This window comes from Miniopterus natalensis, chromosome 2 (genome assembly GCF_054644295.1).
Source record: "Miniopterus natalensis isolate mMinNat1 chromosome 2, mMinNat1.hap1, whole genome shotgun sequence".
In the NCBI taxonomy this organism is placed as follows: domain Eukaryota; kingdom Metazoa; phylum Chordata; class Mammalia; order Chiroptera; family Miniopteridae; genus Miniopterus; species Miniopterus natalensis.
Genome location: NC_142082.1, coordinates 174,484,185 through 174,535,196, shown reverse-complemented (window position 1 = coordinate 174,535,196; position 51,012 = coordinate 174,484,185). Strand labels below are relative to the sequence as shown.

The 51,012-nt window shown below is 40.7% G+C and overlaps 3 protein-coding genes across 3 annotated transcripts; 1 reads left to right on the top strand and 2 right to left on the bottom strand.

Moving 5' to 3' along the window:
- Positions 1–834: 834 nt before the first annotated feature.
- TDG (thymine DNA glycosylase) lies at positions 835–19,565 on the bottom strand. The gene is made up of 10 exons (XM_087814863.1): positions 19,482–19,565; positions 10,388–10,530; positions 7,653–7,894; positions 6,797–6,866; positions 5,551–5,686; positions 5,266–5,348; positions 5,092–5,186; positions 2,244–2,415; positions 1,689–1,814; positions 835–1,278 (listed from the first exon to the last, which is right to left on the bottom strand). The coding sequence occupies exons 1-10, from the start codon at positions 19,502–19,504 to the stop codon at positions 1,148–1,150; spliced, it is 1,221 nt and encodes a 406-aa protein (XP_087670989.1). The 5' UTR covers positions 19,505–19,565; the 3' UTR covers positions 835–1,147.
- A 3,631-nt stretch (positions 19,566–23,196) lies between these two features.
- UQCC6 (ubiquinol-cytochrome c reductase complex assembly factor 6) lies at positions 23,197–25,567 on the top strand. Its single transcript, XM_016223241.2, has 2 exons — positions 23,197–23,760; positions 25,402–25,567. Exons 1-2 carry the CDS (start codon positions 23,653–23,655, stop codon positions 25,495–25,497), a joined length of 204 nt encoding a protein of 67 aa, XP_016078727.1. The 5' UTR covers positions 23,197–23,652; the 3' UTR covers positions 25,498–25,567.
- Positions 25,568–33,626: 8,059 nt separating this feature from the next.
- On the bottom strand, positions 33,627–50,674 carry HSP90B1 (heat shock protein 90 beta family member 1). The gene is made up of 18 exons (XM_016223226.2): positions 50,527–50,674; positions 49,445–49,547; positions 48,611–48,752; positions 48,041–48,157; positions 46,719–47,050; positions 42,907–43,018; positions 42,333–42,449; positions 41,489–41,605; positions 40,079–40,216; positions 39,912–39,989; positions 39,737–39,802; positions 38,961–39,230; positions 38,461–38,706; positions 37,798–37,934; positions 35,321–35,399; positions 35,082–35,237; positions 34,423–34,536; positions 33,627–33,925 (listed from the first exon to the last, which is right to left on the bottom strand). Exons 1-18 carry the CDS (start codon positions 50,573–50,575, stop codon positions 33,896–33,898), a joined length of 2,403 nt encoding a protein of 800 aa, XP_016078712.2. The 5' UTR covers positions 50,576–50,674; the 3' UTR covers positions 33,627–33,895.
- Positions 50,675–51,012: the final 338 nt, after the last annotated feature.

Here is a 51,012-nt window from a genome sequence, read left to right as displayed (position 1 = left end):
AAGCATGCTCCTTGGGTATAAGTGATCAGGAGTAAATGCAAATGGCATTTCCAAATACCCAGCTTTGTATCTGCCAGGCCCAGCAGTCTGGACTATTTGTAGCACCTTGGAAAATGCATTAGAAGATCACAAAGGTACATTACTTTAAACTAACCTTGCCGTAAGGTTAACTTAGTCCACAGTAACAAAGAACAATGATGTACAGAAATAATTCTTAAATTACTGGCTTATTAGATTTAACTAGCAAGAAAATTTCTCTTATTTATATTAGTACATCTCATGTACATAAAGCACCAGTTTAAATACGATTATCAAACACCTCCAGCATTTTGTACTCAGCCTGAAAGTTCATTTCTCACTTGTTATGTTACATCCTTAAAGCTGAGGACAATGGTGATGGAGATATCGAAAGAGAAATTCTGTTCCTTCCCTATCACGTATATGTCTCTCAAGTAAAACACAGACGAAGTAACAAAATTTAAAAGGTCTACTGCATTCTCTGGAGTACACCATCCCAGCAGAAGTGTCTGCCTATTAGAGGATTAACACGCGGGGCGAGGAGGCCGATGCCAGGGTTCAATCCCTGTCGGGTAAGGCCGGGTCAGTCTTGCCGCTGCAAGGCCATGCTCCACATGAGAACTAGTGAGCAGCCCTCACAAACGACCACCAGTGGTAAAGAGGTCTGAGTGTGACGATGCCACTGAGGCGTAATTTGCATGAAAATGAACACTTGTGCCTCTTTTCCAGTGGTAATTCTTATTATCAGCATGCCCTTCTTGGGCATAAAAGGGATAATGGTATATCTAGGTTTATGCACAATTTATAATCAAATATAGAGACTGCTGCATTTTTAAATTACACATTAAAAGTGACTCCCAAAAGAAAATCAATTTCTTCATAAATGAAAAAGGCTCTATAAAATGCTGGAATGATGGCTAATTCAAATATAAAAACTCATATACAAAAAATCCTAAATGTCCCTTCCAAACTACACAGGTTCATACAGTTGATTCTACCACACAACTGTACTATGGTTACATCACCAGAGGAAAACACTCGTAAAACACTTCAGTTAGCAAACTGAGGGCCACTTCTTGACAACTGCATTAAAACTGCAGCATCTGAGCTGAGCTGGGAAGCACCGTGCTTAAGCATGGTTTCCTTCCTCCTGCTCTTGCGTCTCATGGTGGTTATGAAAGGAAGGAATCTGGTCTGTAAACGACTGGCCCATCCACTGCCCGTTTGGAACATCACCGAAGGCTGATTCTCCACTGTCAGCTGCGGGGGAGCAGGGGGGAGAGTGTTAGTTTATTCCATTTAAAAGCTTTAAATGATCAAATTAGGAGATGTTAACTGTCCACTGAAGGAGAGCTGTTATTGTAATAGTTAAGCAAGTTTCTTGAATACAGTGAGTTTCTGTTTTATTTTCAGATGCAGGACTAATAAATCCTCACTTGTTATTCAAGGGGGAAAACGCGACTAAGATGACTTACTACAGTTAGTGACTACAGAAAACGAGCCGTACATTTGCACAGGTAAACATTAAATAACCATTTTCTCTATGTCACTAACCAGAGTTTTCTTTTATAATTCTCATTCTTCAATAATGTACCCTTTTCAAAGAGCTTACCCCCCCCAATCCTGACAACAGCAAGTCTTTGAAAGGACAAACATAGGGAGGGACATACTTAGCCCATTCGAAGAGAAGCTGCAAGGTGCACTGTTGCACGGATCCCCACCATAAGCACCACCATATGCTGCTTCGTAACCCGGGTCGTATTTCTCTTCCTTAACAGCCATCTTCTTTGCATCCTCTGTGAGGAGGGTGAAAGGGATTTAAAATCGATTTTGTACAACAATTTTCCAAAACAGCTTTATTCAGGACTCATGATGAAGGAATCTTTTACTTGAATGTTCATGCATGGAAATACATCTTTTGCTATACATAATCTTTTGCACTCTTTGTAACATATACTACATTAGCTCATTGGAACTGTTACAGCCTGTGAGATTTCATTTTAGGTGGGTTATACTGTTTCTTGTATCCTCAACATCTGTAGGAGCACCAACGTAGATGGAAGACCTTAGTAAAAGGAGGTTTAAACCGTGACTAACAGCCATTATCAGAGCACTCTGGCTGCAAATATAACTGCCTTCTTTTCTCCTGCTTTTAAATCCACAGCACACTTTCTGTAGTGTATATATACATAGAATGAAAACAGGGAGCAATAACAGTGACACACCTTGGGCAAGCTGTAGGTCAAATGTATACTGAACTTCTTGAACATCTGTGTTTCGTTCAATGCCTTTCAACTGATCTCTTAAGTCTTTCAGCTTAATGTAGTAATGAACTTTGTCCTGGGCTCGAGGAAACTGAGCACATCTTGCACTGGATGATGGCATCACATAGCAGAGCTAGAATCAAAATTCATAGTTATGGAAATCTATTATCTTTGGGTTAATAACTTGATACTGACCACATAGCAATATATGTAAGATCAATAAAAGCAGTTGTGTTTGAGTTCAAATTTGTAATATTTACATATTACAAAGTTAATAATCAAAAACAAGGGCTTTTCCCCCTCCCGTGTTCATCTATCAATGAACAGTCTTTTCAACTATGTGGCTCACAACTGCAAAGGTAGAAAAGGCCATGTAAGTTTACAATGCAGCCTTCCCTCCCAGTTCTGTCTCTGTCCACCTAACTCTCTTCCTCAAGGGCAATGAAGGTCACCAGTCTCAGAGGAAGTCCAACAACTATACAAGCAAATGTGTCTGAGTAAATATTCTCCCTCACCCCTTTTAAAACACCCACAAATGGTAGCATGCTCTGTTCTCCATACTGCACCTTGCTTGTGAGAGAATTCCATGTCAGAGCAAAAAGCCCTTCCATTTTCAGATTTATTTAGCCAGAGCCAAACTGTGGGGATGTAGGTTGTTTCCCATCTTTTAATATTGTAAGCTGTAAAAAACTTTGTACATATTTAATTTAGAGTATGTGTTGGATAAATTCCTAAAAGTGGAATAGCTAGGGAGAAAGATATTTGCATTTATCATTTTGGATAATGGTGACAAACTGTTCTGCACAGAGCATAACAAAACTTCTAACAACATATCTCTTATACATAAAAGAGTGAAACTGCATATTATGGAATTTCCAATGACAATTTTTGCCAGATATATATATGTATGTGTGTGTATATATTTAAAATCCTCACCCGAAACATCGATGCAAAAGAGAAACATAGATCAGCTGCCTCCCACATGTGCCCCAACTGGGGATCAAACCCACAACCTGGAATCAAACCCACAACCTTTCAGTATATGGGATGATGCTCCAATCAACCGAGCCACACCGCCAGGGAAACAATTACTGTGATTTTTATTTTATTTTTTAAATATATTTTTTATTGATTTCAGAGAGAGAAAAGGAGAGGGAGTGGGAAAGAGAGAAACATCAATGATGAGAGTCCCTGATTGGCTGCCTCCTGCACACCCCCTGCTGGGGAATCAAGCCTGCAACCCGGGCATGTGCCCTGAACCGGGAATCTAATCTCGATCTCCGGGATTAAACCTCAATGTTCAACCTCTGCGCCAAGCAGGCTGGGCAATTATTGCGATTTTTAAATTGTCCTCCTTATCACATATTACAGAAAAAAAAAATTATTATTTTGTTTTGTTTATGAAACAGTGATATGTAGGTGCAAATGCTACCAGGTTTGTAACAGCACATTTTCCAATCTCAAAATATTCTTCGACTAAAGTGATCCAGAAATCTGAAAAAGGAGAATTTTCTTTTTGTTTCAAAGCTGAATCACCAACCGTACCAATAAGTGAATATTTCATGATAAAGAATAAATTTTAAAAATAAATGTACTCACAGCTCATTTTAAGAACTGAAACTACCTATGATATGATTTAAGTTCACTTACTACTGCACTACTATGATCACATATCCATGCAGCTCACATGCCTGAGCCTCACCTGGCATCTAAGGGACAGTCATGCAGAACTCAAAAGGAAGTACCAAACTCATATGTACAATTTTACCCGAGCAGACAAGGATAGGCCTCAATTTAAAGAAAGACCACTGCTACAATCTACTTTATCAATCACATATTTACAACAAGTTAAAAACTGAAGAAATTTAAAAAGCAGAAGGTCAGATATATGTAGGTGGCAGAAACTATTCTGAGGTTTCCATAAAAACCTATCAGCACAGTGGCTTCTCTATCATTTAAAATGCTCTCTGTAACACATGGGTCTGTGCATGGGTGTTGTTTTGTAAAAAGTTGTAAACAAAACTTAAAACTATAAGCCCTGGCCAGCATGGCTCAGCTTGTTGAACACCGTCCTGTGCACCAAAATTCACCCATTATATTCCCAGTCAGGGCACACGCCCTGGTTGTGAGTTCGGTCCCTAGTCAGGTTGCGTACGGGAGGCAAGTGATCCATGTTTCTCTCTCCTCCTCCTTCTAAAATCAATAAAACCATATTTTCAAAAACTATATTTAAGAAGAAAAATTTGAACCAAACTGTCTGCAGAAATCATAGTTTGAAAACCACTGTACTATTGCATGACGCCTTTATGTGTAAGACAATAGTACTGTGTGCCAGTCACGTTGGCTGCATGTGTCTGCAACTGGGTTGTACTATTTATATGGCTCTCAAACAAAAGTGGGCTAATACATATAAGAGCGGCACTTATAGTTCTACTAATCAGGATGCCTATATTTATATGTCTGTTTCACAACTGAGTAAGGGCTAACCAACTTGAATTTGATAAGAATATCCCATTAAATGTATTTTAAATGTAGTATGTAAGCCAGGTCCTCTTAATATTTAGCCAAGTAACATAACACCATTAAGACATTTATCTGACAAATGTTTCCTTTTTCTAACAAAAATATATCAGTATCTAAATTAATTTATAACTATTAGTTTAAGTTGATATATACATATTATTCAACAAAATACAGTGTTTTTCTTTTCATGGCATAAATTACAATGGATAGAACGAATAAAAAAGGTAAACTAGCTAGAAGAAAATTCATATTTAGCTGATTTACAAATGTAACTTTAAGGACTTACAGTTTCTGTGTCTGGGATCTTATGGGGTTGAAGTCCGAACTCTAAGTTCTTAACCTTTACGCCAAAAACTTCTTTACTAAAAATTTCATAAATACCTAAAATGAAACACAAACATATTTACATTGCCCATAATGTTAGTAAAGAAAACATATAAAATTTAAAAGCGAACCTTACATTTTCCATTAAACACTGCTATTCGTGGCTGATATTTCTGTAACTTCTGCACAAGAATACGCCCTCCTTCACGAAATTCTTTACTAAAATTAAATTAAAAGGTCATCAAAATATAAGTATGGTGATATTTATAATATACTAAATTTACAGAGCTCTCAATGAAAGACCAATTCACATACTGTTTGTTAGGCCCAGCCTGAACTAGCACATACGGTATTCCTAGAGTGTATGAGGCACCAGCGTAATCAGGGTTCTGACCTATATAAATAAATGTTATGTAATCACCTGGAAAGATCCTTGCTGCCTGGTGTTGTCCTTTCCACCATATTGGTAAATCCAATACCATACTTCCCTGGTAAAGTGTGATCGTCCATATGGTTCAGTTGGACCTCACTCAGTCCTGACATAAACAGACACTTCCCTGTGAAAAAGACAGTTTATTTCCACAGAAGGTCAAAGGTTCCTGCTCTATGAGTTGATGTGTTAGCCTATATCCTATTCTTGAAATTTAAAAAACCCAACAGATTATAACATAGGTCAATTACCATACCAAGCAATTACTATATTCTAGGTACTATGCTAAACACTTTGCACGTAATATCTCAATTATACTAATTATTTTATGAGATATTACTATTATTATTCCCTTTTCATAGAGGGTTAAGGTAAATGCCTGTTGAGAGTACCCAGCTAGTCAGTGTAGGAAACTCTGAAACAGTTCTCCTTTCCAATAACTGGTGGTATCACCACCTGCCCCAGAATACCTCCAACAGATAAACATACTCTGATGAACTCAGGACATTCAAACACCTTGACAGTGGAGAAATGAAAAGCTGAAAATTCTCTAGAAAAAAAAAAGTTTTAATAATGGAGACAATATGCTATTCATTCCAAAAACACATTACTATCATTCACCCTAACTGTGTTTCGTGTTACTCTTAGATAATCAGCTAGCATGTCCTGAGGGCCTACAGCATGCCTCGCTCTGTTAGGCATGAGAAACCTTGTACGCAGGACAATACAACAGTAGTCACACTTGGTTTTAAAGCTCACTCTAGTATGAAGGTTTTGATGCTATTTTCTGCTGCACACGAAGTATCTGTAGAGCATGTCCCCAGTTATAGCACTTAACTGGACTGGCAATGATCAAGTATTCCATCTCTCCTAGGAAACGTGATCAGCAGAAATTGGGCAAGGTCAGTGTTCTGCACTGGTACAATGATGTACTATTGCTACGTCTGTAGATAACTTAAAAACAATCCTTTAAAAAAGTAGTAAAACTCACTTGAAACAATTCAAGCAAAAGAGGAAGTCATCCTTTTCATGCCCCTCGACTCTCATAAACCAAAATGCTAAGTGACATGTCACTCCAAACCTTTTCTGTATATACACACACAGAGCAAATGTATGTATATTTATATATATACAATCTCTCATATTAAAAACACAATTTTGTTTTTAAAAAACCCCAAACTACTAACAAAGATATCTAGTTTAAAAGTAAAATAATAATAAAAAAGTAACTACTTACAGAAATGGTTTCCAGGTCCAGGGTAATGATGCCCTTTGTAAGCGGCCATCAGTCCTGGGTTTATGCCAATCTAAAAAAAAATGTATACATTTTAGTAGGGTTTAAGCCTTAGGGCTTCTGTGGAGTGGTGGACAAAACTGAATTTATTAAAATAAAAATTTAATCTGCCATCATAAGCAGTATTGTTTATCAACTACCTAGTCTTTACCTGAACAAAGTATACCATTCTGAGGAAAGGAATTTCCTTCATATTGAAAGTTTTGCTGTGGTTTTTAAAAACCAGTTTGATTCCCTCATATCCCAAGCCCTACCCAACTGGGCTGGAAAGAAAGAGGTTCTGGAGCAATCAGTCAGTTGGAGCCCAGGTCCAGTCACAAGTTTGCTTCTCAACTCCAGGCAAGCAGCTAATTCCATGTCACCCACACAGCTGTTTGCATGCTGAAGTTTCTTACAATTACAGTAAAAAATCAAAGTTTGAAATCAGCGTTATCATGTATGGAGAACTCACAGATGCCAAGAAGTCTAAAGGAGTTACGTGGATTATTTAATTTAATTGCAACCCTATGAAGGAGGTACTATTATCACCCGTTTCACCAAGGAGGAAACTGGTGTTCAGGAAGGTTAAGGCTTGTCTAGGGTCATACCCATGTGGCAGGATGGACAGCAGACAGCCCACTCTGGAGCCCACCCCCTTAAACACTCCCAAATAATACAACCTTATGAGGGGTAACCTCATTTACTACCAAAAGAATTCTTAGAAACAGTTCTTTTCTGCAAAATTATTTGCAAGGGTAAAGGTTAAGTTAATCCACCAATGCTATTATTTACAAAACCAAATGAGAACAAACATCCTTACAATCACAATGTCCAGATTGAAGGTCAAAATGTCTGGGAGAGTCTTGGTCAAAAGTTCAGCTTCTGAAACACCATTAAAACGGTCAACTTTTCTTTTTACTTTAAACGTGTCTGTAATTTTTTCTTGCTTTTCTTTTGATTTTGTGGACTTGGCAGATTTCTTGGGCTCGGCAGGTTTTTTGGGTTCCACTGGTTTTTTTGGTTGTGTTTTTCTGGGTTTTCTTTTCCTTCCCTTTGGAGTCTCTGAAACAGTGATTTCCAGAATGTGATGCAGAAAACCGTAATTACAAACTTCAGGCAGCTTTCCCAGAAAAGCCCCCTCTCCACATCCTTTCCACCTTTCTCCTCTACTTCCAGCATCAGTCTCCTCGCCAACGTCTTCCCTCGTTTCACCCTAGCACGGGGTTCATGTGGCCCCACTCCCTACCCTCCTCCCTCTGCTGGCTGTTGCATAACAATCACAGACTGATGTCCCACACAAGCTTACCTGGTATCTTGGTCTCCCCATGGATACAAAGTATCTATGTACTATTTTATAGGAATTCTAAATGTAAATATATAAATAGTTAAGTAAACAAGTGAAAGAATAAGTAGATAGCAAAGCATGGAGGAAGGGAAACATTTTACTCAACTTCCCCATAACTCCAGCAGTAGAAAGCCTCAAATGGCCTGTGTGCTTGTTTTAGAGATTGTGAGTAAGTATATATTCTGCTCCACACGCAGCCACAGAGGTGACCTCAGAGGTGCTGAGGATGCAATCTCTGGCTGGCAGTATTTTTTCAAAAGGCAAGACTAGGGATCTGATGTCAGGACCTAAAGCAGAGTTTCTCAGTCTCAGCGCTATTGACATCTTAGGCTGAATTTCTGGTTGTGGGGGCCTGTCCTGTGTATTATAGAATGATTAACATTCTATACTCAACAGCAACCTTGGCCTCTGCCCACCTGTCCACAGATGCCAGTCACAACAATCAAAGGTGTCTCCAGACAATGACAAGTGCCTAGAGAGCAAAATCACCCCGGTCACGAACACTGTCCTGAAGTATCCAACTAGAAGCCTTGGTTTTCTTACCCTTAGTTCTTTAACATCGCTTATAATTTCTCAGGCTCCTCCCTATTCTACTACTATTTGCGTTTCTCCACCTTAGCTTCCCGTCCTACCTCACACTGCTTTAGCCACCCCTATGCCAAGGGAGCCACCTCTAATGGCTTGTAGCTGGGGAAGTCCTAGTGCTGCCTGCCCAGAAAAACAGGAGTCAAGCGCAGGGGTGTTGCCAGTGTGGTGGAGGGAGATGTGTTCCTGGAATCACACACTGCAACTCGGAGCACATTTCTCATGCAGTCTGCTGCACTGGAGAAAATCATCACCTTCTCTCCACCCCGGCCCCAAATCCATTCCCCTCTATTCTAATTCTCTACCTGGGTGAATGGTACCTCCTCCCCCATCTGCCCGGGGTTACTTCCAGGTTCCTCTTTCCCCCTCACCCCCACGACACCCATTTCTGGGGCCACGTAATTCTACCTCACGAGCAGCTCCTAATCCTGTCCTTCCCCATCCCTTCGGGTCCTCCTTATTCTGTCCCCAGGTTATCCAGAGGGTCTCTAACCCACTCCTCGCCTCAGTTCTGCTTGCTCTCTACCGCCCAATCTACCCTCTATAATTAGTTCCAGGATGACATTGTAAAATCCATTTTACTGAAGCCGCTCTCTGCTTACATTCGCTCGACAGATCCCCATTGCCTTCAGAATAGGATATACTTTGTTTTTTCTTTAATCCTCACCAGAGGATATTTCTTCCCAGTGTCTCTCAGAGAGTGGAAGGGAGAGAAACATCGACATGAGAGATGCATCGATCGGTTGCCTTCCTGCAACGGAGGTCCGTGCCCTTGACTGGAATCAAACTCGAGACCCTTCAGTCTGTGGCCAGTGTCCTAACCACTGAGCAAACCAGCTAGGCCAGGATACACATTTTTTAGGTTAAACAAGCTTCAACTGCCCCCTACCCAGCCTCATCTCTCACCATGTCTTTGCTATGTCCCAGACGCCAATGACAAAACCTCCGTTTTTTAACTGTCGTGCCTCTTGTCTGTGCTCTGTGCATGCTTTTCCCCGCGCCTGAAATTCCCCAGCCCATTCTTCATGGGGATCAGGCCTCCTCACCCTTGAGTTTCTGAGCTCTGGGAATAGGCCTCTGAGCCTCAGTCTGAGTTAGGTGTCAACCCCGTGAGCTCTCACAGCATCCTATGCCCCTCTTCACTGCTTTATGTGCTGGGCATGACATGTGTTATTATTTCCCCTACTAGATTATAAGATGCTCAAGGGCAGCACCCATGTTCTCCAACTCCCCCAAGCCTATCACAATGCCTGGAACATACTAAGTACTTAAAAAAGGAGTTAAACGTTTTAACACTAAAACAGAGCTAAGATTAATCATTAAACCCTTTCTTAAATAAGCTGGCTGCCCAGCCGGTGTGGCTCAGTGGTTGAGCATTGACCTAGGATCCAGGAGATTGCGGTTCAATTCCCGGTCAGGGCACATGCCCGGGTTGTGGACTCAATCCCCAGTGGGGGGGGGGGGGGGGGTGCAGGAAGCAGCCGATCGATGACTCATCACTGATGTTTCTCTCTCTCTCTTTCCCTCCCTTCTTCTCTCTGAAATCAATAAAGATATATTTAAAAAAAAAAAAAAAGTTAGCTAATCCAATAGCTAATTTTCTATACTCTCCTGGTGCAAACTACCTTGTGCAGGTTCCTGAGCAGGGGCTGGCTCTGGAACTTCCGCTGGCACCTGCTGTGTGTCCATAACTTCCCCGTTAGGAGCCTCAGCCATCATTTGTGGAAACCGAAACGCGTAAAAAGCTTCAGCTTGCTGAAGGGAAAAGCTGAAAGAACAATTCAATACAAGATAAGAGGGTAAAATCACCCAAATGTAAGTTTAAATGATCAGCAGTAAATATCTTTTCAGGATCCAAATATTTTAAAACCAGACTGTAGTATTTATTTAGAGTTGACAACAGGTGCGAAGTGAGGAGGAAGATCTATTCTCATTTGTACACTCACCCAACCTTTAATGAGTGCCTACTGACCAAACATTAATTCACTCTCACACTGTTTAATGACGAGATGTGCCATCAATAAAACTTACCTGTCAAGTCAGACTGCGCTTTCTCTGAGATGACATCATGGGAATTTTCTGGTAGGGAGACATGAAAGGCCCACGAGCCCGTACAGGCACCAGCACACGGAAACAATCTGTGTTCCTACCTTCAGTGTTCAGCCGTCTTGTTGCAAAGATTCCCTCCAACCTAACCCTCCCCTAGTGTGACCCCCCTCCCCTTTTGAGATAAAATTGGCTTATAACATGGTTAAAGGTATGCAACATGGTGATTGGATACACTTATGTACAGGGCAGGGCAAAAGTAGGTTTGTGGGTGTGAGTGCTCAAAACAGTTTATTCTTGTTATTATTTAATTATTGTATTATTTTCCATACAAACTGTAAACCTACTTTTGCCCCACTCTGTATTGTATAGTGGTTACCACCATAGCCTTAGCTAACACCTCCATCATGTCACATAATTAGTGTATTTCTTTTTTGTAGTGAGAACGTTTAAGATCTATTCTCTTCACAACTTTCAAGTAAATAACCGCACAGTGATGCTGTACACTAAGTGATGCAGGTAAATAAAATTATATAGGTTTCAGGTGTATGATTCTATAATACATCATCTGTATATTGTATTGTGTGTTCACCACCCTAAGTCAAGTCTCCTTCCATCACCATTTATCCCCTTTCCCTGGAAATTTGTGCCCTTTGACTAACATCCCCCATTCCCACCCCTCCTTCAATCTAATCTAAAGCTCTCTTTTGGTTTATTTGCCTGTTTACTTATTTATTCATTGGATCTGTTTTTTTAGTTGTTGCTGGGTTTTTGCTTTTCTGCCACTAAACAGAGTAGAAATGAATATTTTATAAATGTCTATGAATTTACGGAAAAAATGCACTCTAGACCTTGCTGCTGAACATGACTTAAACTTTGCTCAGAGTGTTCTGTTCAATGTAGGAAACAGAGGCCTTCACAGAAAACAATTTCCCCAAAATATTTCGGATGACCATAAACCACTATCTCAAGCTGTTGCCATCAGCACAAAGCTAGGGAAGTAAACACATCTTATGAAACTCAAGTTACACTAAAGCCAAATAATGCCACTCGATCTGCAGGAGGAAGGGAACACTAGGAAGTAAAGCAGATGAATGCCGTTTACTATCTGGAGAGAAAAGTCATGTTCTGCGGCTAGATACTCCACTTACTAGGGTTCTTTCTTTTCGCACGTGGAGAAAGGAGACAGGGAGCTCAGAAAGCAGAAATTTAAAGACAAACTAGCACACTTTAAGTGGGTCATCTTTATAGTTCATAAATCTTATCTCAATAAAGTGGTTGTAAAAGAAAGCAAACTAAAAGCGTAAAAGGCTGAGACAGGCACAAGGCAAGGGTCTACCCACGGGTGGCTGAGCTAGAATGTGAGCTTTGCAAAGAAAAACGGGCTCAATCCTGTTTTTCCAGTAGATGAACTGCTGGAGAGGTGCTTTAACATCAAGCTATCTTTCAGGGTAAATTGATTTTAAAGGTTAAGAATTAAGTGCCCTGTGCAATGCAACATTGTTAACTGTAGGCTCTATGCTTTCTATCCCTGTGCCCAGCCCCAGCTTGTTTGCTAAGTGGGGCTGCAGAAACCACACGTCTCAGCTCTGTCCTCTCTGACTCCTCCCCCGCTGCAGAAAGGACCTGCTTCCTCTACCCATGTGTATGAAGAGGGCGGCCTTTGGTCACATCCTGCACCTTCCTCTTCTGTGGCCTATGAGGAAACCTCTGCTCTAGTCCACCAGGCTTGGTTCAGAGTTAAAATACCAGCACTGGGAGATTTCCTAAAACAAACAAACAAAATAAAACAAAGAAGCAACCCCTCCCCCAAAAAAGATCAGTGCCCCGGCTGGTGTGGCTCAGAAGTCGTCCCATATACCGAGAGGTCGCTGGTTCGATTCCCGGTCAGGGCACATGCCCACGCTGCAGGCTCAGTCCCCAGCAGGGGGCGTGCTGGAGGCAGCTGGTCGATGTTTCTCTCACTCTCTCCCTTCCTCTCTTTCTAAAAAACAAAAATCAATAAAAACGTATTTTAAAAAACAAATAAAAAGGTTAAGAATTAGTAAGAGAGGTCGGTATTAAACTATATCTTAAGAATTTATTTCTTTAAACATTTGTGTTCAAATTATATAAAAAAATAAAGACAATGCAATGATTTACGAAACATTACCATGAGAGAATACTATGCAGCTCCTAGAAAGTAAATGTACTGATACTCCATAAAAGCAAAGAAAACATTTAATATGTTTTCAAGTGGAAAAGTATTCCACTTGAAACAGTATTGTAAACTAAGGCCACACAGAGGGAAAACATGTAGCCAAGGACTAGAAGTTAAACGTAAAAGTGAAGAGAGGTGCTTAGATCAAGCCCTGCACATAGTAAAACGTCTTCTCTTTTCACACTTTTCTTTACTGCTATTAGTAGCTCTTTTTAAAAATTGTCAAAACACTAGTTGTTCAATACTTGTGATTTAAATATTCTAATGAGGAGCTGGGTAAGGCTAGGGTACATTGCGAGATCATGTGAAGTTTACTCTCTGGAAATCCTAGTAAAACGCAATGTAACTTCTGGCTGTGACCAGTGGCAGTTTCTGAGAGGCTGACAGCCCCTTTCAGCTGGAATATATAAAAGTGAAGACACGTGGTCACAATAAATGAGTGGCCAAAGAATGCACGAGGTCTGCTCTTAGTCTGTCACACTGTCAGGAAGGCAACCTCCTCCCTCATGCTTTTTGCTGCCACTCTGAGTTCAACAGATGTGTTCCATTTTGAGTACTTAACAAAAATCCAAACTTAAATCCTGGCCGGGTAGCTCAGTTGGTTAGAGCATTGTCCCAACACGCCAAAGTTGTGGGTTTGATCCCTGGTCAGGGCACATACAAGGAACCAATCAATGCACAAATACGTGGAACAACAAAATTGATGTTTCTCTCTCTCCCCCACTAGCTCCCTTCCTCTCTCTCTAAAATCAATAAATAAAATTTTTAAAAATAAAAATTCAAACTTAAATCACATAAAAATTAGGAAGACATTATTCACACTACAAGAGGATTCTGAACTTTAAAAAATAAATTTCCAAAATGCGGCTCCCTTAGCATATTTAGGGGGTCATAAGGATCTTCAGAAATTCTAGGGCTCGGAAATTGAAAATTAATATTTTCCAAATCAGTTGACTGAAGTGAAAAATAATGAAGAAAAATATCTGGAGTCTTAGTTTATATATCCATTTTGAAAGAAATCTAGAAATTTCTCTTAATGTGTCCTTTGATCTCCTAAAAATGATCTCTGGCACTTCACAGTAAGTTAAATTAGAATAGAAAGGAAAAAGTAAAGCTATGGAAACCAGAATGTGTACGTTCTGAGGTAATATACTGTCTCTAAGTGTTAAATTCAGCCTGGTCATCTTACAGCTTCCTGACAGCCAGAACAAAAGGAAAGAGGGTGGATCACCACATTCTTGTTACTTGGCAGAAAAAAGCATGACATCTGTGCAAAAACCTTCACGAACTTGAATGCTAGGAAACTAAAGAGCTCTGGACAATCTCATTGTCTTTTATTTTTTTATTATTACTTTTTAAAATATATCTTTATTGATTTCAGAGAGAGGAAGGGAGAGGGAGAGAGAGAGATAGAAACATCAATAATGAGTGTCATTGATCGGCTGCCTCCTGCACGCTCCTGACTAGGGATCGAACCCGCAACCGATCGCCTGGATCCTAGATCGATGCTCAACTGCTGAGCCATGGCCGGCTGGGCTTATTGTCTTTTATTTAATACTAGTTCAGTTTGTAAGCAGCATAAACTTCTTTCATCCTAAATGTAAAACTGTCTCTTAAATACGTTTGTTGTATTTATATATGGTAAGTGCCACTTCATAACTCAGAATTCTGCAATGTTTGAGTAATTGTCTCTGTAGGAGAGGAAGAGCTACAGAAGAGCACCTAGTCAAGGCATTCATCCTCGCAGGAGCTCAGTTCCCTCACCATGAAAATGAGAGGCGAGATTCAGTGATTTCTACATATACGGAGAATGCGTAGAATATAGGACCAAATCTGTCCAGGCTCCAGACACACCCCGAAGCTTTTATTTTCTATAACTCCCTGATTTTCTATAACGCCCTATCATTTCCAGTTGTCCCCACCTGCTGGGTGCTACCTGTCTCCTTTTCCTGCCGCTCACCCCGTCCTCTCTCCTAGCCTCCACGTGCACTCCCTTTCTTTTGAACAGCAGTGCTCAAAGGGTTGGTTTTTACAGCTGTCTGAAATTGATAAATTGTGTTTATCCTGATGAACTGTGTATTTTCCAACAATCTTTCTCAAAACAAACACGCATGCATACATGTGTACACACACACAGCTGACTGAAGAATCCAGTTAATTCAGATTTGCTGCAGTTCAAAAAACTAACTCCTTAAGGTTTTCTCTAAAGGGAACAACTCCAACCTCTTTAACCCACAATTATTTTCCACTATTTTAAAGATTTAAGTTGCTCTTTCTGAATACACCTGTCTTAGTCCGTTTGGGCCACTACAACAAAAGCCCACAGACTGGGTTGGTAATGAACAAGTATTTATTTCTCAGTTCTGGAGGTTAGAAAGTGCGCTGTCAAGGCACCAGCAGGTTCAGAGTCTGGCCAGGGCCCGCTTCTGGGTTCATACGGGGCCGCCTTCTCCCTGTATCTTCATAAGGCAGAAAGCGTGATCTCTCTCGGGACCTCTTCTGTAAGGGCACCATCCCACTGAGGAGGGCTCTGCCCTCGTGACCTAATCACCTCCCCCACCCCCACCTCCAAATACCATCACCTTGACGATTAGGTTTCGACATATGAATTCTGGAAGAACACAAACATTCAGTCTGCAGCAACATTTTATTATCTTCATTTAAACAAGCACAGCCGTGGCCAGTGTGGCTCAGTTGGTTTGAGTGTTGTCCCATACACTGGCAGGTTATGGGTTCGTTTTCCAGTCAGGGCACATACCCAGGTTGTGGATACGATTCCTGGTTGGGGCACGTACAGGAGGGAACCGACTGATGTTTCTCTCTCACATGGATGTTGCTCTCTCACATGGATGTTTCTCTCTCTCCCTCCCTCCCTCCCTCTAAAATCAATTAAAAAAATTTAAACAAGCATATGCAACACTGAATAAATAACAATCAATGCTAAATAATCCATATGCTCAAATTAAAAGGACTGGTTATGTAAACTATGATGGAACACCATCATAACTATTTAAAGACTACATTCAGCACTGCTTAAGCAGAAGTGTCTTTACCATGCATTGCTGGGTACTTGCTGTGCACAGTCTACTAGAAACCGTAAACACAAAGATACAGAATAAGCCAGAGTCCCCAGTTTATTTAACGCCTCTTCATATAGTATGATTTCGAGTTTCCTCACTATTTGGTCATTTTTGATCCTCAGAAGCAAGCAAAATAAAAATACTTCAGATACAGCCTCATCGTCCTGAAACTGAGGAGGGCTATCAACTTCCTCATTCTAGAGACACATCACAGAACCCAATACATGAGCTTTACCGGCACTCACAGAATATAGCTGATTCATACTGAGTTCACCATCAACAGAAACTGCCCTTTTATCACTTCTCCCTCATCTCACACTTGTATTATTGGGTTTTCCACACCTAAGCAAAGGATTGCACCTCTTTTTGTAAAAGATGATTCACCATTCCAGCCAGTTGGGACTGATCCGGATTCTGATTCAACCTATCAGTTCCACAAACCGGTCCCAGAGTTAGGTCACAGACAAATTTTATCATTTCATCAGTGCCTTTAAGTTGTCAAACTTCTGAAAAGAACAAAGTTGGGGTAGTAGTAAATGGCACATAATACACACCTCTCTTCAGCCTGCCCTTGACTTTTTCAGTACCAAGCCAGTTTTTATTTCACCTAATTAGACTGCTATCAGCCCATCTTCATCTGCCCACACACAAACACAAAAGAAAAAAAAGTGGAATGGCACAGTTGTTAGGGAGGCCAACTTTGAAGCCACACTGCCTGGTCTCAAATTTCAGCTCTGCCATTTACTAGCTCTGTAGGCAAGTTCCTTAACCTCTTTATGTCCCAGATTCCACATCTGTAAAATGGGAATAGTTGGACCTAATTCACTGGTTATGAGAATTAAATTAGTTAACACACGCAAAACACTTAGAACAGTGCCTGGTATGTAATAAATTCGCCATAACAATAATAAAAACAGCAGGAGATTAAATAGTTTAGGTACCTCCTGTCATCCTCCTCCTGATGTTGTCTAGTCTAGTATCTTTATCTAAAAAGGGATGACCTAACTTGGTAGGTCTTGCTTTTTTCTGAACCTACACTATAGCCTGTGGTGACTAGTTCCTTTTAAACATGCTCAATAACCACAGACAAGTAAACATTTTGTTTAGGATCAAAGTTCATATGTTAAGAGGACAAATGCCACCTCTGGAAGAAACAGGGACACGTGTATTTATTTTCAGGCTTCAGGCCCCTCTCCTGTTGTCTACAAATTCTCATAGACTGCTGCAATTTGGCTTCTCACTTGAAATCCAACTCATCCAGGCCAGGAAATATGATTTCTGCTAGAACAGCTAAAAGTTCTCTTAAACGTCCACATTGATCCTGAGCTTTAAATCTTTTACAGACATTCATGCCCCATTTCCAGTCTGCAATCATTTTTTTTAACATAGGAGATGAAAAATCAAAATCAGAAGTAAGTGCTTATGGTGTCACTTATTAACGCCATGCCAGTCAACTAGGCAGAAAACCCAGACTTTCTTGTCCTTCTCGTGGTCCACATCTAACTAAAAAAGTTCTTCTTGCTCTCTTTAACATTTCTAGAAAGCCTGATCTTATTTGAGGGTTAATCTTTCCTGTTTTCTCAGTGGTCTGTGTCACACTTTTCCATTCATTTTTTATTTGGCATCATATTTCCATCTTTGGTGAATGCCCTTTTTCATGCTTGATCTCTTTAGAAATATACTGGCCCTCTTCCTCAATATCTCCTCTCTGGTTAGGCTGTAAGTGCTTGTTCTGACTCTTGAACATCTCTTTTTTAAAGAATCTTTTATTCATGGAATTTTTTTCTTTGAATGTGTTTGTTTTTTAATCTTCACCCGAGGATATGTTTTTATTGACTAGAGAGACAGAGAGACATCGATGTGAGAAACATTCATCAGTTGCCTCCTGTAAGCACCAGACTGGGGAACCCACGACCTAGATATGTGCCCCAACCAGGAATCAAACTAGCAAACCACCAGTGTACGGGACAACACTCCAACCAACTGAGCTATCCGGCAAGGGGTCTTTGAATGTTTTGAAGTTAATCTTCCAAAATAAAAGGCAAAGTCATTATTACAAAGCACTCCATTCTATTCCTTGATTAGCACAAAGTAAGGGTAACAGAGAACCACTTTCTCGGGATTACCTGGGCCTGTCATTTCAGAATTCCCAAGGATAAACTCCTTACGTATTAATGTAGAATTCTCCTTATTTCCTGAGGTTGAAGTTTTGCAAGTCAATAAAAAAATGATCTATATCTCTATGGATTAAATAAAGACAGAATCTAAGTCAGTTTTGAGCTAACCATTGCACCAGAGACCTACTGTTTTGCTTTATAAGATACTGAATGAGTTCTTCTGACATGGAACTCACTTAATGGTTGGCTCTACCCAAGTTTCCATTCTGACCTGAAGGTTGCAAAGGGGAGAGTGATGTCCACAAGTTCTGGTGAATTCTTTTCTTCGTAAAGTTCTTCTGGGAAAGAAGTGGAGTCCTTTACTTCAGGATACAGTTCCCACTTTATCTGCGTGTCACCTCCTTTCCTAAGCTCTGAGACTATTTTGGTTCCTTAACCCCTTCCGCCTAACAGGGATTCACAGGACTCAGAACTGGCCTCCGGAGATGCCCTGTCCACAGGCAGGGACAGGCCCAGAGGAGTGAAGCTCGGCGCCCATGAGCCACCGAGTCAGGTTAATTCTCCACAGGTTTAACAGCATTTTATACCAAAATGGAGCATCACTGTAAAAAAGACCCTGTTATTACTGACCGTATCTAACTTCTTTCATTTGGTTTTCTGCCCGTTCAAATCTCAAAATCTCTGCTTTTGCAACGCGTTTTTTCCACGCACGTAACCCTCCTCAAAGGACATATTAAAAGTAGACCCTTAAGTTCGTCCCCAAGACCACTACAAGACATTTTCAGGTGACTTCTTGGGAGTGTTCTTCACAATCTCAGATTTCAGGAGCCCTAGGATTAACCCACCTCGTGGCCCCTGGCGCTGCTTCCAGTAAACCGTCGGGGAAGGAGGCCACAGTGAACCTGACTCCGGAACGGAGACACCTGCAGGGATACAAGGGCGACTCCGCCTTTACAGCTCTTTGCACGATAGTGAGGGGTGAAGGGAAGTGTGGCCAAGAATGGCAACCAGACATACAACAGGAGGCCGCTGGCTGCTTACTAACGCCTTTCAGGGCCAGCTAGAGGCCGGGAAGGCCTGCAGAGGGGTTCCGCGGCTGCAGACGCCGTCAGAGCGGCCCGGAGAGCGGGGCCCACGCAGGCCCGCAGCGCGCACGCGCGGCCCGGCCTTTGTACCGGCGGCGGCCCTTTAAGACCCCAGCGTGCGTGCGCGCGCCCGCCGGCCGCCCCGCCGCGAGGGGCGCGGGGGGAGGGGCGGCGCTCCGCCCCGGCCTTACCTGCCCGCGTTCTCCGCTTCCATTCCCCGCGGCCGCTCCCGCCAACGGCTCCTCCTGCCACGCGAGCGAGTGACTGGTCGCTGTGCTATCGTGGCGCCCGTGCAGCGGTACGACAAGAACCAGACACTTGGACGCGATTGCTGGCAGAACTGGGGCCGCGGCTCACGCTCAGGCTCCTCCCCCAAGCCCCCGGCCCCCCTCCCCCCAGCGCAAACCCCTCTTTTGCGGGGCGCTTCCGCCTGTTGGGAGCCAAGTCCCACGACGTGTGGGCGTCACGTGTCGCAGGACAGCCCAATCAGGTTTGTGCGCCTGCGTTCTTCTGGCCGCTTGGCCTTTCGGGAAGGGTGGGGGACAGAAATGGAGGAGCGGGAGCGCGGTGCTGACGTAAGCTCTGGCCGTTCCCGCCCCCGCCCGCGCCCCGGAATCTTCAGGGATGGGGGTGATGAGTGAGGAAGGCCTCTGGGGACTCTGCGCAGGTGGGGCTGTTAGGCTGAGCAATCAGGGTCATCCAGGCCTTTCCACCAGAAATTTTATCTTGATTAAAAACTGTTTTGCATTAATCATCAAGCGTGACGTGGGCAATTGAAGAGCCTGTGGAATCAAAAAACGTGGGAGTCCAGGCCACTGTACCCTCTTGGGCCTCAGGTTCCTAATCGGTAAATGGAGTTGATAGTCAAACTGCTTTGTAAAATGTAAAACTTGACGTAAATCATTGTCTGCTTTAGTTTGGGTATATAAAAAATATTGTTTGAAGTCTATGTTGGTAGGTGCCATTCAGGCATATCGTTTTCTTTATAACCTTCCAGACTACTCCTGTTTTTCCTCAGTGGCGCTTACAGCTAGTTTTTGTCTCATTGGTTTTCAAGTTGTCACTGGTGTTTGTACAAGGACTTCATTAAATAACTTAATGGAGATAGCTTTTTATCTTTCTCTAGTTTGCATGATGAAAAACACGGCTACTGTATTAGTTAGCTTTCCCTCGTTAAGCTGTGGTAACAGATGACTCCAAAATCTCGGTGGTTTACAGAAACAAAGGTTCAATTCTCACTGATGTAACACGTGGGCAGGGAGATGGCTGTGGCTCTGTGCTTCATGTGGCTTCTTCTGGGATCCAAGAAAGGGCTTTCCTGAGTAAATACAGAATGATTAATTTGTGTCATGTCAATTGCTTAAAACTTTTAATATTTTGAGACTTTTCAGAACTTTTACCAATACGGTGTCCCTTAGTAGGTACTACTCAGAACCTTACTCATGGTGGGTACACATAAACCCTGACAACTGATGTGTATTCTTCTTGTAATGCAAATGCCTAACTTAAGGTTTGACTGCCAAGGCATTTATTTCAAAGAGTCATCCACTTCATAGACTGGCTATCTAGAATAAACACATTGCCAGACACACACACACACACACACACACACACACACACGCTATCTAGAATAAACACATTGCCAAACACACACACACACACACACACACACACAGGCTATCTAGAATAAACACATTGCCACACACACACACACACACACACACAGGCTATCTAGAATAAACACATTGCCAGACACACACACACACACACACAGGCTATCGAGAATAAACACATTGCCAGACACACACACACACACACACACACACACACACACACACACACAAAAGCTATCTAGAATAAACACATTGCCAGACACACACACACACACACACACACAAGCTATCTAGAATAAACACATTGCCAGACACACACACACACACACACACACACAGGCTATCTAGAATAAACACATTGCCAGACACACACACACACACACACACACAGGCTATCTAGAATAAACACATTGCCAGACACACACACACACACACACACACACACACACACACACACACAGGCTATCTAGAATGAACACATTGCCAGACACACACACACAGGCTATGTAGAATAAAGACATTGAGACACGGCCACCCACCACTAGATTAAAGAGCCAGGCAACCTCCCCCAACTGAGGCTTCTTTGTTTTAGGAATCTTGGTTGATTTCAATTAAGTGACCATTTAGGCTACTTGGTTTTTATTTTCCTTTTCCTGTGCTTTAAATTTCCACTATTTTGTTTTAAATTTACTGATAAGGAGTGAACTCTGAAGCCCTAGGCCCCCACCCTTGACCCCAGTAAAAGCATATCACTCTCTACCTGCGACCTCGCTGTGGGGCCCCAGGTGTGCTGTATAATTTCCAGATGTGGTAAATAATAAACCTGTATCGTTTCAAAGTTTCCTGATGGTTATTGCTGAAGGGTGTCTTGCAGCCATAATAAGAACTGTAAGGGCTGGATCAGTCACAACTTTGGTGTTGATAGGCTGAGACCAGTACAAAACAGGTGTCCATTGAATATTTCTTGAAATAATGAATGAATGCAGCACATCCTCTTTTTCTCTGTTTTTTCTAACCACCTGGCATCACAGTCTAGAAAAGTTTTAAAGCAGGTGGCTTGCTTCACTGGTTTTAAAGAGAGAATTCTGGTGACAAAATATGTGTAAAGAGCTGCAAACTTTTCTTAAGAGGTTTTCACTGAGAAAGAGTTACCTTTGGGCGGCCAGCTTTCCCTCACTGTGGGGTGCTGCACCTTCTGGGTCTGCTAACTCCATTTGTAACTTCAGCAGATCACGAGTGTGCTTAGTTCTGTCTTACAAAAGGAAGAGTTGTTGGGGAGCAGGACATTGAACTTGGGAATGGTGAAGCAATCAACAAAGTGGCTCCTATTCTATCAATGTCTCTCTCACCACGCTGAATCTGTCTGGAAGACAAACTTGTTCAGCTCTGAGCCTTGCTTGGGTAAGTCTGGGAGAAATCTCTCTTTGCCAAATATGCCTCTCCTTCAAGGAGACCTTGTATGATGGGACAACGAAAGAAGACCCAAGTCACTTCACTTTGTTTCCCTTTTCCTCCCAGTTCTCCTTCCTTTCAAGAACCTAGTAAGCTTGCTTACAGTGGTTGCCCAGGAAAGGAGGTGATGTGGAAAAATTAGAAACTTTTTGGGCATGATAGTTATGTTCATTATTTGACTAAGAATGGTTAGGTGCACACATATGTAAAAACTCGTCAAATTGTATGCTTTAAATATGTGGTCTACGTCAAGTACACCTTCCTGAGTGTTTAAAAAGGGAGTGTATCATGATTCATCTTATACATACAACCATAATCCTTCAGAATTGTCTTGCATTCTTTTGCTTAACAAAAATCAATCCATAACCAAAGCACAGCTTAAGAACTGCTGAAGTTAATATTGTCTATTTCAGGTTCACTCTTTTCCAGTAGCACCGTAGCACTAGTGTATAGCTGTCTCGGTGTGGATGTTTCAGTATCAAAGGACCTCCGGCACGAGGAGAGTGCTTTTAAACTTCACTCACTCCAGGGTGACCTCACCCAAGCACTCACTGCTCAGTGTGCCAGTCTCTACTCGCTTGGAAAAGGGAGTTAACGCAAGCAGTTTGTGCGTGCGAAAGGACAAATGGTGCAGTAATCCAGCCCAAGCCGAGCCGCAGATTTCACATCTGCCAGGGAAACCCTACTATAGGGAGAGCGATGAGGGAGACAAAAGCCTGGGCTGGGAAAGGTCTAAGAATCGGTTTACAGAAAAAAATTCTGGTTCCGGTCCTAAGTCCCACTTCCGCCCAGGTCACGTGCCTGCCCGGCAGAGCCCCCGCTTTCCCATCCGGCGGGCCCGAGCTCCTGCATTTCCAGTTCCGTCCAGTGGGCTCGGGCTCGGGCTCCGGCAGGCACTTCCGCCCGCGCTCTGCCGCTGGGCCCAGTGCCCTAGGTGCCCTCCGTGCCCTCCGCGGCGCACTCTGCCCGGGCTGCAGTTCCTCTCCTAGAGCTTGAGGGGGCGCGGGGAAAGCACGCGGGGTCGGCCTTCAGCTTACTTCCCCGGCGCTGCCTTTAAATTCTGAAGGCCCAGCGCCCCACGCTGAGAAACCACTGAAACCTGGTCTCGGGCCTGGAGGGGACTCTCGTTCGCCCTCTCAGCGCCCTCCTTCCATATCCCGGGGCTGCGGGTGGGCGAGAACCCAGGTGTCTGACTCTGGCCCCCGCTGCCGGCAGCTGTGAGGTGGTTTCCCGCTCGGTTTAGGCGGGAGCTGGGACCCTAACACCGCCGCTTTCCTCCCCACCCAGCCCGCCGACCATGCCCGCGGGCGTGCCCTGGGCCACCTACCTGAAGATGTTCACCGCCAGCCTCCTGGCCATGTTCGCGGGCTCCCAAGTGGTGCACAGGTACTACCGGCCGGACCTGGTGAGTGAGTGCAGCGGGGTCCTGTGCCTCGCTCTTGGACTACATTCTCCCCACAGCAACAAAAGTGATCCTAAAACGAAATCAGGAGCACATCTGCCCTGGGCCTAGGCCCTTATGATGGCATCCAGTTGCATTTAGAGCAATGCCATTTTCAGCTCTTACACAGTCTTAGGCAGAAATCATACGCAGGTCTTAACACAGTCTCGCACCTGCCTGCCGCTCGCCTTACCTTACACCATTTCTCTCCTTTGCCTTTGTTGCAGCCACACCAGCTTCCTTGCTGTTTCTCAAACTCATCAAGCTTGTTCCCACCTCAAGGCCAGACCTTTTCTCTTCTTGAAGTGCTTTTCTCCCAGATCTTAGCTTGGTTTCCTTCTTCATAGCTTCAGGTCTCTGCTCAAATATCTCCTCCAGCAATGAGGTTCCTTTGGACAGCTTCAGAAGGATTGCTGCTCTGCTATTATGTCTCAGTCCTTTGTTTCCATAGGGTACTCGTCACAGTTTGCAGTTATCTTATTAGTTTGTCTCTGTTTTTTGTTTTCTCCACAAAAGGACCGTGCCACAATAAGATACCACTTTATAACCACTATGGTGGCTGTTAATTAAAAAAAAAAAAAATCAGCTAATGACAAGTATTGGTGAAGATATGGAGAAACTGGAACCCTCATATAGTGCTGCTAGGAAAGTAAAAGGGTACAGCCCCTGTGGAAAACAGTTAAACATAGAGTTATCGTATGACCCAGCTATTCTACTTCTAGGTTTATACCCAAGAGAAATGAAAACATATGTCCACACAAAAACATGTACATGAATATTCATAGAAGTATTATTTATAAGAGCCAAAAAGTGGAAAGAATCCAGTTGTCCATCAACTGATAAATGGACATATAAAATGTAGCATATTCATTTAGTGGAATATTATTTATTCCTAAAAGGAAATGAAGTACTTGCGTGTGACAACATAGATGAACCTTAAAAACATGCTAAGTGAGAGAAACTAGCTACAAAAGACTACATGTTTTATAATCCCATTTATATGAAATGTCCAGAATAGACAAATCTATTGAGACAAAAAGTAGATTAGTAGTTGCCTAGAGCAGTGGCTTGGAGGCAGGACAACTGTGTGAAAATAGGGCTGATGGATGGACAACATTATGAAAATACTAAAGGCCATTAAATTTATACTTTAAATGGGTGACTGGTGTGGTATGTGAACTTGGATATCACTAAAGTGTTACCAAAAAAAAGTCACCTTCTCAGGCCTTTCCTGACCATCTTTCCTGAAGGCAGTTTTATATTTTTTTGCTCACTGTTTTATGCATGGTGGAGAGTCAGTAAACAGCGCAGGAATAAATTTCCAAATATGGAAAGCTTTATTTAAATTTGTGATCTGTCAGTTGATAGTAATGCAGACTCTCCCCCTGTAGAACTTAAGACATAGCCTGGATAATAAAGTCCTAACTGTAGGGCTAGAAAGGGACTTAAGATCAACTATGGGTTCTCATAATAAAAATTTATTGTTGAGTAGCAAGGGACTTTTTGTTTTTATACTCTTTATTTGCTTTGAAGTCTTTCAGGTCACATTTAATACAGTCTAAGAAAACACTGGCATCTTTTTTTTTTTTCTTTTTTTTTTAATAGACAATACCTGAAATTCCACCAAAGCCTGGAGAACTCAGAACGGAGCTTTTGGGGCTGAAAGAGAGACAACACAAACCTCAAACTTCTCAGCAGTAGAAACCTCAAAATACAACTCTACCAAGAACTCTGTGAATAATAAGTCTTAAATACATATATTTGAAATTTATTGACTCAAACTACTTGTACTTAAGCACCCAGTACAATGCTACCTACAGGAGGAGGTGAGCAGTAGATATGAACTGATGCATTGAGATTTATTTATGGTTTGACCTATGTTTCTTGAAAACTGCCAAAGCTTTCTTAAATGTATTTGATATTTAGTTGTGAATATCATGTGAGATAGAGTATTTGCAGTGATTCCTGCTCTTATAATTCTTTTTTTCTTAATATATATGGACTCCCTTGTTTATTGCAGTATTAGCCAAGGTGCAAAAACAACCCCAAATCTCCATCAACAGATGAATGGATAAGAAAGATGTTGTACATATATTCAGCCATGAGAAAGGATAGCCTGTCGATTCCGATTACAACAGGGATAAACCTTCAGCACCTTATGCTAAGTGAGATAAGTCAAACAAAAAGATGAGTATTGTTATGATATAACTTATGTATGGAATCTAAAAAAGTCAAACCTCTAACCCCTCCCCCCCAAAAAAAAAAACACAACGGAGAGTAAAATGGTGGTTGGCAGGGTGTGGGGACTGGGGGATAAGAGTGATAGTGGTTAAGGATACAAACTTGTGACAAGTAGTAAATAAGCCATAGAGATGTAATGCACAGTATAATGAATCTAAACCAGTGACTTTGAACTGGTGTGCCATGAGAATTTTTAAAATGTGATACCTGACTGTTTAGTCAGGGGCACTGACCTCTTTTCCCTTAGATTGTTAAATAAAAAAATGACAGCAGCCAACACAACAATAGTCATCTGTGTGAATGAATCAGAATTATACCCATTTTTTGTCAGGTGGGCAAAAAATATGATATATTTTTTGGTGTGCCACAGAATTTTAGTAATTAGTTTATGTGCCATGAGATGAAAAAGGTTGGAAATCACTGGTCTAGACAATAATACTGTACAGTATTATAATTATGTAATGTGGTAAATATTGCTACCACAGCAGTCATTAACAATATATGAAGGTGTCAAAGTAACATGTTGAACACCTTAAACTTACACAATGTTCCATGACAGATTTATTTAATTAAAAAAAAAAAAATTTCAAGCTACTAAAGGTCACACTGCTATATAATTTGCAATCAGTGTTGACTGTTAACTACTAGAAAAAGTAGTCATTACGGAGACCCCTTTGTAGAGTTCTCTTGATAGAAGGTTGAAGATGAAACACTAGAGAGACTACAAAAAGTTCAACGAGAATATCTCTCTCTGCCTCTAGACAAAATTAACCCTGTGTTCTTGGACTTGAACTCTGCAAAGACCTGAGGAGTATGCTCTAGGAACATGACCTCATGCCCCACAGGATCTAAAAATATACTAACTCCTCACCACTACAGTGGGTCCTTTTATGAAGTTAGTTCAAAATTAAATTACAACAGCCCTAACCTTTACACAGCCATGTGGTTTGTGATTCAGTAGTATACATAGACTTCCATATGAATTCTCTGGAAACAGAGATATTTATTCATGTAATTGTATAGCTTTATAAAGAAAAAATAACAAAGGCAAATGACTTAGAGCTAGAAATTCTTAAGTATCTTAGGATCTATTAATTTTAATATCTGCTGAATAGGGCAAACTGAAGTGGATAGCTAAATTTTCTTCTAGTTTCCCTTTCCTTTCTTAGTAGCTAAATCAGTGGGTATCTCTATAAACAAAGTCATGTTGAGGCAGTAAAGGTTAATTGTTTCACAGGACTACATATGAAACTAGTTATGTCTGTACTAGTTATTTCTATACTAATTATCTTTGTAATTATACAAAGATGTCACCATATTTACATTTTAATTCACTAGCATCTTAGGGAACATATTTCACTAAAAATAAAAAGCAGTTCTCTATTCAAAGAAGGTCTGGGGGGATAAATGGTGATGGACGGAGACATGACTTGGGGTGGTGAATACACAATACAGTATATAGATGATGTGTTGTAGAATTGTGCATTTGAAATCTGTATAATTTTGTTAACTAGTGTCACCCCAATATATACAATTTTTTAAAAAGTTAAGAAACATCTAGAAGAAAATACAAACAAGTATTCTAATCATAAAGCAGTGTAATAAGGCAATGGATGCCTTTTTGGCTGGAAAGAACAACGAAATATTTAAAATGATGACCAAGTGGATGCCAAATAGACTTCTTTTTTTTTTTTTTTTAATATGTCTACTGATTTCAAAGAGAGGAAGGGAGAGAGATAGAAACACCAATGATGAGAGTCATTGGCTGCCTCCTGCACGCCCCTTGTTGGGGATTGAGCCTGCAACCCTGGGCATGTGACCTGACCGGGAATCAAACCTCGATCTTCTGGTTCATAGGTTGATGCTCAACCGCTGAGCCTAAACTGCTGAGCCATGACGGCTGGGCCCAAATAGACTCTTAAATGATACCTAACAGAAAGGTATGATTTCACATGATTTGGAGAGCTTCTGAGTTGGTGAACACGTGGAGATGCTGGGAGAGGGCATGAGAGCTCCACACCCTTTCCCCATACCCTGTCCTGTTCATCTCATCCATCTGGCTGTTCTTACATTCAGCCGTTGACGTAAGAACATTCAAACCTGCCTCTCTTCCTCCCTTGCACATCCGTTCCCTTAATCATTAAACCTTCAAAACAATTAGGTCTGGTTAGCATCAGTCTTAGGAACAACCCTTAGGTCTTCACATCATTTTTCTTTTCTTTTTTTGGTATTTTATGCAACTTCCCCAAATCTCCAGAAAGATCAGATTTGCTTTTCTTGTTCAATGATTCTAATCTGACATCATGTGGATAGAATCACAGCATTTTTCTTAATTCAGGCAAAACCAGTTGTGGGTTTAGATGTTGTCTATATCTTTCAAATGACTCTATCATGCTCTCCGGTTAACAATGAAACGATGGAATTTTTAGAATTAACATCATTAAAATGTTCATACTACCCAAAGCAATCTATAGATTCAGTGCAATTCCTATCAAGATACCAATGATGTATTTCACAGAACTAGAATAAATATTCCAAACATTTATATGGAATCACAAAAGACTGAATAGCAGCAGCAATCTTGAGAAAGAAGAACAAAGTTGGAGGAATCACACTACGTGATATCAGACTATACTACACGGTCATAGTAATCAAAACAGCCTGGTACTGGCATTTAAACAGGCATATACATCAATGGAACAGAACAGAGAGCCCAGAAATAAACCCACACCTATATGGTCAATTAATATTTGACAAATGAGGAACGAGCATACAATGGGGTAAAGATAGTCTCTTCAATAAATGGTGATGGGAAAAGCCAAAAACAATGAAGCTAGACCACCTTCTTACACCATGCACAAGAAGAAACTCAAAGTGGATTAAAGACTTAAATATAAGACTTGAAACCATAAAAATCTTATAAGTAAGCATACACAGTAAATTCTTAGACATTTCTTGTAGCAATATTTTTCTGATTTATCTTCTCAGGCAAGGGAAACGAAAAAATAAACAAATGGGACTTCATTTGTAAACGTAAAAGTTTTTGCATAACAAAAGAAACCATTAACAAAATGAAAAGACAACCCACTGAATGGGAGGACATATTTGCCAATGATACATCTGATAAGGGTTAATATCCAAAATGTATAAAAAACTAAACACCAAAAGACCAAACAATCCAGTTTAAAAATGGGCACATGCCTGGCCAGGCGTGGCTCAGCCATTGAGCCTCGACCTAGGATCGAGGCGATCAGGGTTCGATTCCTGGTCAGGGCACAGGCCTGTGTTGCGGGTCCGATCCCCAGTCAGGGGCGTGCAGGAGGCAGCCAATCAATGACTCATCATTGATGTTTCTATCTCTCTCTCCCCCTCTCCTCTCCTCTCTCTGAAATCAATAAAGATATATTTAAAAAAAAAAAAAAATGGGCACAGGATCTAAATAGACACTTTTCCAGAGGATATACAGATGGCCAATAGACACAAAAAATGTTCAGTGTCAGTAATAGAGGAATGCAAATTAAAACCACAATGAGATGCCACCTCACACCTGTCAGAATGGCTATCACCAATAAAACAACAAACAAGTGCCTGTGAGGATGCGGAGAAAAGGGAACACTTGTGCACTGCTGGTGGGAATGCAGATTGGAGCAGCCACTGTGGAAGACAGTATGGAGTTTCCTCAAAAAACTAAAAATGGAATTGTCTGTGACCTAGTGATTCCACTTCTGAGAATACATCTGAAGAAACCTGAAACATTATGTGAAAGAATATATGCACTCTCTGTTCATTGCACCATTATTTACAATATCCAAGATTTGGAAGCAGCTCAAGTGTGCATCAGTAGATGAATGGGTAAAAAAGCTGTGGTACATTTACAAAATGGAATACTACTTGGCCATAAGAAAGGGAAAATTTACCTTTTGGGACAGCATGGATGGACCTAGAGAGTATTATGCTAAATGAAATAAGCCAGAGAAAGACAAATGCCATACGATTTCACTTATTTGTGGAATCTAATGAACAAAATGGAAACATAGAGATACAGAAAATAGACTGACAGCTGTCAGAGGGGAGTGGGGTTGGAGGCTTGGTGAAAAAATCTGAAGGTATTAAGCAAAAAACAACAACTCATAGACTCAGACAACGGTATGGTGATTACCAGTGGTAAAGGGAGGAGGAGGAAGTTAGTATAAGTTAGTATAAATGGCGACAGAAAGAGACATGACTTTCTGTGGTGATCACACAATGCAATATACAGATGATGTCTTATAGAATTATACACTCAAAACCTATATAATTTTATTTGTCACCCCAATAAATTCAATAAAGTTTTAAAAAAAAGTACTGTTTGTTAAGTTGAATTGAGTTGAAATATTTCAAGTGTGAAGTTCTTTTGGAATTGTGTACATAACAAAATTCTAACAATTATAACTTGGACTGTTACAATTTCTTTACCTCCAAAGTTGAGAAACCATGTTAATTTTTCTTATAAAATATATTTTAAAGATAACTGAAAAACTTAAATGAGCATTGTTATGGGCTGAATTGTGTCCACTCCAAAAGACGTTGAAGTCCTAACCCCAGTACAGGTGAATGTGACCTCATTTGGGAGTAGGGTCTTCGCAAATGTAACGGAGCTAAGATGAGGTCATTAGGGCGGGCTTTTACCCAGTATGAATGGTGTCTATTAAGGAGGAGGGAAAGGGCGCTTAAAGACAGACACACAGAGAGCCTGTGACAACAGAGGCAGAGACAAGTGATGCAGCCACAAGCCAGGGAACACCAAGGGTAGAGGGCCACCACCAGAAGCTAGGAAGAGGCAAGAGGGATTCCACCCAGAATCTCAGAGCATGGCCCTCCTGACACCTGGATTTCAGACTTGTGGCCTCCACAACTGAGAGGATAAATCTCTGTTGCCTTAAGCCACCCAGTTAGTAGTACATTGTGATAGCCCTTGGAAACTAATTTCAACTCTTTTCTGAGTCTAAATACAGGACAAAAGTAATATATAGAGCAGGTGGCAGTTTGTTCAGGGCTGTTTTTCCAAAAGAAGTTTTTCAGAATTCTGCGTTCTTAAAGATAATGTCTAGGCTTCTTAGCCAGTTAGCAAATTGCTCCATGACATAGATCTTTGGGGGTCAATGTTGAAATCTTAAATATTAAATCCATAAGTGCAACCTAACCACTGTTGTTTTACTCTCCATAGTAAATACCCTTTTCAGTTTAATAGTATAAAGCAACTACAGGTAAATGAAATGGTTTATGTCCCACCTTATACACAAGCTTGCTCTTTGCTGCCATGTCACTTGGTACCTTACACGCTTCCAGCACAAAGAGGATCCCCAGTTGTCAATGACGGGTGAGCAGTAGCCTACCCTAGGAAAAGGCTAGGATTCTGAGGTAGAAGACTGAGCTTTTAGTTGAGAATGCTTGCTGTTTGCTATTTTATTTACTGTGACCTTGTGCATGAGATGTATCTTCTCTGGATCAAATTTCATAGCTACAACTAGTTTTTTTCTTGGGGAGAAAAAAAATCGTATACCTTACAAAATGGTGAAGCTTGCCACAGCTGCAATTGCAAGGGCTTTTTATCAAACTGGAAGAAGTTTGACTTTAAAAAAAAAAAAAATTTATTGATTTCAGAGAGAGGAAGGGAGGAGGAGAGAGAGAGAAACATTAATGATGAGAGTCATTGATTGGCTGCCTCCTGCACACTCCTGACGGGATAGAGCCCACAACCCATGCATGGGTCCTGACCGGGAATCGAACCCCAATCTCCTGGATCCTAGGTCGATGCTCAACCCCTGAGCCACACCCAGCCAGGTGGCTTCTTTTTTAATTGATTAAAAAATGGGTTCCCAAACACTAATTCAGTAATTTTAATCTAGGTGCCTAACTGCCTCAAATTGGAATTCCAAAAATTTCAGGAAGGATATTTGATTTAGTAGAAATCAAAAATAAAATCTTTTAACTCTGAACTAGTTTCAGCAGTTGAGTTTGCTAGTGGAGTTTTCCTCATTGCTAAATTAACATTTTCAAGTCCTAGGTCTCCACAAACTTCAGTATATGTACACCAAATTGGTGCACTTTGATAATGCATATTGTAGATAACCAGTGAGTAGCTCATCAATCTCCAAAGTGAAGGTCCAGGGCACTGAAGAAAGGCCTGGCCCCTTGGGCCAGTGTGTGCATAAGGGGAGGACCCTCATGCCAAGGATGAATGCAGTGGACCATACTTTAAAAGCACTCCCCTTCCCATACCTTCCTTTAAAGGTTCAGAGTAATGGGTTTGGCTATTGAGGATGAGTCATGATTTGAGCCCAACTCTCCTATAAGACAATGGCTTCATGAAGGCGAAAAAATTTTGTAATATTAAAATACCTAGAGTAAAAATGTTATTTCAATAATTGCTGATTCTAAGTGACTTTCGCCAAGATATATAGTTTTCCTTCTTTGAAGTTGACTCCTCTTCCCCCACATTGTGAAAAGTATACAGTTTGGTGGGTGTAGGAATGTGCCATCCAGATTCCCCAGGGAATATGCAACTGAATGTGTTTTCTCCCTAGCCAGTTAAAAAATAAAAAAGACTACCATTTTGGATGGCTACATGACTAGTGAAATTAGAGAAGCTATTTCTCCCATAAATAAAAGTACGTTTCAAAAGAAATAGGTAACTCAATGAGAATCTTACTCTGTATCTGTAATTATCTCTGTGGTAGCATTATGGGTGATTTTCTAAAGATTGCCTCTTTATTTTGGAATAAATTTAGATTTACAGGGAAATTAGACAGTAGTTTCTGTATACCTTTCCCCATTTCCATGAATACTATCATAAGTTACCACAGTACATATGTCAAAACTAAGGAACCAATTAACGTTACACCCCAGCCCTCACTGGGGTTTCACATTTTAATCCAGGTACTCTATTGCACTTAGTTGCCCATCTTAAATTTGTGACTTTTTCCTTGGTTTTAACCTTGAAACTTTTGAAGAGTACTCTTCACATATTCTAGGTTTGTCTGATGTTTTTCTCGTTAGGCAACGGCGGTTGGTTTTTGGAATGAATACCAGAGGTGAAGTGCCCTTATCACATCATGTGAGTGGGTACATGACATCACTGGTGATACTAACCTTGATCACTTGGTTAAGGTTGCAGCTGCCAGGTTTCTCCACTATTCTCACTATTTTCCCCTTTCCATACTTTTTTTTTTTTAACCTTCACCCAAGGATATTTTTTCCAATGCTTTTCAGAGAGTGGGAGGGAGAAACACATCGCTTAGTTGCTTCCCGCACTGGCTCCGACTGGGGCCAGGTATCGAGCCTTCAATTGAGGTACGTGCCCTTGGCAGGAATCGAACCTGGGACCCTTCAGTCCGCATGCTGAAGCTCCAACCACAGCCAAACCGGCCAGGGCCTACTCTCTTCTTTAGAAGACACACAGTCCAGCCCACACTCAAAAAGAGGGTTAAGCTCTACCTCCTGGGAGAACATCTACCTACATATCTGGAATTCTGTAAGAGGATTATCTTTTCTGTCTATAAATGACTTTCTAACATTTTTTTAAATTAAACGATAGGCAAGACACTGAATATTTGGGACCTTTTTTATTTTTATACACATGACAAGATTTTACACCAAGAATAGTCAGTTAAATAGTACAAATTTACATTCATGAGGAATGTTAAAAAAAAAATTCAACTAAAAAACCCTCTTCTTCCTGTGACCCACGATTTCCAACATTTTGCAGTGCAGGGGAGAATGGAGCTGGGGGAAGCATCCAAAACAAGTCTCTCCAAAAAGAAATGACTTAAATTTCACATTCCTTCTCCACACAGGATCCAAATGGTGAGAGTGTAATTTACAATTCATCTTTTTCAGCTGTAGACTTCTGTGAAAATAAACATCAGAAGACATTAAAAAAGCAGAAATAAAACCCCTAGCTCACAGAAGGTTCATATATGGAAAAAAAAAAAAAAAAAAAAGAATGGGCCAAGCCTATTTCCATTATTTCAGCTGTAGACTAAAACCTCACCTTGCTAATCTGCAAAAAATTTTACATAATTTAGAACCCTACAAGATCAACAGTCCCTGAAGACAAAGTTTAACACCTTAATGTTACTCTATAGTAAGGTAGAGCAAATGGCAAAGAGCATAAAAACATTGTGTGCTAAGGAAAAGTCTGTTTAAAAACATCTCAAGAATGGATGACTGAAAAAAAAGATTGAAGTGGGAAAATCAAAATAGATACATTAACGAAAAAAGTGATTTGCTCCAGCTTTTGAATTTGCTGTCTATCTGGGGCAGATTCCTCTAAGTCTGACTTCCTTATATTACAGCCTGACTTCACCAGAACTAAGAATACAAGTCCCACTTTTGATTGGCTACCTCTGTTTCTTCTTCGTCTGTTCCGGCGTCCATGTCTTCGTCTTCGTCTTGCTCTGTGTCTTCTGCAGTGTCCTCTGTTGTTTCTTCAGGTTCTTCTTCAGGTTCTTCTTCAACCTAAGGGCAACATTTATGAGCCCATTAATGGATATATTTTCACTTTGCTCATTTAAATGTATAAGGTCATACTAATTTCACAGTTCTCCAATTATTAACAGTCAAGCTAACAAAAGGAAAAAGGAAAATAAAAGCATGTAAAGGGAGAATTTCTGTTTAATTTCTAGCACAATGCATGACACTAGGGATTCAAACATTTAAAAAATTGTTTCTAGCCCAGCCGGCGTGGCTTAGAGGTTGAACATTGACCTATGATCCAGGAGATCACAGTTCAATTCCTGGCCAGGGCACATGCCTGGATTTTGGGCTCCATCCCCAGTGTAAGGCATGCAGGAGGTAGCCAATCAATGATTCTCTCATCATTGATGTTTCTCTCTCTCTCTCTCCTCCTCCCTTCCTCTCTCTGAAATCAATAAAGATATATATTTTTAAATTCTCAAAAGTAGAAATTAGTCCAACTTCTCAGTTATATCACTTAAACCATGGGAAGTCTATTCTTAAACAAAGGAAAATGAAGCCTATGTGGGAAGGCTGGGAATACAAACCTTTGCATCAGGGTCAATGTTTAAACTGAGGCGAAGCATTCTTTCTATTCTATCTCCATATGCTTTAGTGTCTGGTAAAAGATATCCTGACCTCAGTGTTGCTGTTTCAAACAAAACCACGGCAAGATCCGAAACTGTTTTGTCATCTTCGTCTTCCTGAAATGGAAGAAATCACACTTGATTAAAAGGTACAAAAGCATTCACGATAAAGGAGTATGGCTGTGTGTAACATTACTCACCTTGACTCGTCGAAGCATGTCTTTGATCAGCGGATGTCTGGGATTGATTTCAAATGTTTTCTTCTGGCTGGCATAGTAACTGTTAGGGGGTAAAAACGAACATTAACAAACATCAAATTTTAGGGCCCATATATTTCCTTTTTTCTATTACTCACTTTCATAATTACAGTGAACAGCTTTTGGAGAGATCAAGATGTACTTATATTGCTACATCATGCTTTACCTTTTTCTGGTTAATCCTCACCTGAGGATATTTTTCCCATTGACTTCTAGAGAGAGTGGAGGGGGGAGGGAGGAAGAAAGGGGAGGAGGCATCGATGTGAGATACATCGAATGACCAGGAATCAAACCCACAACCCTTTGGTACACAAGGAGAAGCTCTAACCACTTAGCCACACCAGCCAAGGCAATGCTTTACCTTTTATACAGTAATTTTTAAAAAATATGTATCTTGCCCGGCCGGGAGTGGCTCAGTGGTTGAGCATCGACCTAGGATCCAGGCGATCGGGGTTCGATTTCCGGTCAGGGCACATGCTCGGTTTGCGGGCTCGATCCCCAGTCAGGGGCTTGCAGGAGGCAGCCGATCAATGACTCTCTCATCATTGATGTTTCTCTCTCTCCCTCTCCTTTCCTCTCTCTGAAATCAATAAAGACATTTAAAAAAAAAAAAAAAAAAATATATATATATATATATATATATATATACACACACATCTTTATTGATTTCAGAGAGAGGGAGGGAGAGAGAGAGAGAAACATTAACGAGAGAGTCATCACTGATTGGCTGCCTCCTGCATGCCCCCGACTGGGGATCGAGCCCGCAAACCGAGCATGTGCCCTGACTGCTTTACCTTTTAAAAGGGGGTGGACGTGGTTAGATTAAAGTCAAAGAGAATTATTATATTTACTAGTGAATCCCAAGTGCCTAGAACACTCTGCTTGAGTGGATGAACTGATTCAATGTCTTGTTCATCCTCACTTCCAGAGTTGGAGTCCTCTAGGCAGACTCTGAGTGTGCTCAAATAACACCTTCTCCATGATGCCTTCACCACTATGGTTCCAAGAAAAATTAATTGCTTCTTTTATCTGAGCTCAGTTCCCAATTCTGAACATATCTTCATAATTTCTAGCATTGTACTGTCAGTTGTGACTGTTCTCTCTCCTATAGCTGCATGCTGATGAGGACAAGGAGGCACTACATCTGTCCCCATCTTGGTATAACCATGATCTGTGCTGGGCTTAGAAGATTATGACTTGCTTTGTCACCCCAACTAATCTGAATGGCACAAAGACAGCAGTAATGTCTACTTTAGACTATCAATGGATAAACACAATAGTGTTGAAATGTTTGTTGAATGAAAGGTAACTTCCTGCTAATGAATGGATAAGCAGAAACCTCCTTCCCCACCTGAAATTTATAATCTAGTGAGGGAACAAACAAATAAGCAAGATAGCACCTTAGCATTTTATTGCTTAAACATACTGGTGAGTTGTGCTAACTATGAAATGTATGTGCATATATGTATGTACATATTTATTTTATTTTATTTTTTTAATTTTTATTACTATTTTTAAATATATCTTTACTGATTTCAGAGAGAGAAAGCGAGAGGGAGAGGGAGAGATAGAAACATCAATGATGAGAGAGTCATTGATCGAGCCCGCAACCCGGACATGTGCCCTGACCGGGAATCGAACCCTGACTGTCTGGATCCTACGTTGACGCTCAACCACTGAGCCACGCCCGGCCGGGCTGTACATATTTATTTTAATAAATACATTTGTGAGAAGAATCCTTAAGTTAGACCTTGGGGAAAAAGTATGATGACTAGGTAACAAATAAGAAAGAAGTTATTCCAGGTGGAAGAAAGAATAAAGGCAGGGAAAAAGCTATTTTTCAAGGCTACCACTGTGACAATAAAACATAAGCTTGAAATACTTATTTCTTTATAAAGGGTATCAAAGATCCACTTATCTCCAGTACTTAGACCTTGAGTTCAAAATACTTGTTAACTCATGGGTCATATTTTACCTTTAATTTTGTGGGGCATACAATTTTGAGGAGAGGTGTGGTGTTTAAAAAAAGATTTGACTCATCTGAAAAATATAACTGTCATTGACCTCATCTGTAACATCTAAAAATGTAAAAGAGGTCTAGATACCAAGCCAAGCATACAGTCTAATGAAAAGGTAAAGACAATTTATGTGTAACAGATTAAGAAAATTTGCATTCATATATAAAATATAAATGAGCCCAAGACCTTTTCTTTATCAATCTAATGTAGGAAGAATCCCTTTGTAAACTTATTGTCTACCTAAACATACAGTGTTTTAAGTGTCCACTATATATTAAGTGCCTACTATATAGTGTCCACTTAAAACACACCAGTTCTTTAGAAGATAATGCCAGCTTCTATAGGAAGGCTGGACAAGAGCTAACACTGTGGCAGGGACTTTCTTTTCCCAAGAACACTTACTTTGTAGAGATGTCCTTGCCTGTTTGGTAGGCTTGAGCTTTCATGATTCTCTCCATGTTGCCAGACCATCCGTACTGGCTGGCCACAAGGGCACACGGAGACTCTGTCAGGCGCTGAGATACCACAGCCTTTTCAATCTTAGGATAAGAAACCAAAGTTAGATACATATACATACCAATAGTTAAGCTCTCTCAATAACTGCATTTCAAATCTTCAAGGATTCATCACTTACGATCATAAACAGAGGCAAGCCATTAAAGGACCTCTCATTCAGATTTGTAGGACATACTTCATTTAATAATCTTAATTTTTCAGTCAGAAATACTTAACCACCAACTTTTAAAACCATATAAAACTTAAACTCAACCTATAAAAATTTAAGTTACTATAAGAGCAATATTAAACTACAAAAAAACTTTCAATTATAAAGGAAAAAACACACCCAGCATCTATACGTAGGGTAATCACTACTGTCCTTTAACTCTTGGTAATTCCGAAATTTTAAGTTAGTCCTCCCAATAAATGAACCACAATATTAAATGTTGTCCTCACAAGTTTTAATGGTTACAAAGTAACCAGTTGCAAACTTTAATTTGACATAACAATTTTTTTAAGAAATGCAGATACTAAACTTTTCACACTTTCTAATTTGCAGAAGAATACCTTGTCCTTGAGGGCTTTATCTTTCATCCAGTTGAGCAGAGGCTCAAATTCTTTCTCAATTGCTTCACGATTCTCCTTAGTTTTCTCACTTTCATCAAACTTCACTCCTTCCTTGGCAACGTTCTGGAACCTCTTCCCATCAAACTCAGGAAGAGCCTGGATGCAGTATTCATCCACAGGTTCTGTGAGATAAATAACTTCATACCCCTTTTTCAGAAGTCGCTCAACAAATGGAGAAGATTCGGCCTACAAAATAAAGGGAGTTTAATTTTCCAAGTCTAGCCTTGATATATTTATGTATTCATCCCAGCAGCTATGTTTACATACTAGTAACAACCTCATTTACAGGTAGACAAGAGGTGCAGAGAATGTAAGTGACTGACTAGGCCTCATACCTACTACAGTTCAAAATTACAATTAAGTTTCCTTTTTGTTCTCAAGAGTTGGCTGTAACTGCCCAGCTATGAACCATAATCCCCAGCAGCTGGAGCTCATCTCACCTCTTTTCTGCTGGACCCAGCCATGAAGTAGATTTTGTCTTGTTTCTCCTTCATTCTTTCCACATACTGGTCTAGACTAGTAATGTCACTTGAATGATGAGAAGACTGGAACCTGAGGAGTTTAGCAAGACGTGTTCGATTTGAGTGGTCTTCAATCACACCAAGCTTGATGTTGGTACCAAATTCTTTCCAGAAAGTATCATTGTATTTCTCATCAGCAATCTTTTTGATCATGTCCAGAGTTTTACGAACAAGCTTCTTTCTAATCACCTAAACAAAATTAAAGAATAATTGATCAGAGAACTTCACTTCAAACTTCTGAAAACCTACAAGATGTAAGGTAGCAGGGAAGTAGTGGGACGTAGTGGAGAAAAGATACAAAGACAGGGCATCGTCACTGCCATTTGTCAAGGGGCAGGGGATGGTGAGCACTCCCATGCTGGACTGAGCGGAAACTAAGTTGTCAGTGGAAATAGTCACAAGATTGCTTTAATTTTTATACTGTAACTTTAGACCAGGTAGAGAGAGAGAGAGAGAGAATGTGTGTGTATGTATGTGTTCACTATATAATTATTTTGACTTTTTTGTATGTTTGAAAATTTTTTATTACATAATGGGGGGGGAAATTATGAGATTCTCAGGATTTGAGAATTCCAGAGTAAAATTACATTCATCTAAACCACCGACTAGCTCAAAATGTGGTGAGACTAACGAAAACTATCCTCTGTGGCCCAATCAAAGAGCAAAGAAGCCAGTCTCTCCCCAGAGACACTCACCTTAAGTAGTTTATGTTGCTGAAGAGTCTCACGGGAAACATTCAAGGGGAGATCATCTGAGTCCACCTACATATGGCAAAAGAAAGTCAGTGAGCAATAAAAAACACTGGAAAAAAAACAGCAACAAAAAAATAGCCCCCACTATAATCCCTTCTCCCAATCTTCAGATACTTACAACACCCTTGACAAAATTAAGGTATTTGGGCATCATATCATGGAAGTCATCTGTGATGAACACTCGGCGTACATAGAGCTAAACAGAGACACACACACAAAAAAGGTTACCTTCTGGACACTGTACTTTCAAATTTAAAATTACATTTACATTACTTCAAAGCCCACCTTAATGTAATCGCTCTTCTTAGATCCATATTCATCAAACAGACCACGTGGAGCAGATGTAGGTACAAATAAAATTGACTTAAAGGTAACTTCCCCTTCAGCAGTAAAGTGGATATAAGCCATGGGGTCATCGCTTTCCTATGGAAAGTTGGCATTTAGTTATTCAAAAGGGATGAAAAACTACAGTACAAATGCTTAGCAGTTTATTATGCAGTATAGTACAGTTTAGCATTTAATAGAACTCGGGAAGGTTCCACATGTGTAAAAGAACAGGTTGGGAAAACCACCATCCTGCCTAAATGACAAAATCATATACAACATTTCAAGAGTGTACTGGTCAACCATAAAAAGTACTTAGGAGGTTTCTCCCATGGAATTTGGACTATAGCAGTAGATAGAAGAGTATATAAATAGCTACAAAAGTATAAAGACAGAAGTTCTCTAGACTGCATTATCCATTACTGTACCCCCCCATGTGGCTATTCCAAATTGAGATGTGATTGATGGTAAGTGTAAAATACAGTCTTTGAAGACACAGTACAAAAAACCCACCAAAAAGTAAATTACAATTTTTTATATTGATTACATGTTGAAATAATACTATTTTGGGTATGTTGGGTTCAATAAAATATATTAACAGTTAACTTTACCTGTTTCAACTTTTTAAAATATTTAAGGTAAAGTTATTTGGCTCACATTATATTTCTAATATAACTGCCCTAGATGAAGTACCTTTATATACACTAGGACTTTAGAGAACCAAGGGAAAGTTTTTAGAGGTAAAGCTTAAAAGATGGTTGGATGTTAACCTAAGGAGAACAAAGAACCAAAGGGTCTGTGTTAAGTAACAAATCAACAGATAGACTAAAGAGTAAAGAACAAATGCAATCATAGAATATTAAGTTTTATCTAGCCATGTTAAGTGCATCAAACTATTCTATTTTGTACAAAATGTGGTTTGGGGAAACATTAACTTGAAACAATCTTAATCTCTGCTAGTTTTGGATTCTTAAGAGTTATAAGAAGAGATCAGTAAAAGAAAAAACAGAGTTAGTAATTATTCCTACCTACAATTACCTCACAGTAATTGTTTGATGATGTTGTAAACAAGCTCTTTAAATAATATGTTAAAAGGCCACTCAATAACACAACTTGTTTTATGGGTTCTGCAGTAGAAACCAAGCACGTACCCATGGAGGTATATTCTTTTCTATAACACAGACCCTTTGGCATCCTGGTGGAGCCTACAGATTTCTTCTCAGAGTAATTTTTCAATGCATAATATAAATACACAAAAAGGAAACCAACTGTAAAGTACCCACATGTGGCTTTAAAGCAGTTATAAGTTGTTTTAAACTCATTTTGGAATTTAGTAGTTTTTTATCATCACATTTTCTAAACAATACTTACCTTGGAAAACGACTTGTAGAAAGCTTTATACTCATCCTCCTCTACTTCTTTCGATGGTCTCTGCCATATCGGTTTGATATCATTCATAAGTTCCCAGTCCCACACCGTCTTCTCAACCTGAAGTTAACAGCATTTAATGAGTATCTCCAGCAGTTAAACTAGTGAAAACCATAGCTTTAGTACACTTCAGAAAAGAACATGGGAGGAACAAAGGATACAAGGATATCTCTAATCTAGTATGGTCCCTGCCAACCATATAAAAAATAAAGATAAAATAAAATGAAAGGGTTTCTCAGCATTTAAAACTGATTTAAGATTGATATTTAATACAAAAAAGGCAACTGGTTATCACTGTAATTGATAAAAGCAAATTTTTTCATTATTTTTAGCTAAAATGTTATTTCTTGAAAATGTTTTGAGGTTAGGATATACATATTTCATGACTTACAGAAACCCAACATCCTACAATAAAAATTCCTCAAAACCCACAACCACAACTTCTACCTACTGCTTCCTGAGTAGGCATGAGAACTACTTTTATAGTTAATATCTACATGTCAAAAGATGCAGAATGCTTTTCTAAGAGTTTAAACTTCAAAATATAAGCCACCAGTCCTGAGCAATATATAGAAGTCAGAAAACTCTTATAAAAATGAGCTGTGTTTGGTACTTACAACTTTCTAGAAGGGGAAAGACACACACAAAGTCCTCATTTTTAAAAGATGGACTTACCATTGGAAAAAAGCAACATTTCAGAACTGAAGCTTGCCTCAAATCAGTGCACACTTAGGTTTTCTAATACATCCTGAGCAGTGTTTTAGGTGGGGGCATGAACCAGACTTACTTTTTTAGTTTTTGGTTTCTTTTCTTCGTCTTCTTCTTCTACTGCAGCCTCATCATCAGATTCTTCCTTTTCTTCTTTTGCGGCTTCTTCTTCCATGGGTTCCTCAACAGTTTCAGTCTGTGAAAGTAGAAAGTAGAATTATGGTTAGACTCACTTCTTTAATGACTTGGATTTCATCTATAGAGTATAAAACAAAATGACAGCTCAAAAAAATAGGGCTTCTTTAGCCCAGCCAGGCGTGGCTCAGCGGTTGAGCATCAACCTAGGATCCAGGAGATCATGGTTCGAATCCCAGTCAGGGCACATGCCTGGGTTGTGGGATTGATCCCCAGTGGGGGGTGTGCAGGAGGCCCCCCAACAATGATTCTCTCACCATTGGTGTTTCTCTCTCTCTCCCTCTCCCTTCCTCTCTCTGAAATCAATATTAAGATATATTTTTAAAAAATAAATATATATATATAGGGCTTCTTTATAGAAAACCCCAAGTATCCTGGAGAAAACCACACTTAACGTTCTTTACACATTAAGTATGTGCGAAGGTGATGCATATCAATTTTTAGCAATACAGATTTACCTTGCTGCTCCATACATAAATTGGAAAGTTTATGAACTGTGAGTACTTTTTGACGAGATTTTTAATTGTATCCAATTCAAGGTAATCAGATGCTTCTTCTTTTAAAACAAGGCTGCAAGGGAAATAAGACATTTACAGACACATCCATGGTGTAGAAGAGCTGATTATAAATTTGCCTTCATGACAATGCTAACAGCCAGCAGTTCTGTTTAATCCAAGATATCCTCTGTTAAGAACCAATAAGGATTTGTGAGCTAAATACACCACATATGTGTATGGTAAAAGGAAGAATCCTCCTTGCATTCCCCCAAGTGGAGAATAGCCCTTAGGTCCAAGTAGAAAATGTTCCTAACCTTCTAAATATATGGAGGTTTTTCATTTGAAGAACTGCAATCTTAAGATAGCTCAAAGTGAGAAAACATTCTGGAGAAAAGTGGAATTATATGCACTCTGAAAATTAGTCTAGAAATCAAATGATTATTATAGATAGTGAACCCCTAATAAAAAATATGTTCCTTAAAAAAGCTAAAAAATTAATCTGAACTATTATTATATCTGCACTATCCAAAACAGTAGCCACCAGTCAAATGTAAGTATTCAAATAAAATGTAAAATTGGTTCTTTAGTTGCACTGCTACATTCCAAGTACTCAATAGTCACACATGGCTGAAGGCTACCATAGTAGACAATGTAGAGACACAACATTTCCGCCAGACTTCTATTGGACACACGGTTTAGCTAACCCTAATACTGAAAATTACAGCACTGTGTCTCCTCTGCTTCCTTACTGCCCCTTCTGCAAACCCTTCCCTCCATCCACCAAAAATAACAAATCACAACACATTCTCAAACACAGCAGGTAGCACGTATCTTGATGTTTGTGCTCCCAATAAAAATGAAGGATATTGTATCCATGGTTCCTTTCCTGCCTCAAAAAGTTAAGAGTTTAGTAGCATTTGCCAACAAGACAGACAGTATACATTATACAGCCTAATTAGGTGACTAAGTCTCTGTTCTCAGAGCAGAGTACATCTTAGAGATGCTGGGTTGGGGAAGGGTTCAATTTTGGATACAAACTAAAGCTGATGGTTTGACATCTTAGATATTTAAATGGTAATTAGATATATAAACAGAGCCCAGTAGTGAGATCTAGAGCAGGAGTTGACAAACCATGTGTGGCTGGCGCACATAAGAAATTTCATCAGGATACAACTTCATCATATATTGTCTATGGCTGCTGTCAGCTGTAGCAGCAGAGTTGTGACATGTGACAGATCCTATAGTCCACAAGCTTCAATTATTTACTAGCCAGCCCTTTAAGAAAAAGTTTGCTGACTTCTGATGTAGACTAAGAATATAAATTTGAGAACCCTGAGAAAATTCTGGAACCTGAATTTACAACTGTAAGATTAAATGAGGAAAACAAGGACAATGAGAAAAGGGCTGGAACTGAACTTTTAAAGAAAGAGAACATCAACATTTAAGAAATGGGCAAAGGAAATATGAAAAGATATGTAGGGTTATGGAGACTAGGTAGTGGATTGTCTTAAGGAGCATCTAGCAGAAAGCCAATTCTGTAGAACACACCACAGAAAAACTAAGAAAACAGACAGAAAATCTATTGCTGGGAGTAATGTCAGTTAAAAAATACCTGAATCCACTGGATTTAGCAACAAGGATTACTGGTAATGTACTTCAATGGAAAGGTGGTGGGTAAAGTAAGCACGACAAAAGATGAAGTAGCAGCAAAGGCAAGTGGACTTCTTTTAGCTCAGCCGTGGAGGGGGAAAGAGTAGAGTGTGTGCCTGGCAGAAGGGAGGGTGGTACCGCCCACCCCTACCCCAGGGACCAGGGCATGCTTACACTTTGATGGGAAAGAGGGAGGTGTGTGGGAAAGGCTGACTTTAAGAGATGGAGGAGGAATTAATTTATGCTTAGTCTCTGAGGAGGTAAGATGAGAGGTGACAAGTGGAGACCAGCTGTAGGGGAAAATGTAGAATACCACACTCACTGTGGCAGGAAGGGCAGAAGCGATCCACCATAGTGATCTCATTATCTCATTTAATGCTCACAAAATGTTTCATAAGGGTGCCACAGGCGCTAGTTTAGGGGCACGAACAGAGATGAAGTCATGTCTGTAGGGCAGGATTGTGACCTCGTCACTTCCTGGCCTTCACTCTCCATTTTCCTTTGGCCACTGCAGACTCCCAGTTCCTCAAATGGGCCTCCTGTCTCTGAAATTTTCAACATGCTGTGCTTGCTGCAGGGAAAACCTGAACTTAGCACTATTCCAGAAAGTCCTCTGGGAAGGGAGGTGTCCCTAGCTTCCTCTGTAGCATTTGCCATCTGAAACGACTTCATGATTCTTCTCCTTACTAGAATGAGCCTCGTGAGAGCAGGGACTGCATCAGTCTCATGCTCCACTGTGGCCTTAAACCCTCACAGGTAACAGGCACTTCAATGAGCACCTGCTGAATGGATGGTGTGGTGGGAAGACTTGAAGGAAAAGACAACTTTGGCCAGGGAAAGCAGAACCTGCTGTAAAGTTCCATTTGTGTGTCACACATCCATGCTACTTGGATAAAGCTGTTCTGGGTACCTTATTCATTTGTACAAACGCGTGCTGGTTAAGTGTCATAGTCTGGGAACAGAGCTGTCAACAAAATGCTTGCTTTCGTAAAGCGTGCATCCAGGTAATCCTGCCTGTCTCTCAGCCCATCTCAGCTGTCTCTGAGACACCAGCATCTCTTGGGACATCATTTTCTGCCTCTTTCTAGTTAAGAGGTGATTACCTACACTCTAACACCTAGTGAGAGAGGGCACTGGGGTATGACTATTAGTGATGTCTCCTAATGAGACTGGGAGATGTCCATGTTAATAACAAAGGCAGGGAAGGGTAAATTGGGACGAATTAATTAGTAAAAGTGCTAAAATGCAGTCCTCTAATTAGCCTTCATTAAAGGAACATCTGTGACCATGAAAACAGGAAATGTTACCTTCTGGGATGAAGAAAACTTGTCAAAATGATAAGATACATGCTTCTTTTCTACTTGAATATTCAGTGTTAAGAAAATTTAAAACTGAATTAAGGAAAACAAAAAAAGCAAGGCCCCAGGCACATTTTCACTTGGCAAGACTGGGCAAGTCTATTGACCTCTAGGAAAAAAACTGTCCTGTCTACTTCATACTGATGTTGTAACCACTAAGCAATACTGGGCATAAGACCTGTCTCATCTACACAAACAATAATTATTGGCTTAAAATGAATTCTAGTTTGAATTCAATCATTTCCGATTATCCTCAAATGAGACATTTTCTTCTAAAAAAAATTTTGTAACTTTCATCAAGCCCTTTATCTCTACAACCCATCCCAACCCGGGGTACTACCACAGATCTTGAGTATTTTCAATGGTCATCCAGAGTCTCCTCTCATCCAGTCCTGCCATCCTTCAGAAAACTTTAATCCTGTGAGTACGCTGTTCCTCTATGCCTTTATTCATGACACTCCACTACTTAAGTCTTGCTTGCCACTTCTGTTGAGGCCTCCCATATGCCTTCTCCCCTGGGAGAGCTAACCCTTCCTCCTACTTATGTCTTCTATGTACAGCAGCCATCACAACTCCTGGTGTCTAGCCCTGAGTGAGTCCTCAAAACATTTCTTCAAGTGAGGAGAACAATTCAATTTCCTCATTTCATAAGCAAGGAAATTAAGGCCCAGAATAAGCCATTTGCTGAGAGAGAACAAACTGGAGAGTCAAGATCCTCATTACGACTATTAATTATGATTATTATTAGGAATTAGTAATACTCACGTAATTGTCGTTCCTCGTCCTAGAGTGTTTCCTCTTGGATCAGCAATTACAGAAAATTCATTGGAGTCAGATTCCCAGATGTGCTGGGTATCGTTGTTGTGTTTTGATGTGACAATAACCTTATCTGCTACAAGGAAGGCAGAATAGAAACCAACACCAAACTGGCCAATCAATTCAGAAGTTGACTGGCCATCTTCTTGTGCTTCAGTCATTTTGTTTAAAAACTCGCTTGTCCCAGATTTGGCAATGGTACCAAGGTTTTTAACCAACTCTTCCCTGGTCATTCCTACACCAGTGTCTGTGACATGTAGCAGGTTCTTCTCCTTGTCACACTAAAGGAAAGACAAAAACAAGATAGTTAAATTGCCTTAATGGTCATGGTATCACAAGTAAATACTAAACTATTATTTGAAAAAACTCAGCTTTGGGCAACATCAATTCCAATGTAGAAGATTAAATTGAGATATTTTGCCCATATAGTCTTTTATGGTCTTTTCAGAAAATTCACATCTTAAGTATAAGCATCTTTCTTTATAGAGAATAATTTGAGGTTCAGTGTATCTGAGAAAGTAGCAATATAAAGATGGCAGAGATTGATCTAATTGTCAAAGGGCAGAGAAAGACTAAACAAGTCATTTTTGAAGAAAATACTCAAGAAAAATAAAATTTTACGTTTTTCTTATGTCTTTGATAGGAAATTGAAATTCAAAACTTGAATGACTTCTGTGTTTGGAATCTGTGGTGACTGATGTTTTCATTGAATATTCCCGACTCTCTGCCTTCCAGAAACTAATAGGAATATGCATCCTCCATTTATGGTTCTGGCTAATAAGTTGCAACTGACAGTGTGGCTTTCAGAGTGGAGCCTTTAACTGACATAAGACCCTCCAACCTCTCTCTACACCATGGCAACCAGCTATATTCCAGATGGTGTGCTATATCAGCCTGTGTCCTGGAGGAGAATGATACAAAGCAAAGGCCACAGGCAGCCTGTGACTGATTTAAGCCAGGGGGTGGCAACTTTTTTTGTAAAAGGGCCAGAAAGTAAGTATTTTAGGCTTTGTGGGTGATATGATCTCTGTCACAACTACTCAATGACATGAAGCACAAAAGCAGTCACAGATAATATACAAGCAGGCATGGCAATGTTCCAATAAAACTTTATAAAAAACAGGCAGCAGGTTGTTTTTTACCCCTGATTTAATTCCGAGATTTGGGGGGGTTATTTGTTACTGCAGCATAACCTAGTCTACCTTGATTGATATGGATTCTCTGTCGCTAAGGTTTCTTTTTATTTTAAAAGAAAATTGTTTTACGCTTACCTTAATTTTGACTGTTAGTTCCTCATTTCCAGAAAGAGCATTTTCATCAGTCAGTGATATCAGCCTTATCTTATCTAAAGCGTCAGAAGCATTTGAAATCAGTTCTCTCAGGAAAATCTAAATGGAAGCCAGATTTAATACAGTTAGATTAGCCTCAAGACACAGAAGACATTAAATTTAACGTCAAACTCATTTTATTTTTCCTCTGTACACTTTATACGTTAAAGAGGTGGCTTTACTTTTTTGGTAAAAGGAGGTACAGCTCTTTACACAAAGGACTGTAAACAATTAGAAGGGATACCTGAACTGGTAAGAGCAGTAACACCATTCTACTAGTGATCTTTAGGTACCCAATACATGAAGCTTGGTCAGTACCATTGAAGACTCACAACTGTTTAGTAGGCCATGAACATATTTGGAGGGGAAAGGAAAAAGGGAAAATGTCTAACAATCCCCCACCACCATCACATCACACACTTCTTGTACATACAGTATTGGGTATTTAAACTTTACTAACTACTTATTTGGAATTACAGAGAAAAAAAATTATCCTAGCCACATGTTGCTTACCTCCTTATTTTTATACAATGAATTGATGATAAGTTTCATCATTCTGTTTACTTCTGCTTGAAAGGCAAACTTTTCTGATTTCTCTCGAAGTTCTCTTATTTGGGATGCATTTAATCCATCCAACTGAATAGCTTCTTCTTCTCTGAGAAAGTAAAGTTAATAAACAAATAAGCAAAAATATAGGATCTATGATGAGAGCACAGTACTTTCTTAAGATGGTCTTAAGGGTTAAAACAGTAAACATGGAGACCTTTATAAAATATTACTAATCTACTATCTTATTATTATTTTATCACAGTAGTAGGTTGCCTTTAACACTGTATTGGAAATACTCAGTTCTTAAAATTGTCAGAAAAATAAACCCAACTTTCCTCTACTAAACAGTGAAGTCATAATCATTTATGTCCCTCACACGTGGAACTGTCCCTTTGCCCAGGAAAGCTTTGGCTTCTACAGGTCTACAAAACTAAGTCCTGAGAGGCCAATTTTTAAAACATTGTTCAACTGATAGAAATCCTTTTTAAAATTACTAAGGACACATTGAGTAGAAAACCAACTAAATGTCTTTTCTAAAGTCTTAAGACTGTAGGTCTAGTATTCTGCAATATAGTTATCAAGATAGTTTCCAAAGGCATTCATTCAAGTTTGACCATTCTTAGGGGCAAGTTAGGAGATACTTATGTGTGCACATGCTTGCTACATTTTCTCTGACCATTTTTTAGCTATTTAAATTCAGGGTGCTACACTTCACCTGGACTTTTGGATACACAAATTAAACTACTGTTTTCCAGTGTTCAGAAGGGCTTATCTGTATAGTTTTAAATGAACACAAACCTCTGTACTACTTCATCATCTGTCCTTGAGCCTTCTCTACTTTTACCCAGGTCCTCTTCTACCGTGCCATCCACATCGACTTCATCATCAGCTCGGACTGACCCTGAAGGAAGATTTAACACCAAAAACCTCTTAAAATATCATTGCTTCATGTACTTCTCAAAGGGAAAATAAACAGGGCAAGGATAGGGGTTGCAAAACTCAGTTGGTAAATATGAGAGGTGGGGATGGGAGAATGGATCCACTGGTTTAAATACCCAATGCAAACCCAAGTCCACATATTTCTTATTTAAGTTCAGGTACCAAGGTTCCCCAGCAGATTCTGAAATACGGAGGCAGCCATCACTTCTAAAGAGCCGCCTCTGGATCCTTTATAACGCTGAGCAGATTTGATACCAGGCCCCTTCTACTTTCACACGTGTTGCGCGCAGGCCACCACAAGGCCTCCACGCTGACCATGCCAAAACTTAGGCCTTCAAAAATCACAGGTCAGGATACAAATAGGACTTTGTGCAACCTCTGGCGAGGGGAACTGAAAGTGTGCCCAGGGGCCTGAGAAGGGGACGAGATGTTAAGAGATTTTAAGATGTTAAGGAGCTGGAGCACAAGTGACTCAAACACTGCCTCTGCGGCGATCCAGGGCCCCACGTTCCCCAGGCCAGCACCTAAGAAAGGAAACGCGCGTTCGAGAGGAGTCGCAAAAACATGGGGGGCAGGGGTCCTCAAGCTCAGATGACCAAAGGTGGAGGCGTCGGCAAAAGTCCTCCCGACAGGGCGCTCGCAAAGCTCTCGGGGGAGCGAGAGCTCGGGAGGCCCCACCTCGAGACGGCTGAGACCTCAGGCGTGGATACCAGGTCTGCAAGGGCTTTAAATAACTCCGCTCTTTTTTTTCTTTCCAGACAAGGAAGAGTAAACGAAAGCCCCTGAGCCTCTTTCGAGGAAAGGTACGGGTCGCCTCGGCGCAGCGCAGACCCTGTTATTTTATCCCCCTCCCAGGCTCAGTGCCCCAAGAACCTTCGAGAAGAGGCCGCGCTTGCGGAGGGGGGGCGTCCGGAGGTGCTCGCTCCTCCGGGATCACTCACCGAAGGTCAGCAGTAGGCAGCAGAGGCCCAGCACCCACAGGGCCCTCATGGCGCGCGGCCGGTGAGTCTCAAGTTCCCTTTAATCGCAGGAGCCGCCTCCGCCCGGCCGCCGCTGGGCTCAGATCCTCACACCTTACGTCGTGCGGTCCGCCCACTAGCCCCCCAAGCGGGTTCGGCCGCTTTTCACCTCACTTCTGGAGGGCGGGGGACGGGAAACACGAACCCACCAATCGTGCCGCACCACGCACTCTCTGTACCCAATGGGGACTCGTGGGGGGGACCGCAGTCCACCAATCGCAGCTGTCCAGGTGCGGCGCCCAATGCCCGAAGCGTGGCTCCTTCCGATTGGTCATCCGTAGCCTCTTTTCTCCAATTAAATGGCTCCGCGGGCCCCCTCTTACACGGGACCACCCCTTTGCCTGGGAAGCTTTGGCTTCTATGGGAAATTGTCCAATAAACGTCAGCTCAGAACACATCCCTCTTTTT

What these genes read in the sequence shown, in the direction of transcription:
- TDG (XM_087814863.1), bottom strand. Translation starts at nt 19,504, where the DNA reads ATGGAAGCGGAGAACGCGGGCAG. An exon ending in TGCTCAGGAACCTGCACAAG is followed by an intron (nt 7,895 to 10,387) that starts GTAGTTTGCACC and finishes TCACTGTTTCAG; the next exon opens with AGACTCCAAAGGGAAGGAAA. An exon ending in TGGACCTGGAAACCATTTCT is followed by an intron (nt 5,687 to 6,796) that starts GTAAGTAGTTAC and finishes TCTTTTTCACAG; the next exon opens with GGAAGTGTCTGTTTATGTCA.
- UQCC6 (XM_016223241.2), top strand. Translation starts at nt 23,653, where the DNA reads ATGCCCGCGGGCGTGCCCTGGGCCACCTACCTGAAGATGTTCACCGCC. An exon ending in GGTACTACCGGCCGGACCTG is followed by an intron (nt 23,761 to 25,401) that starts GTGAGTGAGTGC and finishes TTTTTTTAATAG; the next exon opens with ACAATACCTGAAATTCCACC.
- HSP90B1 (XM_016223226.2), bottom strand. Translation starts at nt 50,575, where the DNA reads ATGAGGGCCCTGTGGGTGCTGGGCCTCTGCTGCCTACTGCTGACCTTC. An exon ending in GGACGAGGAACGACAATTAC is followed by an intron (nt 43,019 to 46,718) that starts GTGAGTATTACT and finishes TTTCCCTTGCAG; the next exon opens with CCTTGTTTTAAAAGAAGAAG. An exon ending in TCTACAAGTCGTTTTCCAAG is followed by an intron (nt 40,217 to 41,488) that starts GTAAGTATTGTT and finishes AACTTTCCATAG; the next exon opens with GAAAGCGATGACCCCATGGC.